This window comes from Lynx rufus, unplaced genomic scaffold, assembly GCF_022079265.1.
Source record: "Lynx rufus isolate CCGP_SWC_20201006 ecotype Redwood Valley unplaced genomic scaffold, mLynRuf1.p SCAF_15, whole genome shotgun sequence".
In the NCBI taxonomy this organism is placed as follows: Eukaryota; Metazoa; Chordata; class Mammalia; order Carnivora; family Felidae; genus Lynx; species Lynx rufus.
Window position 1 is genome coordinate 63,615,745 of NW_025814829.1, and position 72,089 is coordinate 63,687,833.

General features: G+C 47.0%; 2 long non-coding RNA genes across 3 annotated transcripts; both read right to left on the reverse strand.

Annotated features, from left to right (window-relative positions):
• Positions 1-17,662: 17,662 nt before the first annotated feature.
• Positions 17,663-22,733, reverse strand: LOC124510331 (uncharacterized). Of its 2 annotated transcripts, XR_006961676.1 has the most exons (4): positions 21,652-22,733; positions 20,629-20,724; positions 18,311-18,378; positions 17,663-17,751 (listed from the first exon to the last, which is right to left on the reverse strand). It is a non-coding gene; the product is annotated as an uncharacterized LOC124510331 (long non-coding RNA). The 2 variants fall into 2 exon arrangements; XR_006961675.1 differs by lacking the exon at positions 20,629-20,724.
• Positions 22,734-26,138: 3,405 nt separating this feature from the next.
• On the reverse strand, positions 26,139-50,494 carry LOC124510332 (uncharacterized). Its single transcript, XR_006961677.1, has 3 exons — positions 50,221-50,494; positions 26,943-27,018; positions 26,139-26,809 (listed from the first exon to the last, which is right to left on the reverse strand). It is a non-coding gene; the product is annotated as an uncharacterized LOC124510332 (long non-coding RNA).
• Between the last annotated feature and the right edge of the window lie 21,595 nt (positions 50,495-72,089).

Genomic DNA, 72,089 nt, shown 5'->3' on the forward strand with positions numbered 1-72,089 from the left:
AGCCACCTGGGCTTGAAGTGCGCTTCATGTAAAAATTTCTTATATTGCCTTTTTTTTAAAATGGCTGCTTTATCTATTGTATGTATAGTGCACACATCTTAAGTACAGCTTTATGGTTTCTTATAAACATATCTGCTGCGAATCCTAGTTCCACATACAGAATGGCTCTAGCACCCTGGCAGCCTCCCGGAGAAGGAGATACAAAATAACTGCTAACTTATTAGGGTAAGGAATGAAATCGGTTACCATGTATTTCCCAAGCATGATGATTATACATAATTAGGGCACAAAAGAATGTGGTGGCACCCTGGGAAGGTAGTGGAACAAACTGGGGAGCTGGGAGGATCCAATTTCCACTGTGCAGGCACGGGGGCAGGGCAAAGAAGCTGGAAGACGCTTCTCAGAAGCATTTGTCTGAATGTCCCTACTTCACAATGAGAAAGAATGAAATCCTGCCATTTGTAGCAACGTGGATGGAACTGGAGGGCATTATGCTAAGTGAAATAAGTCAGGCAGAGAAAGACAGATACCGTATGTTTCCACTCATATGTGGATCCTGAGAAACTTAACAGAGAACAATGGGGGAGTGGAGGGGGGGGGAATTACAGAGAGGGAGGAAGGCAAACCATAAGAGACCTTAAATATACTGAGAACAAACTGAGGGTGGATTGGGGTGGGTGGGGAAGAGGGGAAAGTGGGTGATGGGCAGGGAGGAGGGCACCTGTTGGGATGAGCACTGGGTGTTGTATGGAAAGCATTTTGACAATAAATTATATTTAATATAAAAAAAAGAAAAAATAAAAAAAACCTAAAAATCTATTAAAAAAAAAAGAGAGAAGCATTTGTCTTTCACGGAGGGAAAATCACCGCTACGGAGTGTGGTGCCCATGGTAATTCAGCTTCTGCTACCTATGCGTCATGTGCTTTTGTCTGTTTTATTTTACATAAAAATGAGTTCAAGATAAAGCAGGCAAAAGATAAATTTTGCTTGATGTAAAATCCTCCAGAATTAACTATAAAATATATCTCTGCAGCTAAGACAGAATCTATACAATTCACATGCTCAGAGGCTGGCACTGAGTTAGTGGGTAGCCCTTTGTCCATGACCTCCTGTCTTCTTCTTAAGCTTCTAGACACTTAGGTGCTCTGAGACCCCAGCCGACACTTGCTTGGTGCTTCCTTCACAGGTGTCAAAGCAGCAGCAAACACGGGTGCCCTATTCCCTGCAGAGGCACAGAGGTGGAGGGAGGAGGGGTGCCTGGGGTGGGTGTGTGGGACCCCAAAGACTCCTCCAGTCTTGGAAGGTAACCTTGGGCCCAGACACCCCCAGGGGCCTGTTTGGGGCTCTTGGCTAAGGGCATTGCCGTTGGCTGACAGTGTTAAGCGTCCTCCAGGTGAGATTTAACCTGGGCATGTGGCCGTGCAGCCCTCAAGCATCTGGTCCCTTGAACAGGGTATTGGAGCAGAAGAAAGGGGAGGCTCCGGACTGCAGGAGGAAAAGCCCAAGTCCCACCCCTGGCATGTGAGGAGCAGGAGGTCTGATGACACAGGGCTGGAGGGGGGAGGTGATGATGTCCCCTCATCCACCTGTGATAGGGCCTAGCATGACACCTGCACCATCGAAGTGACACTTAGAGGGCTTCCCTTTTCTTCCTCAGTATCTTTTCTCCCCATTACATCCAAATGCCTGACATGTGCCTTTCCTTTTAAAGAAGCTTATGATGAGGTAGTAAAAAAATAATAATCTTTATGGCTTAATGTGTTTCAATGCGAAAAGGCTACAGAAGACACTACTGTCTAAGATGTAATGAAACCTTAAAAAAAATAAAAATAGCACAAATGGAATTAAACCAGTTATATCTGAATTAATTTAAAAAATTGAAAAATAAAAGAAACATGAGCAATTTGCAATTCTACCTCCTTACAAATTCCCTAATGGACACTGCACTGAATTTCCCTTCATTTCCATGTGTGTTTTGATTTTTACATATATATATAAACAAAATTTATATATATATATATATATATATATATTAAAACAAAAAATTATAGAACCCCAGTTTGAGGTGATCCAGGCTGTCCATAGGGCTCCGCAGAAGCTGACTACCCCAAGGGCTTGGGCTACTCCCAGCCCGGGCTGGAGGCTGCGGTGGCCCCTACTTGATGCCCAGACTGCTGTGTGGTCACGGGTCTGCAGATCTGGACCTGGGGAGCCGCCGTGCTTGCATGCCAGGGAGCGCAGGGCCTCTGCCTTCACTTTTCCCAGGAGGCCCGACTTGGGCAGAGTCAGGGCCATGCACCCCTGGAAGTATGGAGCAGGTATCCGTTTCCAGGAGAGATGTGCTCAGGGCATCCCTCCCCTTCCCTGTGCTGGTTCTTACCACCCTTCCGTCTCTCCCTTGCACGATCACGTGCAATATGGCCGCCACGGGGCTCCCTTCCCTTTGGTTGCCTTTCCCAAAGGGCCCAAGACAAAGTCAGGGAAGCCACGGAGATGTGGGCCCTTATTTGCCTTCTGCTTTTCCTCCCGTCCTCTCCACATTCCACATTTCCTCTTCCTCTTCCACTTTATCGCCTCTCACCTTCTTCACCCACCCCCCTCTTGAGCCTGGGGGAAGAGACTTTCTGACCCCTGCCAGCTGGTGGGAAGAGAAGGATCGAGTCTGTCCAGAGCACCACACCCCTCCCCGGGGCAGGAGAGCACCAACTGCGCGGTTCCTGGAACCCCCAGTCTTCTGGGGGAGCCTCTCGGGCAGGTGGGCCCATCCATCCTCCGCCCCCACCCTGCTCCCAGTCCACCACTCAGGGTGGCTGAGCAGGACCGAGGAGTGCAGACTCAGGTCTGGGCCCAAGGCGCTGCTCGGAAAGCGGGTGAGGGGGTGGCGGGAGATCTTATAGACACTGGAGATGTGAGGATGTCCTGTGCCTGGACGGGACCAGGTTCTTCAGGATGAGAATCGTTCAAAGAGGGAGTGGTGAAGAGCCACAGAAGAAGGAGCTTAAGGATGGGAATGCAAGAAAGTGAAGGACATGACAGAGGAAAGAAATTAGGTGCAGAATTCTGCTCCCTTTTTCTGAGTCTTCATAATCTGCAATTCATCTTTGGCATGGACCATGGCAGCTGTGGCCCGGAAGGGGTGGCCTTGGGAAAGGACAGGGGACAGTGAGAACTCATACTCACTGCTCCTGGCAGGATAAGGGCTGATCTCAGGCCCCATTCTGACCTCAGCTCTGCACTCCTCCCTGGGACCACGATGAGGGACTGGGTCTCTGATCTCCAGTGTACTTTTCCAGCCCTCACATTCCATAATTGTGGCCTGGAATGAACACTGGTGTCATCTTGTCCTTCTTAGGAGGCAGCCGCTGTCTCCATGCATTTCTGTGCGTGACGTTGCCTTCCTCAGTACTCACAACCTGCTGCTTCCCTTCTATCCCCCGTGATCAGTGTCCTTTCCCTTTTCCTGTCACCTCCACCGACCAGACTGTTGTGTCATATGGGTGGAGGGGGGGAATGATCACGGGTATACTGCCAGCCTCCCTAACCAATCAGTTGATCAAGTAACCAATGCAGCCAACCCCCCTGGGATACCTGCCACAGGCCTGGGGTTGTGCTGGGCCCTGTCAGAGAGAAAGGCAACCACTGCCACACACAGAGTGTCTGTCCTGTGCCTGGGGCGACCTTAGGTACTTGGAGACACTTAATCCTCAGAACCCTGTACCTTTCCTAGCCCCTAAGAGGATAAACATGAAATTAAAAGTACTTGGTCCAAATTCCCCTAATCCACAAGCAGCGTGACAGGGGTTCTATAGTAGGTGAAGCCACATGAACACTGTCCCTGCCAGCCTTTGCCTGAGCCCTGGAGAGACTGGGGGGAGACCCCGGGCAGGCCTGAACGAAGGTCACAGGATGGGCCAGGACCATGTGGCTGGAGCAGCAGGTTGTGACCGGGGCAGGGACTCCTGTCTGCTGCTCGGAGTCTCTGGGCCTGGTCAGTCCCAGGAGAGAGCTCAGTGGGGCCATGAGAGCCAGGGTGTGTGGCCAGCCCAGCAGCCTTCACACAGGCTTCTAGAATTCCCGCCAACCAGGGAGGGTCTCAGGGCAGCTGCACACAGGCCTCTCTCACAGGGACTCACGTGTGCAGGATTTATTCTGATCCCGAGAGAAATGTGCTCCAGGGTGCACCTCCCACCTCACTTCTTCAGGAGGCTGGGAGGGTACATTTTCTGTGATGCCCACTCCGGGAGCATCCTTTCACCCAGGGGCAAGGCTGAGGGTGTCCCGGCAGGTGCTGGTCTGAGTCCTGAAGGTGCAGAGAGAGGGTCCCCACATCCCCAGCCTCCGGCTCACATGGTAGCACTTGGTCTCCAGTTCAAGTATGTGTGACAGTGTATCTCCCCAGACTTCTTCTGTCACAGGTCATACCAAACCCAATGTAGTAACTTCCCCGTTCAATTCGCAAAACGTGCAAACCAAATGTAATGGAGGCTTTGATGCTCGGTGGAGGAGAAGCAGAAAAGAGCTGGTCTTGGGGGAAAGATAATCTTGAAGAGCAAAACACACTTGAAGCCCACACACAGTATCTCCTACTGTTATGACGCTGACATATGAAAAACAGAACAAAACAAAGCTTCACACATATTTCCTCCTTCTCTCGATTTCATACCCCATTCCTCAGTCTCCAAAGCAGCAGGGATATTCAACTGCTTGAATGTTTAACTTCATTTACGTTAATTAACTTAAGCATAAGCAGGCACATCTGATCGGTGGCTGCTCCCCTGGATAGCGCAGTTAGGGACACTGGTGTATGGATTTCTGTAGCATATGGTCACGGTGATGCACGACATTATGCATTTGTCAAAATTCATAGAATGTCAAAGCACAAAGAGTGAATTTCAATGGAAGCTGCGACTTTAATTTAATGAAAATGTATCATTATGATTTTGCTAATTATACCAAAGGTACTACACTCGTGTTAGATGTTATCAATTGGGGAAACTGGAGGGGTAGAATATGGGAACTTTCTACATCATCTGTTCAACTCTTACATTCATCTAAACCTCCTGTTCTAAATAATGCCTATTGAGGTTTTTAAAAATCTGTAAACACTGTTTCAGGAAGAGATCTATTAGAGCCAATGTTCACAAGTCAGCTGAAGGTCTATACAACAGCGAGAGATGCTGTTTAGTGTAAAACGTGTGCCCAATCTTGAGTTAGAAACGTATCTTGACTTCTATACAGTTACAGCACAACTGATTGCCTTGATCACTCCCCTTTGCATACAGAAGAATATGGTTTAGATTTTATGGTTTTCTATTAAACATGGGACACTGACTAAAGTAGAATCCTTCTTCTTGAATGAGCTTAATGAGTGAATTTCCACATACCTCAATGGGGTCATTTATAGAGTACCCCCTGTTGTTTGCCAGATGTGGAGTTTTCTGAAGCACTGCCTGGTGCCAGTTGATATGCTTGACCTCAGGGGAACATTTCTTCTTCATTCTTAAAACAAGATCCTGGGAAATGCACTGCAATAGAGAGAACTGTTGACACCTTGCTGTAGAAGTCCATAGGGAAATCAGTGATAATGTATTCACAATCAATCTTTTGATTCCATTATTTGCCAGCTGACCAGCAGAGCCTCGTGAAGCCAAGTTGGACGTCTGGAGATCGTGCAGTTGGGTGTATGCTTAGAACACCCAACAGACGGATCTTGAGAGCAAATAGCTTTATTTCCCTGAGGCATTGTAGAAGCACAGCAAGTACATAGTCCATGACTGATGGCCTGGGTCAAAACTCTGCTTAGAAGCTCCACGTACCTGAGAAGGTTGTATAGACCCCTCTGTAACTCGTTTCTCTGTTCTGAGATACTGTAATGTTAATAGGGCCTAATTTTGAGTATTAAGTTGTGAGCTCAAAATGACTAAACACAAGTAAACTCTTCAGAACAAGAAGTGGTGTTCCATAACTTCCCTTGGTGTTCAATCACTGAGCAAGGTAGACCCTTGGTAGTGATTGAATCCAGAGAGGGGATGTGGCTGGCTCCACAGCAGGGGGGGATATAAGCTTCCTGTTAGCCTTTATATGGAGAGATGCTCTACAGCTCAAAGAGAGTATCTGTGATCTCCTGTGGTTTCTGTGTCAGCCCTGTTGAGGTGGGAGGCGGCAGAGCAGGGCCTGTCATCTGTATTTTACAGTGGGGGCGTTCAAATTTAGAGAGAGAAAGTGATTCGCCAAAAGTCACTACACTGTTGAGTTGGGTGTTCAAGACAGAAATTTAGCTGGTTCCCTGGAGAGAGAGATATCTCTGAACACCTGAAATCATGCCCTGTACCCCTAACCAGGGGCCCCTCAGTCTCTTCCTCAAATCCTCCCGCCCCATTTTCTGTGAAGGAGACAGTTGATGCCTTGCAGGAGGTGCCTGAGCCAAGAGAAAAACCCAGATCCTAACTCAGTCTCCCATCTCTAGGTTTCAATCCTCGACCCAAAACACAATACAGTTGCCCCCAAGTGAAGCCCCCCTGAAGGATGAGGGGAAGCCCAACGTGGGCCATCCTTCTCCGGCATCTTCACACCATCAGCCATCTCACGTGGTGCCTTCCAGGTGACCAGTTGAACACCCTCAGTGACCAGGGTTGTTTGGCTCCCAAGCTGACTCAGAAGCCAGGACATTCCAAACCAATGGTCACATGATGGCTCTGCTAAGAATTAGCTTCCCTTCAACTGACCAGCTCTGGCTGAGCAGGTATTGTGAAGTAATTGGGAAACTGGCCACCTGGGCTGGTGCTTTGGTGGCTTCATAAATTGTCTGTGGCCTTCCATGTCTCACCGGCTATTGACTGAAGTGTCTAAGCTGCATGGACTAAGCCTAGACTTGGCTGAGAATGAACACAGGGCTGTTCTGGCTCTGAGTATCCACTTTCCCTGCTCCTTCCTTCATCCCTCAGATCCAGTTTCTACGGACTCATCATCCTTTTGATGAGACTAGACCCTTTTGTGGCAGGGGACAGAGCCTTATCTCCTCTGGGAGGGGCCTCCCCATAACCACATCCTAGATACCCCCTGAATACCCCCAAAGAGCACACAGTGCTCGAGTCAAAGGTCCCCAAAAGCAAATGAATAGGATGCCTATCAGGAGTTGTTTTTTCCTGGGGATGTGTCTCTCAAGACCACTTAGGGTACCAACTACAAAATTCCTCACCCAAGCAAGAAAAATTGCTACTCAGGAAAAGATCGTATGACACTGTTTCTTAGCAGGATTGGCATTGCCAGCAGTTAATGTCCTCTTGATCAAGTTACGGTTGGCAAGAGACAACCACTCACCAATCTCCCTACCAGGGAATGTAATGCTATCATGTAAAATGTACATTGTCCTATGTCACCGAATATGACTGGAGATACTCTAAGTAATCACCTTGTCTTCCATAGGCAAAGACAGGCAAGTTCACCTCAGCAACACCTTGGTGTCTTCTTACACGAAGGGCCCACACTCTTTCCTCCTTAGGGACACCTAGAAGGAAACAGAATATATGTCAGTACATTGTTGGCACTGCTCAAGAATAGCTCTGGACTGTTCTTTAACATGAACATGGGCCAGAGCATATGGAGGCTTTGCCTCCATGGAATGAATGTTACTGCTGAGCCACGCTCAGCAATAATCCTTAGAGTGTGCAGTATGAGGAGTTTTTTTGAGAATGTAAACATGAGTCTTGTCAAGTGTCCATGGCACGTATCTACGGGGGAAAACACATCTCTCTCTCAGTCACCTCACTCTCTCACGAGTGTGTCTCATACTCTGTGTGTATTTCCCTTTCCCTCATTTTCTGTCTCTCTCAAACACACACGCGCATGCACACACAAACACACACACATACAAAACACACAGTGAATACATTGTCTTCCTCACACTGTAAATAAACATGCACACAGGTTTTCCCCTGGGAAATCTGTCTTTTCTCCATACCCTCAAGCCTCGGTCCCACAGGGAACCTGGAGTCAGGGTAGCTCTCTAGACTGATGCGAGCAGGAATATCCCAACTTCCTGACCACATAGATTATTTCATCAGCAGGGGACTGATTCCAAAGTACATACCATATTCCATTGCTCCCGTGGCGACCTGAATGTAGAGAAAAGAAACCCCATCAGGGTCAGATCATGATGAACACGCATTGCACTGGTCTTTGGTTCTCCTCTTGACTTTCGGGAACCAGATGCACACGGTGCTCGAGTCAAAGGTCTCCAAAAGCAAATGAATAGGATGCCTATCAGGAGTTGTTTTTTCCTGGGGATGTGTCTCTCAAGACCACTTAGGATGCCGACGACAAAATTCTTCACCCAAGCAGGACAAATTGCTGCTGACGAAAAAGTCCTAGGACACTGTTTATTACCAGGTTTGGCACAGCCAGTGGTTAATGTCCCCCTGACCAAGGTGACAGCTGGCAAGAGGCAACCACTCACCACTGTCACCATCAGGGAAAGTAACAGGATCATCGAAAATGTAGACTGTCCTATTTACAACAGAAGTTGATTGGAAAGACCCTAAGAAAGCACTTGTGTTCCTCAAGGAAAGACAAGAAGCTCACCTCAGCAAGAGCCTGGTGACTCAGGACAGGATGGGGCCGCCGTCTTTCCTCCTCGGGGACACCTAGAAAGACCACAATCCCTGTCAGTACCATGTTGGTGCTGCTCAAGTATCACTCACGGACTGTTCCTTGATATGAACATGGGCCAGAGCATATTGAGGCTTCGGTGACCTGCATGGACTAAATGTTACTACTGAGCCATGCACAGCAGTATTCCTCGAGGTGTGCAGTGGGAGGAGTGTGTGAGAACGTAGACATGAATCATTGTGCAGTGTCAGTGACACCTATTCTCTGGGCAAACCCACATGTATCTTTCTGTCTCTCTTGCAGTGTGTCTGTCTCATTTTGTGTGGCTTAGTCTGTGTGTCTCCCAAGAAAACACACTCAACACACATTCACAGTCACAATCACGTGACACACACACACACAGAACCACCCCAGGACTCATGCCCACAAAAACACACCACACTCAAGGAATACATTATCTTTCTCCTACTGTAGAAGTATCACATAGTTTTTCACCTGGGACGTAGGTCCTTCCCCCCACTCACAAGCACCAGTCCTCCCAGGCCTCTGGAATTAGGGTAGCTCTCCAGACTGAAGTCAACAACAATGCCCCACCTGCATCACCATCTAAACATTTTTCTCAGCAAGAAACAGTTTCCAGGATACATACCTGTGTCCTGTGCTCCTACGGCCACCTGAATGTTAGGAAAGAAAACACCATCAGGGTGAGATCACGATACACACTATTGGCACCACTCTTCAGTTCCCTTTGCGTCTTTACGATACAAGATGGGACTCAGCGGTTGAGTCAAAGGCCACAAAAGCAAATGAACAGGATGCCTGTCAGAAGTTGTTTCTCCTGGGGATGGGTCCCTCAAGACCACTGAGGAGGCCTACTACAAAATTCTTCACCCCAGCAGGACAGGTTGCTGCTGACGGAAAAGATCCTAGGACGCCGTTTGTTACCAGGTTTGGCACTGCCAGTGGTCAATGTCCCCCTGACCAAGGTGACCGTTGGCAAGAGGCAACCCCTCACCACTGTCCCCATCAGGGAAAGTGACAGTATCATCGAAAACGTAGACTGTCATAGGTACAACACGGGTTGATTGGAAAGCCTCTAAGAAAGCAATTGTGCTGCTCAGGGAAAGACAGGCAAGCTCACCTCAGCACCAGCCTGCTGCCTCCTTTCAGGAAGGGGCCGCCGCTTTTTCACCTTAGCGACACCTAGGAGGACACACAATACATGTCAGTATCTTCTTGGTGCTGCTCAAGGATACCTCCGGGACTGTTCCTTCTATGAACTTGGGCGAGAGCGTATGGAGGCTTTTGTCAACTGCATGGACGGAATGTTACTGCTGAGCCACGCTCAGCAGTATTCCTGGAAGCGTGCAGGATGCAGAGATTTTTGAGAATGTAGCCTTTGGTCATTTTTCAGTGTCAGCGGCACATAGCTCGTGGGCAAGCCCACGTCTGTCTCTCTCTCTGTCGCTCGCTCTCTCTCCCCCTCTCTTGAAATGTGTCTGTCTCTTTCTCTGTGTGGCTTTTTCTCTGTGTCTCTCAAGAAAACACACACACACGCAGACGTACGCTGTCACGATCCCGCGACGTACACCCACATACAGAACAACCCCCAGACTCAACACACAAAATTACACCGCACAAAAGATATACAGCATCTTTCTTATACTGTAGAAACCTCACCTAGTTTGTCACCTGGGACGTCGGTCTTTCCCCCCCACCCTCGGGCACCAGTCCTCCCAGGACTCTGCATGGTAGGTATTGGTCATTGTCCAACGTCAGTGGCCCATATCTCTGGGCAAACCCACATCTCTGTCTCTCTCTCTCCCTCTCTTTCACTGTGTCTGTCTCTTTCTGTGTGTGGCTCTGTCTCTCTGTCTCTGAGTCTCTCAAGAAAACACACACACACACACACGCATACACACTCACACTCATGCGACATACAGAGATACAGAACAACCCCAAGACTCATGCACACACAATCACACCGCACAGAAGGAATCCATTGTCTTTCTCATACTATAGAAACATGGACATAGATTTCACCTGGGATGTCGGTCTTTCCCCCCCACACTCAAGCACCAGTCCCCCCAGGACCCTGATATCCGGGTACTCTCCAGACTGAAGACAGCAAGAATGCCCCACCTACCCCTCACCCGAAACATTTTCCTCAGCAAGAAACAGTTCCAGGACACATACCTTCTTCTTCTCGTGCACCTACGGCCACCTGAATGTTAGAAAAGAAAACACCATCAGGGTGAGATCATGATGGACAGTATGTGTACCGTTCTTCAGTTCGCTTGGTGACTTTGGGATTCAGGATGGGACACAGCGTTTGAGTCAAAGGCCACAAAAGCAAAGATAATATGCCTGTCAGAAGTCGTTTTTCCTGGAGATGTGTCTCTAAAGAACACTGAGGATGCAGACTACAAAAGTCTTCACCCAGAAGGAAAAAGTGCGGCTGCCGAAAAAGATCCTAGGACGCTGTTTATGACCAGGTTTGGCACTGCCAGTGGAAAATGTCCCCCTGACCAAGGGGACAGTTGGCAAGAAACAACCATGGAAATTGACAATATGTTTCTCCCCACAGGGAAAATAACATTATCATCTCAACGGTACATTGTCACATTTACAACAGATGTTGATTGCAAAGACTCTAAGAAAGCACTTGTGGTCCTCAAGGAAGGACAGGAAGCTCACCTCAGCAACAGCCTGGCGACTCATGACAGGAAGGGACCGCTGCTTTTCCTACTTAGGGACACCTAGAAGGACACAGAATACGTGTCAGTACCTTGTTGGTGCTGCTCAAGAATAACTCAGGGACTGTTCCGTGATATGAACATGGGCCAGAGCGTACGGAGGCTTTTGTTACCTGCATGGACTGAATGTTACTGCCAAGCCACGCTCAGCAGTATTCCTTGAAATGTGCAGTAGTATGAGGAAATTTTTGAGAATATAGACATTGATTATTCTGCAGTGTCACTGGCGCATATCTCCTGGGGAAGGACACATCTCTCGCTGTCTCTCCTCTCTCCCTGTCTCTCTAATGAATGTGTGTGTCCCTTTATCTTAGTGTGTTTCCCTGTCTCCTTCCCTGTCCCTCAGTTTCTGTCTCTCTCAAACCATACACACATACACACACACACACACAAAAGCACAGTGAATACATTGTCTTCCTCACACTGTACACATGGACAGAGGTTTTCCCCTGGGAAATCTGTCTTTTCTCCACACCCTCAAGCCTCTTTCCTACAAGGAACCTGGAGTCAGGGTAGCTCTCTAGACTGATGCCAGAAGGAATGCCCCATGTTCCTGAATATATGCAGTCTTTCATCAGGAGAGACAGATTCCAAAACGCATACCATTTTCCATTGCTCTCACGACGACCTGAATGCAGAGGAAAGAAACCCCATCAGGGTAGATCATGATGAACACGCATTGCACTGGTCTTTGGTTCTCCTCTTGACTTTAGGAAACCAGATGGCACACAGTGCTTGCATCAAAGGTCTCCAAAAGCTAATGAAATAGGTGCCTGTCAGAAGTTCTTTTTCCTGGGGATGTGTCTCTCAAGACCACTTAGGATGCCGAAGACAAAATTCTTCACCCAAGCAGGACAAATTGCTGCTGACGAAAAAGTCCTAGGACACTGTTTATTACCAGGTTTGGCACACCCAGTGGTTAATGTCCCCCTGGCCAAGGTGACAGCTGGCAAGAGGCAGCTACTCACCACTGTACCGATCAGGGAAAGTAACAGGATCATCGAAAATGTAGACTGTCCTATTTACAACAGAAGTTGATTGGAAAGACCCTAAGAAAGCACTTGTGTTCCTCAAGGAAGGACAGGAAGCTCACCTCAGCAACAGCCTGGCGACTCATGACAGGAAGGGACCGCTGCTTTTCCTACTTAGGGACACCTAGAAGGACACAGAATACGTGTCAGTACCTTGTTGGTGCTGCTCAAGGATAACTCAGGGACTGTTCCTTGCTATGAACATGGGCCAGAGCATGTGGAGGCTCTCTCTGCCCCTGCCCCCGCTTGCACTCTGCCTCTCAAGATAAAATAAAGACATAAAAATTAAAATAAATAGATAAATGTCTCATTTATTTATTGTGTGTGTGTGTGAGAGAGAGAGGGGAGAAGGGTAGACGGAGAGCGGGAGAGAGAATCCCCGGCAGGCTCCACGCTGCCAGCGCAGAGCCCAACGCAGGGCGTGAGCTCACAAACCATGAGATCATGACCTGAGCTGGAATCAAGTCGGACGCTTACCTGACTCAGCCACCCAGGTGCCCCAATACCACCCTCTCCTTAACAGCAGTCATTTATCTGGCATCATTTTGGCCAGTCTTAAGGGAGAACAAGAGGGCAGCCGAGTTCTATGCCCATCCACAGACGTTATCCTGAATCTCCTCCTCCAAACACCCACACCATACTCGCTGCCCGGCAGCCTGACCCTCTGTGTTCCCCATGAGCCTGCAGAACTTCTCACCGGCTCCCTCTGCTTTATCCCAAGTGGGGTGTGGCGGGGGGAGGGGGTTTCCAAGCCTCACAAATACAGGACACAAATTTACCTCAACGACATGTGGAGATGGACAGCCAACATTTACTGAGCACCCAGTGTATACCAAGCCTGTCTCAGCTTTACCCACACTGTCTCAAGTTAGCCACTCATGCCTGCAGCCCCATGACAGAGCACTGCTGCCCTGGGTCATGAACGTTTTCCATGTTTTCCTGTACCTGAAGTGTGGATGTATCTTACAGCAGGTGGCATCTCACCATCGTGACACAGTGGTCATTGCCTGACCTCCTGCAAACTCGGTCCTAGCCGTTCCTATGTTGCTACTTCACATGCGGAGAACAGGTGCTATTTTAAGCATCTTCAGAAAGATTAGACTGTGAGTCATCTTCGACTTAAAAGGTTTTTGTGTATGCAGAAACACGGGCAGCAGAGAAGTAGAGCACTGATTTGATATTGGCAAAGGAGACACATTATTCACCACTACAGCCATGCCCACAATTCCAGATGGCTTTGCAGAGCAACAACCAAGGACATGCACTTGTGAGAAACGCTGGGCCTCCTACACTCCTGATCAGAGGTCAGCAAGCTTTTTGTATAAAGGGTCAGACGGGGAGTAATTTTGGTTCTGTGAGACATACAGACTCAGGTGCGACCACTCAACTCTGTCGTTACAGCGTGAAAGCAGCCATACACGATAGGTAATGGGCATGGCTCTGTTACAATAAAACTTTATTTGCAAAAACAGGTGGAGCGCTGCATTGGGCCCATGGGTTATAGTGTATTGACCCCTTCTTTGGATGGAACAGTAAACAGTATTTGGGGGTGCTTGGGTGGCTCAGTTCAGTTAAGTGTCTGACTCTTGATTTCGGCTCAGGTCACGATCCCAGGATCATGGGATCAAGCCGCACATCGGGCTCTGTGCTGGGCACGGAGCCTCCTTGGGATTCTCTCTCTCTCTCTCTGTGCAAGTGCACATGCTCTCTCTCTCTCGCAAAGAAAAAAAAAAGAAAACAGTATTTACTAGAAAAATACAAGCAGTGATGACTCTAAGTCAAAAGTGATATAGAAAATTAAACCCTGAAATGTGAAGAAATTCTAGGACTGTCTTAACTAATGAATGTCAGTTATAAGTTCCCTTATGCATAGTTAAAAAAGCAACATATGATTTAAAAAAACCCTTTTACTTTTTTTTTTAAGTTTATTTATTTACTTCGAGAGAGAGAGAGTGAGCTGGGAGGGGGCAGAGAGAGAGAGGGAGAGACAGAATCCAAAGCAGGCTCCACACTGCCAGCCTAGAGCCTGATGCAGGGCTCGATCCCACAGACCACAAGATCATGACCTGAGCCAAAATCCAGAGTCGGACACTCAACCAACTGAGTCACCCAGGCACCCCTAAAAAAAAAAAAAAACTCCTTTTATCCAAATCAAAGAGCTCAAAGAGCTCTTTCAAAAAGTTTCAAATAAAATTTCCAAGTAATGAGAAAACATTTTCTAGAACATAGTATCGTTTTTTTACTTCCTGATGGTTATGTTTAAAAATGGAGCATCTTAAATCCATAGCTTCTTAGATCTGAGGAGATAGGATCTTGTACCCATTGTGATGTGGACATTAAGGCTCACAGGGAGAAGTGACTCGCTCGGGGTCACCCCGTGATCACAACTGCGACCACAGAGCTAGAGCGACTGGCAGCTTCCTCTGCCTCCTCCCAGCTGAGCCCAAACACCACACTGATCCACACAGTCTCAGGAAGGGAAAGGCAGAGGGGTATCTACTCCATGAGGGTAGGGGTTTCGTGTGCCTGGCTCACCACCCATCTCTGGGGCTTGCACCAGCCAGGCCTAGAGGTGATTGATAAATGATTCAACTCCCACATCAGGCAGCCTGAATTCAAAACATGACTCTGCCACTTACTCCCCCCTGTGCACATCTCAGCGTTATCATCTTGGATGATACTACTTGCATCAAATAGTTGCTGGGAGGTTAAATGAGTTAATATAGTTAAAAGCACTTATCATGGTGCTTGACACAAAGAAAGCACTCCATAAATATCAACTGTGAAGGGGGCGCTGGGGTGGTTCAGTTGGTTGAGCATCTGACTTCAGCTCAGGTTGAGATCTCACAACTCGTGAGTTCGACTCCGCATTGGGCTCTCTGTCGTCAGGGTGAAGCTCACTTTGGATCCTTTGTCCCCCTCTTTATGCCCCTCCCCATGCATGTTCTCTCAGAAAAATAAACATTTAAAAAATATATCAGCCATGAAGATACTTATCCTGATATCCCAAACATCCAGCACAAGGAAAGTTCAGTATAAGTACTTGCTGAATGAGTGAGTGATAACAAAAGAGAATGGATGGATGGACAGCTAGGTGGACAGGTGGGTGGAGAGATGGACTGGAAAATAAATGGATAATTAAATAGATGGATGGACAAATGGATGGATGCAGGTAAAGATGGGTGGATGGATGGATGGGTAGATGGAAGTAAACATGGGTAGGAAGATGGATGGATGGGTGGATGGATGGATGGACGGATGGATGGGTAGATGGATGGGTAGATGGATGGATGGAAGTAAACCTGGGTAGGAAGATGGATGGATGGGTGGATGGATGGGTGGATAGATGTAAAGATGAGTGGATGGATGGATGGATGGATGGATGATGTAAAAAAGGATGGATGAATGGATGGGTGGGTGGATGGAAGTAAACATGGGTAGGAAGATGGATGGATGGGTGGATGGATGGATGGGTGGATGGATGGATGGATGGATGGGTGGATGGATAAATGGATGGATAGGTAGATGGATGGAAGTAAACATGGGTAGGAAGATGGATGGATGGGTAGATGGATGGATGGATGGGTAGGTGGATGGATATAAAGATGGATGGATGGATGGATGGATGGATGGATGGATGGATGAATGAATGAAAACCTGGGTAGGAAGATGGATGGATGGGTAGATGGATGGGTGGATGGAACGGTGAATGGATACATGGATGGATGGATGGGTGGGTAGAAGTAAAGATAGGTAGGTGGGTGGGTGGATGGATGGATGGATGGATGGATAGATGGAAGTAAATATGGGTAGGAAGATGGATGGATGGATGGGTGGGTGGATGGATGGGTGGATGGATAAATTGATGGATGGGCAGTTGGATGGATGGAAGTAAACATGGGTAGGAAGATGGATGGATGGGTAGATGGATGGATGGATGGGTGGGTGGATGGATATAAAGATGGATGGATGGATGGATGGATGGATGGATGGATGGATGGATGAAAACCTGGGTAGGAAGATGGATGGATGGGTAGATGGATGGGTGGGTGGATGGATGGATGGGTGGGTAGAAGTAAAGATAGGTAGGTGGGTGGGTGGATGGATGGATGGATGGATGGATGGATGGAAGTAAACATGGGTAGGAAGATGGATGGATGGGTGGGTGGATGGATGGGTGGATGGATAAATTGATGGATGGGTAGTTGGATGGATGGAAGTAAACATGGGTAGGAAGACGGATGGATGGGTGGGTAGATGGATAGATGGGTGGATGGATGGATGGGTGGATGGATGGATGGGTGGATGGATGGATGGGTGGGTAGAAGTAAAGATAGGTAGGTGGGTGGATGGATGGATGGATGGATGGATGGATGGATGGAAGTAAACATGGGTAGGAAGATGGATGGATGGGTGGATGGATAAATTGATGGATAGGTAGATGGATGGATGGAAGTAAACATGGGTAGGAAGATGGATGGATGGGTGGGTGGATGGACATAAAGATGGATGGATGGATGGATGGATGGATGGATGGATGGCTAGATGGATGGAAGTAAACATGGGTAGGAAGACGGATGGATGGGTGGGTAGATGGATAGATGGGTGGATGGATGGATAGATGGGTGGATGGATAGATGGGTGGGTAGAAGTAAAGATAGGTAGGTGGGTGGATGGATGGATGGATGGATGGATGGATGGATGGAAGTAAACATGGGTAGGAAGACGGATGGATGGATGGATGGATGGGTGGATGGATGGATGGATGGGTGGATGGATAAATTGATGGATAGGTAGGTGGATGGATGGAAGTAAACATGGGTAGGAAGATGGATGGATGGGTAGATGGATGGATGGATGGGTGGGTGGATGGATATAAAGATGGATGGATGGATGGGTGGATGGATGGATGGATGGATGGCTAGACGGATGGAAGTAAACATGGGTAGGAAGATGGATGGATGGGTGGATGGATGGGTGGGTGGGTGGATGGATGAGTGGATGGATAGATGGATGGATAGGTAGAAGTAAAGATAGGTAGGTGGGTGAATGGATGGGCAGATGGATAGAAGCAATGCTGTCATATGGAGGAATGGATGGAGAGATGGAGATGTGGACAGATGCATGGATGAATGGATGAACAACCTGGAACCAGAGGGAACTCCTCCTGTATAACTGGAAGCCAGACCCCCTGTGGAAGATCTGGGTCCCAGATATCTCCCACCGGCTGAACCAGAACATTGTTCTTGCCATAGAGGAGCGTGGCCCGGGAGTTCTGGTGCAGGGACTCAACACAGTCACGGGCAGAAAGGGATGGTCGGTCGTCCATGCTGCCACTTGAATGTCTCTTCTGGATCTGGAAGGGTGAGGGGAGGTGGAGGGTGAGGCCTGCGGTGACCCTCAATGTCCCGCTCCATTCTCCACCTCCACACCAAGTCTGGCACTCAGCCCAACTCCCTCCCAGGGCCCCAGAGTCCACCCCTACTCGCACAGAGGGCTGGACGCTTGGTGGGTGAGTCCCGCCACAGGTGCGAGCTGTGGATGGGGTGCCTCTGGACAAGCTCGTCGGCCGAGGGGTCAGTCCAGAAGTGATCTGCAGTCTTCATCTTGGTGTACTCCAGGGCACGGGGCCCCACTGTGGAGCATACAGGGGCTGGGAATCCATAGCCCTGCAAGTCCACCCTCCTGTCTACCCCCAGATGGGCCACCAACTTCACTGCCTCTCCCCTCCAGCCAGTGAATATGCCCCAGGGTCCTGCTAAGGAGAGGCCAGCACAAGAGCCTGAGAGCAAGAGCCAGGGAACAGGTAAGTTTTGATGGAGAAGGCTAGAGGGAAACGAGAGAGGCCCTTAGGAGGTGCACCAGTGAGCCAAGATCAGAGATCCAGATGAAGCTCAGAGCCCTGGACCACTTACCCAACAAAGACGCAAGGATGGGGCCATCCACCGGGTCCATCAGGAGGGCTTCCTTCTCATAGTATTTACTAGCAAGAGAAAAGGACAGGAAGGTCTGGATGGGAACCAGCAGAGGGCGCACAATTGACACTGACCTGATGCTTAAGAGCAGACCGAGTTCAGCCTCCCTCTTGTTACCCAGTTAACGCTGTAAGCCTCAAATGTCCCATCTGTAAAACGGGGGTAATAAAAACATATATCCTAGGGCCGTCAGAAGGACTTTAGAGGGGCACCTGTGTGGTTAAGTGTCTGACTCTTGATCTCAGCTCAGGTCTTGATCTCAGGGTCGTGAGTTCACGCCTCACGTAGAGCTCCATGCTGGGTGTGAAGCTTACTTAAATTAAAAAAAAAAAAGGGAGTTTTGAAAGAGACAACAGATGTGGGCACTTAGTACCATGCTTGGCACGTAACTGCTTAATACATGGCTGTGATACAGCCTTAATGAGAGTAACGGGAATAGTAATTAGAAGGCCGCTTCTGGCTGCTTCTATCAGCTTCTATCACATCTTCCATTTCAGGCGCCAGGTGGCTTGGGAGCTCAGATGATGTCAGCTCTTCTAATATTATTGAGGCAATAAAAGGCTCTTTAGCTGTGGTGTGTACGGAAAAGCTGTATTAACAGGACTTCCTGCGCGGATAACTATGTGGATGACGCTGGCCTGACGTGCTCGCAAGCGCCCCCTGGCTTCTGGCTCTTCAAAATAACTTGTCGTATGGGCAAGACAATGTTTGTGCTGAGTGTTTTTGGGTTTTGCTTCTTTGAGTTGTTGTGTAGTGCCTTCTAATTCTCTGCAAACTCCTACAAGCTAGGAACCGAATTTTAGAGTTGGAAAGGACCTTGTTCTACCTTCCCAAGGGATGTCAGGTTCAGAGAGGGTAAGTGACTTCTTGGAGGCCACAGAGCAGGTGGATGCAAGCTATACCCAGCCAGCTTGGGTGTTCCCATCCTACAGCAGGGGTCGAAGAACACAGGATCTGCAGCGAGGCAGACTGAGTGGGAGCCCAGGTCGGCCAATCCCACTCTCACTGTGTGTCCCTGGGCATGTGACGACTACCCTCTCTGAGCTTTAGTGTCCTCAGCTATAAAATGACAAGAATGACAGAACCCACCTGCCCAGGTTGTTGGGAGGATTAAATATTGACCTGCTTTTACAGCAACAGCACAGACTCTGACACCAGGGAGTTCTTGCTAAGGGGTGGCAACATCACTGTAATTTGACCCCAGAGGAATCGTCTATCCACCAGGATACTGGCTGAAGCCGAACGGACATGCTCTGTGCATTCTCAGCAGCAAGTTTATCCATTTTGGTGTCAGATCTGAAGGCAAAACTTCAAGACGCTTTCCACTCTGCCACTCAGTCTCTATGCTGAAAACCAGCACTGTTGCATGATCATAAACCCTGGAAATAGTACCTTAAAAACTAGCAGGTGGGACTGGGGGCAAGATGTGACCATCGAGGGTAGCTCGAGGGAGCTTCTTTGGGGTGATAGGTTTCATTGGAACAGTTCTGTGTCGTGACTGTGGTGTTGGTTATACAGAAATATAGACTGTATTTATACTAGGAGTATAATACATACACATATGTAATTTTTATTAAATAGTTAAATAATACATATTTAATTAAATAATACATATATGTATTCATACTGAATTTAACTATGCTAAAATTCCATAGAACTAGACAGAAAAAAATGAGTGTACATAAAAACTAGTGAAATCCAAATAAAGCATGTAGTTTAGTTAACAGTATTGTACCAATGTCAATTTCCTGTTTTGGTATTTGTACTATGGTTATGTAGGATGTTATCACTGAGGGCAGGCGAGAACTCTTTGTGCTAATGCTACGACTTCTATGAGAATCAAAAAAATAAAAAGTTTAGACACAAAAAATAAAGAGATAGTTTGGCATTGCTGCTCAAATAAATTACTCATTCCTTCTACCGACTCATTCAGCAGAAAACACAAGGTCATATGCCAAAGGCAATAGCTACAGAGGCCCGCACCCATGCGAGGGCATGGGGCAGAGACGTATCACATTTTACTTGAAGGTGAAGAGATTAATTGGACTCCAGAGCCTGGATTTCTTCCAATTTGTCTCCTGCCTCCTGGCTTTGCACCTGCTATTCCCTTGGCTGGGAACACTCTTTTCCCTACCCACTTCACCTGGTTAATGCCTACATGCCCTTCGAACTCATGATTAACTGCCATGTCTTTCAGGATTCTTTTCCGGACCACCCAGAGGAAATTAAACACCACCCACCTGACTTGGAATACTCACCACATATTACCATAATTACTATTTTCCTGTTTTCCCTGCAACGATGTGAGGTTCGTGAGAGGAAGGACTCTGCTCTCTCCTTTCATATATATTTTCCTAGCAAACAGGCAAAGAATAAAAGGTAATCATAATACCCACTGCATGTGAAGATGTGGTTAAACAGGCACTTTCATATACCGAGAGATGAGGAGATTCTCAGATATTTCCCTCATCGTCTTTTCTCTTTCCCACTCCCCCTGTCTATCTCTGTCTCCCCATCTGTCTATGGCTGGAAGGAATGTTAGCCATGAAGAGTTTCAGGTTATACAAAAGCCCACATTCTTCACTGGCTCCTCTGTGCTCTTAGCATAATATCCAAGCTCTTAACATGACACTTAAGACCAATGTATCTCCAACATCTCGGTTAGTGCCTGGCACATGGTAGGTGCCCAGTAAATAGTTACTGGATGAATGAATGCATGGATAAATGCTTGCCAAGAGTACGCATAGTCTAAACCTTTACACCAGGTTAATCTGAGCTAGAAGAGAAAATGTAAAAAAAAAACAAGTATCATACATTTCCAAAACACTGTGTAAAAAAAAAGTATCATACATTTCCAAAACACTGTGTACTCACTAACTCCCCTTCTCACCTCTTCTCCCGAATGGCAACAATCCCTGTCCCATTCATTAAAAGAGCAGCAGAGACACAGAGAAGCTACATGACTCTTCTAGGACCACAGTTAGCAAGCAGACTGTAGGCTTCATTCATGGGAGGAAAAAGATCCCTAAGATTGCAAGATCCTTGTTCCTCATTCCAAATTTGAAGATCCTATACTAGCAGGAAGCACCTGAATAGTCCCAGGTTCTAAGCTGGGCTCATTTAGAGGCAAACATCCAGAAGGCCTTTATCTAATTGCTTTCAAATCAAGTGCACGTCGACAGGAGAGAAAAGAAAGTTGCTTTGTGCCATAGGGTGCAGTTCCCAAAATGGGAAGAAGGTGGCGCCAGAGCACGCCACGGCGGCTGCTCTTTCTCACTCACCTGCTGTTTTCCACCAGGTAATGCACAATTTTGTCCAGGACCTTCTCAAACAAAGCAGTGCGGATCCACAGGTGCTTGATGGCAAGTGGGGACGGGCTGGGCAGCTTCGGCAGCTTCCGCACATTCTCCTGGAGGCCCTGAATCTGGTTTTGCCTTCAAGACCAGTACAGGAGGAGGAGGAATGTTCGCAAAAAAGGAGATCCAACATGACCTCCTTTTGCATATGCAAACAGCAAAATGCCCAACCTCTCTAGGGAATGAAGGAACGGCAACTAAAACAACAACAAAAGCCCACATTGCTCCTGGCAAGTGGGTGACGTGTTGAAAAAATGATAACACCCAGTGAGTGTGAAGATGCGATAAAACAGACACCTTCATATACTGTTGATGGGTAAGCCAGATTCTCATAGCGACACTTCTCTTCATCTCTCTCTCTCATTCCCTCTGTCCCCTTCCCTCTCTCATGAATGAGCGATTGCATGAATGAAATGAATGGCTCTCCCTTACCACCTGGCATGGGTATCTCTAATTCCTCCATGAGAAAGTCATTCCCGATATTATGGAAGGCCCATGGAAATCGCTCCCTTTAGGAAGTTATCAGCAAACACTTGGGAATTTAGGATACGGACTGGAAGCCACCTTGAGCACCAAGTGGCTGAGGAGTCTGATTCCGAAAGGGAGCCGGTGACGCTAAGTCCACAGCCTTGCCCGTCCCACAGTTCTGGCCAGCAGCTCTGGGCTGGCAGGCCTGCAAGGGAGGGAAAGGACCATCTCCCACCCGCTGAGATGGAGTGATCACCCAGGGCACACACAGCATGTGCGCCTCTCTCTCCCTTCTCTTGCCCGTCACACACACGGCGAATCAATCCACACATTCTTTCCCGTGAAGCCCAATCACAGCTCCGGAATCTTTCACAACAAGGTCCTGTGGGCGGCTGCTAGCACCAACGGGAGCTGAAACCTCTTTGCCAGCCCTGACCAGGCTCCAGACCGCGGCTCTGGCGTAGAGTCAAACTGTGCGGTCGGGACTCTGGTGGGAGGTTCTCGCGTACATGCTCTCAGGCCCTGAGCACCCCCCCCCGCCCCCCAGGAAATCAGCCCTCCAGACCTGTGAGTGAAGTCACCGTTCCCCTTGTTGCCTCAATGTCAGCATCTGGTCCATGCAGATGGAGACCACAGTAGTTTCATTAAACTTGGTCTTCCTGCATTCGGAATGGGTTTGGCTAACAGCAGACACTTACTCATTCAACAATCATTTCTTGAGCATTTTACCAGGTGCTGGGCACTGTCCAGACACTGGGGACAAAATGGGGAATAACAGATTTTAGTGGCCTGTTCTCATGGAGTTCAGAGCCAAGGAGGAGAGACAGACAACAATCAAGTGAAAAGTACACAAAGGAATGAATAATTAGAGGCGGTGATAACCACAGGAGAGAAAATAAGCAGTGATATGTAAGAGAAATGGGGTGAGGGTTGGAGTTTACCCTTAACTGGGGGAAGGTCTGAATGATGACCGGGCACCAGCCCTGGAAGGTGAGGCGTGTGAACCGGGTGGTAGGTAGAGCATGTGCAAAGGCCCCGGGGTAGGAAAGAGTCTGGCGGGTTTGAGGAGCGAAAGCAGAGTGCAGACAGTGCCAGGAGGTGCAGGTTCTGGCAGAGCTCAGGGAGGAGCCTGGACTGTCCCCTGAGGAAACGTTCCAGCCCATACCCCAGGCTCCGCACTCACACGCTCTCAATCAGCTGTTCCAGGTCCTGCACCTTGCGGCTCAGCTCTTTGGCCGGTGGGAAGTTCTTGCCCACTTTCATGAAGAGAGCTGCAATCTGGTTGCTGCGCAGAAAGCCAGCCGCCCGCCGCCGCAGCCCATGCAGGACGCAGGCCTCTACAGCCGCTGCAGGGACACAATGGTCAGCAGGCCCTGCCCTACCCGAGCTCCCCAGCACCCAGCCCAGCTCAGGTCTTCAGCCACACAGAGGCGCCTTGGAGAGCGGGGCGCCCCAGAATCGCAAAATCCACGAAAGCATCAAAGGAAAATCACGTACGTCTGTCTGCCTTCCACTCCCTCAAAAGGGAGCAGGAGAGCTTAGCAGTGAACCTGTGTTTGCTGCCCAAGGTCAGACTGTGTTCATATCCTCTCCCAGACACTAACCGGCTGCGTGACCTTGGGCAATGACTTCCTCTCTCTGTGTCTCAGTATCCTCATCTGTGACATGGGAAAGTACGAACAGGCATCTGACATGGTTGCAGCAAGCGAGGTGGGGAAAATGCATGGCAAGCGCTTCACGTGGTTCGGCACATAGTGAGCGCTTCAGGGACGTTAGCTATTACTCCTGTCAGTGAGGGAGGGGAGGCTGACCACACGACTGGTGGGCTTTATCTGGGCTGAAGAATCACATGATCGTCACCACCACTGTGACTCCAGGAACAGCTAACATTATGGATCCCATTCCATCTCTGCCACAGCCAAGGAAGAAAGGAACGCCATCTCCAGTTCTCAGATGTGGAAACTGAGGCCCTAAGAGGGGAACTGAATTGCCCAGGGCCGCCCAGACGAGCTGGGATCCAAAGCGAGGTCTGAGCCCAAGGTGTGCTCACGACACTTGTGCCGCCACAAAGGATCTGAAGGGAGGACTGTCATCATCTTCCCATGTCTGTGTTTCCCCTGGACACCCCGCCCAGCCCTGCTCAGAGCAGGAGACATGGGCAGTAGCTTGGGCTCTATCACTAACTTGCTGTGTGACCTCAGGCAAATCGCTTTCCCTCTCTGGGCCTTAGTGTCCCCCCCCACCCCCCTCCCCCCGGGAAACAGTCCCTGTGCAGGCCATTCTGATGGCCCCAGTCTTATTTCGGGTACTTTCAGCAGCACTTTATTTAGTATTTTCTTATCTTCTGTCTTACACAGCAGACTGGGAGGGAGCTCACTCTGGTGTATCATAGGAGCATAATCGATGTTGATGGAAAAACTGAGCATCTTATAAGAGCTACTCCTTATTGGGTATCTGCTGGGTGTGAGACCAGTGTTAAGGTTTACCTTACCTAATCCTTGTGGAAAAAACCCAAGCAGTGAGAGTTCTAGTTACTGTGACTCCACAGAAGGAATACTCCAGCAGCCTGAGGGTTAAGAGCCTGGCCCAGGTTATGTTGCACACAAGGAGAAATACCGAGAGGTTTAGTGCAATTGCTTGTCTGGGTTTGTTTTTGTTGGCAATTATTTGACTTTTTTCAAAACCTTATGATTATACTTTTTCTTTTAAGGAGGCTCCACGCCCAACGTGGGGCTGGAACTCACAACGTTGAGCTCCAGAGTCACGTGCTCTACTGAATGAGCCAGCCAGGTGCCCCAGCGATTACGTGGCTTTGAACAGATGCCCACCCTACTGCCTAATCTGCCCATGGGTTTAATATATTCTGGGTGAGCATCTCGGAAATATCTTCATTTTTGCTTGCACACACTACACTTTGGTCTAGACTGCAATAAGTTAATTAACTGTTCAAGCACTGGAGACATGCCTCGCGTCTTTCTGACAATGGCTCATGAGGCACAATGGAGCAGAGACACCACAGGGAGCCCCTGCAGGCCTCACCCTGCAGTGACATCACCCTTCCTCCCTCATCCAAACACTGGGGTTGGAGGTAGAGAATCATGATTTTTATCCCGTTCTGTTCCTCTAAATCTTCAACGGGTGAGCATGGTCGCACACTCTGAAGTATGCCTATTATTTTCTTTGCAAATAGAGATGTCCAGGATAAAAAAAAATTAGGCGTATATACATTCTCATATTAACATTTATGCGTATATACACATGTACATATGCAGACGTATATATATATATACACCTATATATACACATGCAAGTATATAAACACACACACACACACACATATATATGTAATTCAAATAAACACATCTCACTTTAAAAAGAAATTTGGAAAAAAGAAAAAAAAAAAAAAAGGGGCGCCTGGGTGGCACAGTCGGTTAAGCGTCCGACTTCAGCCAGGTCACAATCTCGCGGTCCGTGAGTTCGAGCCCCGCGTCGGGCTCTGGGCTGATGGCTCGGAGCCTGGAGCCTGTTTCTGATTCTGTGTCTCCCTCTCTCTCTGCCCCTCCCCCGTTCATGCTCTGTCTCTCTCTGTCCCAAAAATAAATAAACGTTCAAAAAAAAAAAGAAAATTTTAAAAAAGAAATTTGGGGGCGCCTGGGTGGCTCAGTTGGTTAAGCGTCCAACTTCGGCTCAGGTCACGATCTCATGGTTCATGGGTTCGGGGCCCGCATCAGGCTCTGCGCTGACAGCATAGAGCCTGCTTGAGATTCTCTCTCTGTGTCTCTCTTCTTCTCTCTCTCTGCCCTCCCTCTGCCCACACACTCTCTCTCCAAATAAACTTAATTTTTTTTTTTTTTGCCAAGGTCACCCAACAAACAAACAGCAGAGGAGGGATTCGAACCCAGGTCTGCCTGGCTGCAAAGGGGCTAACCTGACAGCAGTGGGCTCCCAGGTCATGGCATGTGCTCGATGGGTAGTGCCTCCAGCCATCTGGATGAAGCTGAGGGCCGACCAGGTCTCCTCGCTCTGGCCTCTCCTCGGGGCCAAGAGCGCGAGAGGGGAGATACAGCACGTCCTCCGTTGCGAGACACTCCAGTCATGGAATGAAAAGGTTTTCAGGCAGAAAGAAACATCCCTGCTTATACATACACATGGATTAGAAGCTGAACCCTGTGGGGACACGTAAAACATGTGTCTGTAGCCATTGTGGAAGGACAGTAAGAACCTGGCAGCACGGTTATTTCTGGAATCTTGTGAGCACAGCTGGTTCAAGGATACAAGTCAAGCTCCAAGCCCTGGGCCCGCCTCCTCTGCTGAGCCAGCTGGACATGATCCCTTAGGATGGATCAATGGCTCCCGATTCCCTATGTTTTTAAAGCCCATCCATCCTCCCCCTTCATTTGGCAACAGCCACAGGCAGGGTGAGGAAAGGGTGCAGAGTCTGCCGTCAGATGCACGACCAACGTCACTACGGGGATGGGTAGCCGTGAACTGAGCCCACAGGAGGGGAAGACAGTCCCTCCAGCGTCAGCAGTGACTAACTCTTGCTGGGTACACAGGCCATTCTTCCTTTCTTCTCTCGGCTTCTCCGTGGTTCCAAATTCCCTCACAGAGCCCCCTGGTAATCCAAAAATAACTTCAGAGTCACAAAGTCAAAACACGGTGTGAGAATCCTGGCACAAAGACGCCACTCCCCCAAGGCAGCCCACAGAGAAAGAAGCCCCTTTCCAGGTCAGGGTCCACGGACTCACCACAGAAGGAGATGATGTGGCTGCTGTCCTCGTGGACGAACTTCCGTGTGGCTGCCTCCTCCATGATCTGCTTCACCTAGAAGGGCAGAGGCAGTTGGACGGGGAGACCCAAACGCGACCCAGGGTGCGGTCATCCCCAAGGGCTGTGTCGTCCTTCCCGGCCTTCTGAGGCCATCTGGGGTTCTTTGATAACTCCTCTCCTTCCATGCCCTCCTCATGGCGCCTTCTGTAACTCTGAGGCCTGGGGCCTGTGAGAGCATCATGTTTTACTGAATTATTTCTTCAGGCTCTCTGCGTGGCTGGTTCTTCTCAGGTGTCACACGAAATGTCATCTTCCTTGAGCCCCTTATCTGACACAGCCCTCCCCTGACACCACTCACACCTCGTTACAGTCCCTTCTGGGTACATATGCTATTCCTGTCCTGTTTATTACTTGCTTACTATTACTTTCTTCTAAGATATAAATTCCCTGAGGCCAGGGCCTCACCTATCTTGTTCACTTCTGTATCCACGGAGACCAAAACAGTGCCTGGCACATAGCAGGGGCTCAATAAATATTTTTGGAAGCAAGGAGGGGAAGGAAGGAAGGAAGGAAGGAAGGAAGGAAGGAAGGAAGGAAAAGAGAGAAGGAAGGAAGGAAGGAAGGAAGGAAGGAAGGAAGGAAGGAGAAACAAGTATATAAAAGAATCAGGAAGGTATAGTGATAAATCAGGCCTGGAATCTAGCAGCTCTGGGTTCCAATCCCTGCTCAGGCACCTCCCAGTTGGGTCTGTGACCTCAATTTGGGAAACCAAGGCTCAGCAAAGTGAAGCAAACTTGCCCAGAGAAGCAAAGCTGGCCCAGAGCAGACACCGAATTCCAGGCTGTCTGACTCCCTGGGGGTGTGTTTTCCTACTATCCTCACACGCTCAACAAATCTTTTTTGAGCGCCCCTGATGCACCAGGAGTGAGGGACACAGTGCTGAAAGGGCAGCCGTGCCTCTGCTCACAGAGATGACTCTCCAGTGCCTGAACACCCTTCTGCTTTGCTGGATTCTGGCCCCCGGTCTGCCCAGCCCCCAGTCTGCCCAGCCCCCAGTCACCATGGGGCTTTAGCCATGCATTTCTCCTCTCTAGAGGCTCAGTTTCCCCACCTTGAGGTTGAGGAGGCCAAGAGAGATGACCTCAAAGGCCGGTCCCAGCTCTACATCGCCAGGGCTGCGACATGGGGTAACAGGAGCAGTTCTGAATCCAACCCATCCATGAGCAGCTGCTCCCTTCCTGGCTGCCCCGTGACCTACTCGGCCTCAGCCAGGCCAGCTCAGCAGTGGACCCACCAGAGAGCGATCGCAGGCTCTCCCATGCCCCTCTCCCCTTCCTTGCGGATGCCTCCTGGAGGGGAAAACAGAACTCAGAGCATCCCTGGCCATGCCCTGCAGTGTCTGCCCCACACAACCGAGTCAGCACTCGCCCCGTGAACAGCGCTGACCTCTGAGCTCAGCGAGCTCTAAGCTGGGCTTCGCCAGCGGCATTTCCAAGTCTGAAAACTATCTAGCCAAAGCCCTGGAACCGGCCCTGTTTACAGGTGTGGAAACTTGAGGGTTGGGAGGCAAACTGGCCTACTAAAGGCCACAAAGCTAGGAAGCCATGGCTGGACTTTTGGCTTAGGACTTTTTTTCCCCCCATCTCAGCTCCAGCTGCCATATCCTGGCCACTGTGGCTACTGATTGTGTTTCCACAGTCAAATCACATCACCTCTCTGAACCTTAGTTTTCTCGCGGGTGAAGGGCGTACAGGAACAGCACCTGCCTCATGGGGCTACGGGAAGACTGAACAAGGTAACGCACACCATGTGCTGAGCACAGAGCCTGGCGCACAGGGTGCCTGCAGTGTTACTTGCCTAAAACCTCACCTGGTCTCTCTATTCTGGCTGAAACAGTAACCTGTTCAGGAGAATAAAATTCCCCTGCTTCAAGGGTCCCCACAGTGGCTGCTCTCGAACACCCATTAGATTGATAAGCACAGAGCCCGACGCGGGGCTTGAACCCATGACTGTGAGATCACGACCTGAGCCTTAAGACACTCTTTTTTTAAAAAACGCTTATATATTTTTGGAGAGACAGAGCACAAGTGGGGGAGGGACAGGGAGAGAGGGAGGCACAGAATCCGAAGCAGGTTCCAGGCTCTAAGCTGTCAGCACAAAGCCCAACGTGGGGCTCGAACTCACGAACCATGAGATCATGACGTGAGCCAAAGTCGGTCCCTCGACTGACTGAGCCACCCAGGTGCCCCCATAAGAGACTCTTAAATTCAGAGAACAAACTGAAGGTTGCTGGAGGGGAAGTGGGTGGGGAGATGGGCTAAATGGGTGATGGGCATTAAGGAGGGTGCTTGTTGGGATGAGCACTGGGTGTTGTATGGAAGCCACTTTGGCAATAAATTATATTAAAAAAAAAAGACAGAGAGACACTCAACTGACTGAGCCACCCGGGTGCCCCAAACCATACACAGTCTCCAACAACCAATGGGTCAAAGAAGAAATCACAACAGAAATCAGCAAGTATCTTGAGACAAATGGAAAGGAAAAGGCAACGTATCAAAATCCAGGGGATGTAAAGAAAGCAGGGTACAAGGGGCATCTACAGCTGGAAGTGCTTATGTTCAAACAACAAGGAAGGTCTCCAATCAACAGTCTAACTTGACACCTCGAGGAATTACAGAGGAACAAACAAAACCCAAAGCTAGCAGAAGGAAGGTCATCGCAATGTCACAGCAGAAATAAACAAAAGAAAGAAAAGAAATACAAGGATAGGTTTTAACAAAACCAAGAGTTGAGTCTTCCAAAAGATCAGCAGAATTGACAAACCTTTAAGCCAGACTAAGAGCAAAAAATAAGAGAGAGAGAGAGAGAGAGAGAGAGAGAGAAAGACTCGACAAAAATCAGAATTAACACCAATCCTCCTCAAATTCTTCTAAAATAATAATAATGGAAGAGGAGGGAATACTTGCATTGCATGAGGCCAACATTACCTTGGAAAGCAAAGCCAAGCAAGTCATGACACAAACACTGGAGACCAATGTCTCCAATGAGTGACTCCATCAGAAGGCTCAACAAAACACTGGCAAACAGAACTCGGCAGGATCCGGAGAGTTCCACATGCGCCATGACCAAGTAGGACTTTCTGCTAAGATGCAGCAAGGGTTCAAGGCACAAAAACCGACCAACGCAAGACACCAGCATTAACATAACGAAGAGAAAAGTACCACATGGGCATCGCGGCTGATACAGAAAAAGAATGTGGCAAAATTCAACACCCGTTCACCATAAAAACTCTCACCAAACTAAGAACAGGAAGAAACTACCGGTCACGTATGAAAGTCATGTAGGAAAAACCCAGAGTTACCATCCCATGCGATGGTGGAAGACAGAAAGTTTTTTCTTCAAAGTCAAGAGCAAGACAAAGACACCTCTGCTCGCCTCTTTTACTTCGCGTAGCATTGGAAGCTCTAGCCAGATGAATTAGGACAAGGAAAAGAAACCAAAGGAATGCAAATCGGAAAGAAAGAAGTAAAATGATCTCGGTTGATCTTATGCCCGGAAAACCCTAGAAACTCCACAAGAAAACTGTTAGCAGTCATAAATAAATTCAGCAATGTTGCAGGATACAAAATCCATACGTGAAAATTAGCTGTATTTCTAAACACTACCGATAAACAATCCCAAAACAAAATGTTAAATATTCTGTTTACAATACCATCAGAAACAGGGGTGCCTGGGTGGCTCAGTCAGTTAAGCGTCCAACTTCAGCGGAGGTCGTGAGCTGGCGGTTTCTGAGTTCGAGCCCCGTGTCGGGCTCTGTGCCGATAGTACAGAGCCTGCTTCGGATTCTCTCTCTCTTCCTCTCTCTCTGCCCCTCCTCTGCTCATGCTCTCTCTCTCTCTCTCAAAAATAAACACTAAAAAAAAAGTAGCATCAAAAAGAATAAAATACTTAAGGATAAACTTAACCAAGGAGGTGAAAGACCTGTATATTGAAAGCTACAGTAAACCTGCTGAGACCTTTATTATTATTATTATTATTATTATTATTATTATTGCTGTTGTTGTTTTTAACATTTATTCATTTTTGAAGGAGAAAGAGACAAAGCATGAGCAGGGGAGGGGCACAGAGAGAGAGGCAGGCTCCAGGATCTGGACTGTCAGCACAGAGCCCGATGCAGGGCTCGAACCCACAAGCTGTGAGATCACGACCTGAGCCGAAGTTGGATGCACAACCGACTGAGCCACCCAGGCACCCCGACAGAACTTTTTAAAGATGCAAATAAATGGAAAGGTTTCCCATGTGTTCAGAGATTGAAAGACTTAATATTGTTGTCAATAAAACCCAAAGCAATCTATGTGTAATCGCCATCAAAACCCCAATGGCATTTTGTTGATGTTGTTTTGGCGTGGTGTTTTTGTTTTTTGTTATTGGTTTTGGTTTTTTTTGCAGAAAAAGGAAAATCTATCCTAAAAGTCATAAGGACTCCCATGAATAGGCAAAGCAATCTTGAAAAGGAAGAACAAAGCTAGAAGTATGGTATTTCCTGACTTCAAACCTCATTTTAAAACTATGGTAATAAAAATACTAGCACATTTTGAGGTACCAGCATAAACACAAGTGGTGAAGAACAGAGAGCCCAGAAATAAGCCTTCACGTCTATCAGTACATATGAAACGATTTTGACAAAGATGCCAAGACCATTCAGTGGGGGAGGGGGCAGTCTCCTACAAATGCTCTTGAGAAAACTAGATGTCCACATGGAAAAGAATGAAGTGAGACCCTCACCTGTACCACGCACAAAAATCAACTCAAAATGGATCAAAGGCCTAAATACCAGAGCGAACACTACAGAATTCCTCAAAGAAAACATAGCAGAGAAGTGCCATGATTTGGCAACGATTTCTTGGCTATGACACCAAAAGCAGAGCAGGCAAAAGTAACATGAAATAAACTGGACCACGTCAAAGTAAACAAACTTCCGTACATCAAAGGACACAATAAACAGAGTGAAAAGGCAACACCCATGGAATGGGTGAAAATACCTGCAAATCGTGTATCTGATAAGGACCTAATGTCTAGCCTGTATGATGCGTTCCTACAACTCAACAACAAAAAACAACCTGATTCCCAAATGGGCAAAGGACCTGGACAGACACGTCTCCAGAGAAGATAAACAGATGGCCAACAAGCACATGCAACGATGCTCAACATCATTCATCATCAGGGAAGTGCAAAATCAAAACCATGATGAGATACTGACCGCCTCACACCTATTAGGATGGCTCCTATCGAAAAATGGAAAATAACAAGTGTGGGTGCACATATGGAGAAATCGGAACTCTCGTGCATTGCTGATGGGCACGTAGACTTGTGCGGTTCCTAAGGAAAATAAGATGGCAGGTCCTCAAAAAATTTAACAGAAAATTACCATCTGATCCAGCAGTTCTCTTCTGGGTATATACCCCAAAGGACTGGAAGCAGAGTGTTGATGAGAGATTTGCACACCCGTGTTCATGGCAGCACTATCCACAACAGCCAAGGGCAGAAACAACCCAAGTGTCCACTGATGGACAAATGGATAAACAAAATGTAGCAGACACATGCAAGGGAATATAACTCAGCCTTCAAAGGGAGGAAGTTCTGGGGCGCCTGGGTGGCTCAGTTGGTTGAGTGTCCAACTCTGGATCTTGGCTTGGGGCGTGGTCTCATGGTGTGTGGGATAGAGCCCTGTGTCGGGCTCTGCACTGATGGTGTGGAGCCTGCTTAGGATTCTCTCTCTCTCTCTCTCTCTCTCTCTCTCTCTCTCTCCCCCCTCTCTCTGCCTGTGCCTCCCCCTCTCTCTCTCAAAATATACACATAAAGTTAGAAAAAAAAAAAAGGAAGGGAATTCTGACACCTGCCACTACATGTGTGAACCTTGAACATGTCACGCTAAGTGAAATAAGCCAGTCACAAAGAGACAAAATACTTATAAGTTGTGCCTAGAGGAGGCAAGTTCATAGAGACAGAAAACAGAATGGTGGTTGCCGGGGGCTGGGGGGAGGAGAGAAAGGGAAATTATTACTTAATGGGTACAGAGCTGTAGTTTTGTGAGACGAAGAGAGACTGACCACACAACAATGTGAATTACTCAGCACTACCGAACTTAAAAATCATGAAGGCAAAATTTTATGTTGTGTATTTTACCACAATTTTTACAAGTGTGGATACTATGTGTTAATATAGTGTAAATAAATATTTTGCAGTTGATTTTTTTAAAAAAAATTTTGATGTTTATTTTTGAGAGAGAGAGAGAGAGAGAGAGAGAGGAAGGGTCAGAGAGGGGGAAGCAGTCTCCAGGCTCCATGCTGCCAGCACAGCAAGGTGGAGGCTATCAGCAGGTAGAATGGAGAGAATAAGTCCCGAGAGTGTGGCACTTTGTGAAGTTCTCTCCTGCCCTCCTTGCCTCGTGGGATCATCCCAACAGTTCAGGGTAATACTCTCCCCATGTACAGAGGAGGAAAACTGAGGCTCTGGGGAGGAGGACACTCCTTGCAATGGACTGAATGTTTCAGTTCCCCCCAAATTCCTATGTTGAGATTCTAATCCCCAGTGTGATGGGGGTATTACGAGGCGGGGCCTGTGGGAGGTGATGAGGTCATGGGTAGGACTGGTGACCTCAGGAAAGAGACCCTGGAGAGCTCCCTTCCCTCTTCTGTCATGTGAGGACATAGAGAAAAGACAGCTGACTGTGAACCAGGAAGCGGGTTCTCAGCAGACACTGCTGTTCTCAGCACAACAAGGAAGTTCCAGGGGTGAACCTGGTACCTAGAACTATAGACAGAGAAGCACAAAAACAAGGGTCTGCAAACCGTTTCTGTAGAGATCTACGGAGTAAGCGTTCTTGGCTTTGCTGGCTATCTGGTCTCCGTCTCAAGTATTTAACTTCACCCTTGTATCCGGAGGGCAGCCATATGCCAATGAATGAGCGTGGCTGTGTTCCAATAAAACTTTATTTACAAAACCAAGTGGAGAGCCGGGTTTGTCCTTCGGGCAACAGTTTGCTGACCGTGAAATAATAAAACAACATATACCTGTTGGTCTTGGCCCCCAGTTCCCCGCACAGAGCTCCTAAAGCCCTGGTAATTTCCTAAGTGATCACAGCACTAGGGGCATCTTCTATTCTACCATCTGATCTTTGACCTCAGTTCCTGACACAGAATTTCTAAATCCCTTGGACTCTCCTGGGTGAGAGGAATGTCCTTTGTTCTAATGAGGTGATGCCTGGCGGGCTCCTGGATCGCTTTGGGATGGGGACTGGGCACCAGAAAGACCAAGCTATGATGAGAAGCTTGGAACTTTCAGCCCCATCCCTCATTCTCCCGGAAGGGGACAGGGAGGCAGACTGAGTTCACTCTCCATCGTGTCTGTGTTAATGAAGCCTCCATAAAAATCCCCAAGTATGAGCCTTGGACAGCAGGCTGCCGAACACGGAGGTGATGGAAGGGTGTCACAAGATGACACGGAGGCTCTGTGTCCTTCCCCCAGACCTTGCCCTATGCACCTCTTCCATCTGGATGTTCATCTGCGTCCTGTATCGTACCTTTTTGTCACAAACTGGTGAACCTAAGTGTTTCCCTGACTCCGATGAGCAAATGATCAAACCGAAGGAGGGGGCTAGGGGAACCCCAGTATGTGGCCATCAAGAAGTACGGGGATGGGGCGCCTGGGTGGCACAGTCGGTCAAGCGTCCGACTTTAGCTCAGGTCACGATCTTGCAGTTCGTGAGCCACGTCGGGCTCTGTGCTGACCACTCGGAGCCTGGAGCCTGCTCTGGATTCTGTGTCTCCCTCTCTCTCTGCCCCTCCCCATGTTTGTGCGCATGCGCTCTCTCTCTGTCTCTCTCAAAAATAAATAGATAGACGAAACCAACAAAGAAGTACAGGTGACAATCTGAGACCTGCACCTGAAGTGGGGGACAGTCTTGCAGGACGGGGGCCCTCACCTGCGGGACCTGACACTGACTCCAGGCAGCTAGCGTCAGACTCGGTTAAGGGGCGGCCACCCGGCTGGCGTCGGAGAACTGCCTGAGGTGTAGCAAACCCACACACCTCTGGTGTCTGTGGTATCGTCCAGGAAGAGTGTGGGATCAAGGAGAAACACACAGGAGTGTGTTTCTCCAACTCACTGATCCTGCGTGAGAATGTCTGGCACCACTGGGCTGGCCCAGGCTGCCCGCCCCGGTGTCACAGAAGGGGACAGCAAGGGGGGGAGGGCTAAAGCAGCTGACCACCCCACACACAGGGCCAGCCCCAGCTCTTCCCAGTGGCCAGCCCTCTCTCAGGCAGCTTATAGCCCTCCTGCCAATGTCCGTCTGCCCCTCGGAGGTGGCCATCTGCCTGTCGCCTGCCAGAGTGACTGTGACGCAGGGGCCCTGCCGTCTGCCCGCGTCCTCCCCCGTGGCTAGTGCAGTGACCGCCAGGACCCACGTGCTCCATCCACAAAAGGTTGCCGGGATGGAAAATCCCTAAGCTCTAAGTCCTGGCTGTGGCTCGAGCACTGCCCCGAGGGGCCTCAGTTTACCCCTCTGGCCTCAAAGACCTACCCAACTCCCACTTTCCAGGATGCCTTCACCTCCCCAACTGTGATGGGCTCAACTGTGTCCCTGCCCCCCAATCACATGCTGAAACCTCAACCCCTAGGACCTCAGGATGTGATCTATTGGGAGCCAAGATCTTTACAGAGGTAATTATGTTACAATGAGGTCATGAGGTGGGGCCTCATCTGGTGTGACTGGTGTCCTTATAAGAGGAAATTGGGACACAGACCACCACAGAGGGAAGGCCACATGAAGACACGGGGAGAAGAGGGCCATCCACGAGGAACGCCGGGAACAGAGCCTTCCCTCGTGGCCCGCAGAAGCCAACCCTGCTGACATCATGACCTTGGACCTCCAGCCTCCAGCACTGTGAGAAAATGCATTTCTGTTGTTTAAGCCACTCAGTGTGTGGTACCTTGTTATGGCGGCCAGGGCAGACTGATACTCCCACCATCCGTATCCTCAGCATCCTTATCCCTCTGAATGAGCTCTTCTGTGCCAGCGAATGAATGAATCAATGAATGAATGAATGAATGAATGAATGATGAATTAGTTCTAGGGTTACCTATGTTATTAACTCACTATACCCTCTCCACAGCTCTGTGAGGCTTGGTTCTATTTTTATTTAAAAAAAATTTTTTTTAGTTTGTTTATTTTTGAGAGAGATACAGAGAGAAAACACAAGCAGGGGAGGGGCAGAGACAGAGGGGGACAGAGGATCTGAAACGGGCTCCATGCTGAGAGGAGTGGAGAGCCCGACGCAGGGCTTGAACCCACGAACCATGAGATCACGACCTGAACCGAGCTTGGACGCTTAACCCAATGAGCCACCCAGGCACCCCATGGTTCTACTTTTATACCGATTTCTCGCAGCAGGACAATTAAGATCAGAGAGATTAAGCAACAAACCCGAGGTCACACAGTGAACAGGAGGCCGACGCAGAGTGTCAACCCAGGCTCTTGATGCTATTCCAGAAGCTTCAGCCGATGGCTTGTCTTTGAAAGTAATAATAATGCTCCAACTTACGAAACGCACAGCACTGGGCTAAGCGTACATGGCGTCATGGACTGGATGCTTGCGTCCCCAGAGATTCACATGCTGAGGCCCTACCCCAGCCCCCGTGTGATGGTATTTGCAGGTGGGGCCTTTGGGGGGAAATTAGGGTTGGATGAGCTCATGAAGGTGAGGCCCTCAGGATGGGATTGGGCTCCTTAAAAAAAGAGGAAGAGGAGAAGAGCACAGGGAAAAGGTCATCTACAAGGCAGGAAGACAGCCCTCGCCAGGAACTGAATGGGCTAGCACCTCGGCCTTGGACTTCTCAGCCTCCAAACTGCAAGAAATCGATGTCTGTTTAGGCCACTCCATCTGTGGTGTTCTGCTTCGGCTGCCTGAGCTGAGACACGGGGCCGGCCCCCCATAATCCTCACAACACAGTTCCCAGGTGGCCACCACCACCCCACTTGACAGACAAGTGCAGAGGTATTGGTTCCTACCTAGCCGAGGGCATCAGAAAATCCAGGGTCACCTTGCTGAGGTTTGTATGCTGGTCAATCTGACTCCAAGGGGAGCCTCTACCCACCACACTCTGCCCCAGAAACAGGAGTCAGATGTACTCCCTGGGACTGCCGGCCTCAGGGACATGACAGAAAACACAATGCCTTCCTTTTCCTCTCCCTCTCTCCAGAAGGCCTGGAGGACCCCGTAATCACTGCAAGTGGTGGATAACAGCACTGATGCGTTTATTCCACATCTCAGCACGAGCCAGGGTGAGGTCTGGGGGACTTCTGCTTCTCTGTGTCACAGGATGGCTGGGCCCAGCAAAACTAAGATTCGGAACTCAGCTGTAGGCAAAACCATGGGCAGGGGTCTTCGCTGGGGGTTCTGTGTACTTGAGGGATCCAAGAGGGTTTCTTGGCCGGGGGTCGAGGGGCCACAGGACTCAGGGGTAGGGAAGGGAGGGCAGTGGCGGCCACGAGAAAGCCTCTGTCCCCTCCCTGGCTCCGTGAGCAGGTTCTGATGATGTGGCAGGTGCCACAATGTGCCACACAGACCGCTTCGGGACTGGAGGCTGCTAGGAGGGCTCCTGGAGAGCCCTCAGCTGCCAGTCCCATAGAGGACAGGGATCCCTTCGGCCCCAGGAGAGCCTCCCCCAAGGTCTCACTGCTCCCCCGGAGGCCACCATCCGGTGACGGGAATGGGTAGGCTGCGAAGGCCCGGCATCCTTGCCCCCAACTCGGGACAGTGTGAAGGGCCATCCCAGCAAGCTGGCAACTCCCCATGGGGCTTCCACGAAAGCCTCGTGACCCATCTTCTCCCTTGGCACACCGCCGCTCGCTTCACTTGGCTCCGCTGGGTGTTAATCCCAAAGGCGCACCCTAATAAACCTGCATGCTGACCTCCATCTCGGCGACAGCTGCCACTTAGGGACCGCCAAGATACAGCATGGGTGCATCTGGGCAACAGTCAACAGGGACAAGCTGCAAACCATTCAAACACCGGTGAATTCAGCGGGGCAAAGGCCCGGATACACTGGGTGCACAGAGCAGCAGGGATGGAGTCTGACAGTCCTGCCCTGGAAGACCTTTCGGTCCAAAGAGCCAAAAGGTAGGACAAGCCAGGACAGGTACAGGGCAAGGGTGGTGCTGACGCAGGGCCCAGCAGCACCAGCACCAGCACCAGCACCAGCTGAGAACCGGCTGGAGATACAGACGCTCGGAAGCCACGGAGGCAGCAACTCTGGGGTGTTAATCAAGCTTTCCAAGCTACTCTCAGGCATGCTCACGTTGCAGTGGGGGATTCCAGAGGAGACAGAAAACTAGCAGCCAAACTCCTTAGGAAGAGACTCAGCAGTCACGGCTCCTGTCTGGGGACCTTCCTCACACAGCCAGTCCCTTCTGGCCACCTCTCCTTGCTTCCCATATCAGACTGGGGCAGGCAACAGTTCCCGGCTCCCCACTATTCCAACCGCGGGGTGCTGCACCCTTCTCCCCACCCACCCCATCCTGCCTTGGTCAATAGCGCCCTTATGAAATTCATCTTCATGTGCTCCGTTTGGAGGAATCATCTGTTTCCTATCGTTACCCGGACTGTATACACACGTTGTCTCAAGTCCAAACCCCACAGAATGAAGGTTGTCTGTTTGTAGCTATGGACCCTGAAACTCAGACAGGGTAATCCCCAGGGAAGGCAGGCTCCTGGGGATGGATCTGGGGCGGGGTGGGTAGTGGAGGTGGGGACACAGCACCAAGGGCGTAGTTCTGAGCCTGAGGGAGGGGTTCTGACGAGGGCGGTGCCTCCCCTACCCTGCTGGCTCCCGACTTCCCCAGAAGTTAATAAGGCACTGACAGCCTGAGGCCAGAAGAGGAAATTAAAAAGGCAGGGGGGGAAAGCCTCCCCCGGAAGGTCGGTCCCTGCAGCCTCACGGGAGAGGGCACGGTCTCACTGCAGGAAGAGGCTATGGCCCAAACTGGCCAGGGGAGGACCCATCCCCGGGGGAACCGACCGCCCCCGTGGGCACGGGGCAGAGGGCCACAGAAGGCCCCTGAAATGCAGCTCAACCACCTTTCCCCTCTCAGGCTCCCAGGCATGAGCCTGGAACTGATCTGCTGTGGAAGTCGACAGCTGTGAGGAACCTCGGGGTGGTCTGGGGGTGGCGGTGGCAGTGTGGCATCCTGGCTCCCTGAACAAGCCCATGTGATTTGCTGAGCTTTGGCCCCGGAATCATGCCTGACTGAGGCAGCACAGAGGCAGTGGCTATGGGTGGTGCGACGGCAGCCACAGAGACCTGTCTTTGCATCCAGCTCAGCCCTTCCTGTCCAGGGGTGAGGATTCAATGGGGTGTTATTTGCAAAAGAGGAGGCCTGGCTAGCACATAGCAGGAGTTTTATGATGCTAAAAACTCACTGGTTTTCTTTTCTTTTTTTTTGAGCACTCATGGTGTTCCTGGGACTGTTTATGGCATGACAACCCAAGATAGATTACCGACATAGTCCCATTTTACAGATGGAAGAAACTGAGGCAGAGAGCTATTAGATAACCCACCCAAGGTCATGCAGAGGAGGCAGGATTCAGACCCAGGTCTTTATTCTAACAAAGGCCTCAAAGCAGAAGCTGGAGACCTTTTGAAATAGTTTTGTTACTCCAGCTTAAGAGTAAGAGAGTATGTTTACTGACCACCTACTATGTGCCATGTACTTTGTACAGAATACCTTATTCAATCCTCACAAAAATATTATCATCCCCATTTTAAAGTTTTTTTTCCAGAGAGAGAGAGAGAGAGAGAGAGCGAGCGCACATGTGTGCATGTGAGTGGGGGAGGGGCAGAAAGGCAGGAGAGAGAGAGAGAATCCCAAGCAGGCTCTGTGCTGTCAGCACGGAGCCCGATGCAAGGCTTGAACTCACAAACCACGAGACCATGACCTGAGCTGAAATCAGGAGTCAGATGCCTAACTGACTGAGCCACCCAGGTGCCCCTCAACTCTCAAAGGGTAAGCCAAACACAGTGCCTGGTCCCTTCATAAATACTGGTGAATCTTCGGCAGCGATAGCACAATGTAGTGCCGTGTTGGTACGTGACCCCCTGCCATCCCATACATGAGGAAACGGAAGCCAGAAAGGTTCGTGAATCTGCCAAATGGCAGGGCTGGAACTTGAACTCAAGGCTGTCCAGCTGCAAAGCTGGGACCTTTCCCCAACTCCACATTCTCAGAGTAGCTCATAACCATATGCAGGTCATTGGCTTTGGCTCCAGGGTAATGCAGCACAGGGTTCTAGAGCCAGAACCCCAAGCCGTACCACTGACAAAGTCCATGGTAAAAAAAAAAAAGCTAATTATGTGTGTGTGTGTGTATATATATATATATATATATATATATATATATATATTTCCTTTGTTCCTCTGTTCTGATTGTTTGTTTGTTTGATCGGGCATTTTCTCTATACTTTTCCAGATCCCCTTCTTCATTTTCCTCCCTCTCTTTCTGGATTAAGCCCTATAGCTCCTTTGAGTCACTGCCTGGTCTTTTTCCCACTCCTGTCATTTCCCTCTTTGTTTGGGCTAAGGATTCTTCACCACCCTCTTCTCTTTTCCAGGATTACTTCAACAAACAAATCAAAGCACACCTGGTGGAAGGCCCAAGCCACCACTCCAAGTAGCGAGAAAAGCAGCCAAAGACGCACCAAAAGAGTGCACACAACACACTCCAAAAACATTTGTTCAACTGCCAGGCCCTGGACAGTGTAGGACCCTTTTTAATATAGTAGAACTCACAGGTGTGGGACACAGAACAAGCTATTAAAACACAAAAAGGGCAGGAATCAGGCCAAAACGACGAAATTGAAGAATTCTCCTCAGCTCTCTCCCTGGTATCTCACCGCTGCGTCAGTGCAGTTAGGCATCAGCAAATTAATGAGAGGAGAGAGGAGGCCCCTGCTCTTGGGCACCCGCAGGAACTTACTCCAGCTCCAGACACACCGTAAACACTTTCATCTAACGGAAGATAAGCTGTGAAATCAGATTTCTGAACCACAAGACAAGAAATCACAGAATTTTCCGGCTGAAAGGGAATAACACACTTCTTAATTGAAGAGTGGTCAGGAAAGAAAGCACATGGAGAGCAGTGCCCTGTGGCAGCTTGTGTAAAAACTGCATTCCATGCCAGGCCTGAAATGTCCCAAAGCTCAGTTCGCTATCAGCATCCCAGGTGGTGCAATTAATAAAGAGCTAGTGTGGGGCCACTGGCACAAACAAGGCAGCTCCTTAGAACCTGAACTTCCTATTTGTTCCATTCCTTGGGTAGATAACGCCTGTTAATTACTCTGGAGTATTTTCTTTTAGAAATTATTTTGGCGAGGAGAGAGTGATCACCGCGCGTCCTGCTGATCACTTAGATTCCACCTACACCTGCCTAAATAACCCAGAAAACCGCCAGAGGATTAGCAGAACGGAGTCTCCGGAGCCAAGCCCAGACGAGAGGCCCACGGAAGAGGGGCCCCTCCTGAAGCGGATCACCTAAGGAGAAGCGAGCTAAGCCTGCCCCTCCTGCCCCTGTGCACCTTGCCTACCCACCCCAGCTAAGACGCCAGATCCCCAGCACCATAAGCCTGGCAGTGTGCAAGTAGCCCAGATGGGCCACGCCACCCCACAGTGAATCCCGCCCCTAGGAGAGGGGAAGAGAAGGCACACACCAGTCTGACTGTGGCCCCAGCGGTGGGCTGGGGGCAGACATCAGGTCGGACTGCGGCCCCGCCCACCAACTCCAGTTATACACCACAGCACAGGGGACGTGCCCTGCAGGTCCTCACCACGCCAGGGACTATCCAAAATGACCAAGCGGAAGAATTCCCCTCAGAAGAATCTCCAGGAAATAACAACAGTGAATGAACTGATCAAAAAGGATTTTTTTTTAATTTTTTTTTTCAATGTTTATTTATTTTTGGGACAGAGAGAGACAGAGCATGAACGGGGGAGGGGCAGAGAGAGAGGGAGACACAGAATCGGAAACAGGCTCCAGGCTCTGAGCCATCAGCCCAGAGCCCGACGCGGGGCTCGAACTCCCGGACCGCGAGATCGTGACCTGGCTGAAGTCGGACGCTTAACCGACTGCGCCACCCAGGCGCCCCATAAAAGGAATTAAATAATATAACAGAAAGTGAATTTAGAATAATAGTCATAAAATTAATCGCTGGGCTTGAAAACAGTATAGAGGACAGCAGAGAATCTCTTGCTACAGAGATCAAGGGACTAAGGAACAGTCACGAGGAGCTGAAAAGCGCTTTAAACGAAATGCAAAACAAAATGGAAAAGACGACAGCTCGGATTGAAGAGGCAGAGGAGAGAATAAGTGAACTAGAAGATAAAGTTATGGAAAAAGAGGAAGCTGAGAAAAAGAGAGATAAAAAAATCCAGGAGTATGAGGGGAAAATTAGAGAACTAAGTGATACACTAAAAAGAAATAATATACGCATAATTGGTATCCCAGAGGAGGAAGAGAGAGGGAAAGGTGCTGAAGGGGTACTTGAAGAAATTATAACTGAGAACTTCCTTGAACTGGGGAAGGAAAAAGGCATTGAAATCCAAGAGGCACAGAGAACTCCCTTCAGACGTAACTTGAATCGATCTTCTGCACGACATATCATAGTGAAACTGGCAAAATACAAGGATAAAGAGAAAATTCTGAAAGCAGCTAGGGATAAACGTGCCCTCACATATAAAGGGAGACCTATAAGACTCGTGACTGATCTCTCTTTTGAAATTTGGCAGGCCAGAAAGAATTGGCACGAGATCTTCAGTGTGCTAGACAGAAAAAATATGCAGCCGGGAATCCTTTATCCAGCAAGTCTGTCATTTAGAATAGAAGGAGAGATAAAGGTCTTCCCAAACAAACAAAAACTGAAGGAATTCGTCACCACTAAACCAGCCCTACAAGAGATCCTAAGGGGGACCCTGTGAGACAAAGTACCAGAGACATCACTACAAGCATAAAACATACAGACATCACAATGACTCTAAACCCGTATCTTTCTATAATAACACTGAATGTAAATGGATTAAATGCACCAACCAGAAGACATAGGGTATCAGAATGGATAAAAAAACAAGACCCATCTATTTGCTGTCTACAAGAGACTCATTTTAGACCTGAGGACACCTTTAGATTGAGAGTGAGGGGATGGAGAACTATTTATCATGCTACTGGAGGCCAAAAGAAAGCTGGAGTAGCCATACTTATATCAGACAAACTAGACTTTAAATTAAAGGCTGTAACAAGAGATGAAGAAGGGCATTATATAATAATTACACGGTCTATCCATCAGGAAGAGCTAACAATTATAAATGTCTATGCGCCGAATACCGGAGCCCCCAAATATATAAAACAATTACTCATAAACATAAGCAACCTTATTGATAAGAATGTGGTAATTGCAGGGGACTTTAACACCCCACTTACAGAAATGGATAGATCATCTAAACACACGGTCAATAAAGAAACAAGGGCCCTGAATGAGACATTGGATCAGATGGACTTGACAGATATATTTAGAACTCTGCATCCCAAAGCAACAGAATATACTTTCTTCTCGAGTGCACATGGAACATTATCCAAGATAGATCATATACTGGGTCACAAAACAGCCCTTCATAAGTTTACAAGAATTGAAATTATACCATGAAAACTTTCAGACCACAATGCTATGAAGCTTGAAATCAACCACAGGAAAAAGTCTGGAAAACCTCCAAAAGCATGGAGGTTAAAGAACACCCTACTAACGAATGAGTGGGTCAACCAGGCAATTAGAGGAGAAATTAAAAAATATATGGAAACAAACGAAAATGAAAATACAACAATCCAAACGCTTTGGGACGCAGCGAAGGCAGTCCTGAGAGGAAAATACATTGCGATACAGGCCTATCTCAAGAAACAAGAAAAATCCCAAATACATAATCTAACAGCACACCTAAAGGAAATAGAAGCAGAACAGCAAAGGCAGCCTAAACCCAGCAGAAGAAGAGAAACAATAAAGATCAGAGCAGAAATAAACAATATAGAATCTAAAAAAACTCTAGAGCAGATCAACGAAACCAAGAGTTGGTTTTTTGAAAAAATAAACAAAATTGACACAACAGGGATGCCCACTCTCACCGCTGTTGTTTAACATAGTGTTGGAAGTGCTAGCATCAGCAATCAGACAACAAAAGGAAATCAAAGGCATCAAAATTGGCAAAGATGAAGTCAAGCTTTCGCTTTTTGCAGATGACATGATATTATACATGGAAAATCCGATAGACTCCGCCAAAAGTCTGCTAGAACTGATACATGAATTCAGCAAAGTTGCAGGATACAAAATCAATGTACAGAAATCAGTTGCATTCTTATACACTAACAATGAAGCAACAGAAAGACAAAGAAACTGATCCCATTCACAATTGCACCAAGAAGCATAAAATACCTAGGAATAAATCTAACCAAAGATGTAAAAGATCTGTATGCTGAAAACTATAGAAAGCTTATGAAGGTAATTGAAGAAGATTTAAAGAAATGGAAAGACATTCCCTGCTCATGGATTGGAAGAATAAATATTGTCAAAATGTCAATACTACCCAAAGCTATCTACACATTCAATGCAATGCCAATCAAAATTGCACCAGCATTCTTCTCGAAACTAGAACAAGCAATCCTAAAATTCATATGGAACCACAAAAGGCCCCGAATAGCCAAAGGAATTTTGAAGAAGAAGAACAAAGCAGGAGGCATCACAATCCCAGACTTTAGCCTCTACTACAAAGCTGTCATCATCAAGACAGCATGGTATTGGCACGAAAACAGACACATAGACCAATGGAATAGAATAGAAACCCCAGAACTAGACCCACAAATGTATGGCCAACTCATCTTTGACAAAGCAGGAAAGAACATCCAATGGAAAAAACACAGTCTCTTTAACAAATGGTGCTGGGAGAACTGGACAGCAACATGCAGAAGGTTGAAACTAGACCACCTTCTCACACCATTCACAAAAATAAACTCAAAATGGATAAAGGACCTGAATGTGAGACAGGAAACCATCAAAACCTTAGAGTAGAAAGCAGGAAAAGACCTCTCTGACCTCAGCCGTAGCAATCTCTTACTCGACACATCCCCAAAGGCAAGGGAATTAAAAGCAAAAGTGAATTACTGGGACCTTAGGAAGATAAAAAGCTTCTGCACAGCAAAGGAAACAACTAACAAAACTAAAAGGCAACCAACGGAATGGGAAAAGATATTTGCAAATGACATATCGGACAAAGGGCTAGTATCCAAAATCTATAAAGAGCTCACCAAACTCCACACCCGAAAAACAAATAACCCAGTGAAGAAATGGGCAGAAAAAACATGAATAGACACTTCTCTAATGAAGACATCCAGATGGCCAACAGGCACATGAAAAGATGTTCAACGTCACTCCTTATCAGGGAAATACAAATCAAAACCACACTCAGATATCACCTCACGCCAGTCAGAGTCGCCAAAATGAACAAATCAGGAGACTATAGATGCTGGAGAGGATGTGGAGAAACGGGAACCCTCTTGCACTGTTGGTGGGAATGCAAATTGGTGCAGCCGCTCTGGAAAGCAGTGTGGAGGTTCCTCAGAAAATTAAAAATAGACCTACCCTATGACCCAGCAATAGCACTGCTAGGAATTTATCCAAGGGATACAGGAGTACTGATGCATAGGGGCACTTGTACCCCAATGTTTATAGCAGCACTCTCAACAATAGCCAAATTATGGAAAGAGCCTAAATGTCCATCAACTGATGAATGGATAAAGAAATTGTGGTTTATATACACAGTGGAATACTACGTGGCAATGAGAAAAAATGAAATATGGCCTTTTGTAGCAACGTGGATGGAACTGGAGAGTGTGATGCTAAGTGAAATAAGCCACACAGAGAAAGACAGATACCATATGGTTTCACTCTTATGTGGATCCTGAGAAACTTAACAGAAACCCATGGGGGAGGGGAAGGAAAAAAAAAGAGGTTAGAGTGGGAGAGAGCCAAAGAGTAAGAGACTGTTAAAAACTGAGAACAAACTGAGGATTGATGGGGGGTGGGAGGGAGGGGAGGGTGGGTGATGGGTATTGAGGAGGGAACCTTTTGGGATGAGCACTGGGTGTTGTATGGAAACCAATTTGACAATAAATTTCATATATTAAAAAAAAAAAAAAAGAATTCTCCTCAAAAAAATTCCAGGAAGAAAGGACAGCCAGAGAAGTGCTCAAAAGACAGAAACAATATATCTGAGCACGTTTTTGGAATAACACTCATAAGACACATAGCCGGGCTTGAAACCAAGCATACAAGACAGCAATCTACTGCTTCAGAGATCAAGGACCTAAGGAATGGTCACCATGAATGCTGAAAATGAAATGTTGTAACCAAGTTACAAAACAAACTGGATGCAGTGACAGCAAGGATGGGAGAAGCAGAAGAGAGAATCGGTGAAATAGAAGATACAATTGTGGACAAAGATGAAGCAGACAAAGGAAATTACTAGACCACGAGGCAGGTACTAGAGATATAATTGATTCGGTGAGATGAAATATTAGCCACATAATAGGAGTCCCAGAAGAAGAAGAGTGAGAGAAAGGGGCAGAAGGTTTATTTGAACAACTTATAGCTGAGAACTTCCCTCTTCTGGGGAAGGAAACAGGCATCCAAGTCCTGGCGGCACCAAGAATTCCCTTCCAAATCAACAAAACCAGGTCAACACCACGACATGTCAAAGCGAAACCGGAAAAATACGAAGATCAAGAGAGAATTCTGAAAGCAGCTAGGGACAAACGGGGCTTAATCTACAAGGGAAGACACATAAGGGTAGCAGCAGACCTGTCCAATGAAACTTGGCAGGGCAGAAGGGAGGGGTAGGAAACGGTCAATGTGCTGAATGGGAACATATGCAGCAAAGAATCCTTTCCCCAGCAAGGCTGTCATATGAATAGAAAGAGAGAGAAAGGCTTTCCCAAACAAAACCTAATGGAGTTCATGACCACTAAACCAACCCTGCAGGAGATCCTAAGGGGCGACTCTGTGAGTGGAAAGCAGCAGAGACTACAAAGGACCAGAGGCCTCACCAAAAGCATGAAACCTTCAGATAACACAATGACACTAAATCCATATCTTTAATCACTCTGAATGTCAATGGACTCAATGCCCCAATCAAAAGACACAGGGAATCCGAATGGGTAAAACACAAAGCAAAACCAAAGAACAAGATCCATCTATATGCTGTCAACAAGACACTGATTTTAGACCCCAGGACACCTCCAGAGTCAAAGTGAAGGTATGGGGAACCACCTATCATGCTACTAGAAGTCAAAAGAAAGCTGGAGTCGCCATACTTCCACCAGACAGACTAGATTTTAAACCAAAGATGGTAGTAACAGATTCAGAAGGGTGTTTTATCACAATTAAGGGGTCTATCCATCAAGAGGAGCTAACAATTGTAAATGTTTATGTCCCCAAAGTGAAAGGCCCACATATATGGATCGATGAATCACAAACATGAATAAATGTATACATACAAATACCATGACTGTAGACAAATTTAAGACTCCACGCACGGCAATAGGCAGATCGTCAAGGCAGAAAATCAGTAAGGAAACACAGATCCAATGTGTCATTGGACCAGATGTATTCAGATATACATACATATATATTGGCCTTCATATATACATTTATATACCTGGATTTCAACACCGATATATTGAGATCTTTGCATCCAACAGCAGTAGAATGCACATTCTTCTTAAGTGCACATAGAACATTCTCCAATATAAGTGACATCCTGGGTCATAAAACAGCCCTCCACAAATATAAAAGGACTGAGATCGTACCTTGCATAGTTTCAGATCACAACAATGAGCACTTGCTCATTCTTTCTCTCTCTCCCTCTCTTTCCAAGAGAAATACAAACATTACAAAAACATTTAGCTCAGCTCCTTCCAAGAAAGAGAAAAAAAGAATAATAAACCTTGTGGGGCAATGAGTCATGGATGAAAACCACACACAGACAGTAGAATTCCATAACCAATATGTTGACAATGGAGTTGACAGAAAGTGATGTACTAAAAGAACAGACACTAAAGAAAGGTTTTCTGCAAGGAAACAGGGTAGGGTAAACCATTAAAAAAAAGCATGGTGGGGGGAACACGTAGGTGGCTCAGTCAGTTCAGCGTCCAACTTCAGCTCATGAGTCATGATCTCACGGTTTGTGGGTTTGAGCCCCACATTGAGCTCTGTGTTGACAGCTCGGAGCCTGGAGCCTGCTTTGGATTCTGTGTCTCCCTCTGTCTATGCCCCTACCCCGCTTGCACTCTCTCTCTCTCGCTCCAAAATAAATAAACTTTAAAAAAATAAAAAAAAATACCTTAAAGAGCATGGGGGGAGAAGAGGAAAAAAGGAAAAAAAATATAAGACATGACCAATCAATCAAGCATGAGCTTAAGACAAGGAAGAAAAGGAGAAATGTGAGCCAAGTAAGGTAAGTGGAAACAACATACATTTTTCAACATGTACGTAAGTAGGACTGGGAATAAACTATGAACAATAGTCTCTTTTAAACCTTTTAAAGATATATATAGATATATATAGATATATATATCTATATATATAACCTTTTAAAGATATATATATATATATATATCTATCTATCTATATATATATATATATAAAACGTATACGTAAAACAGAGGCTTTGATTCACAGTATATCCCTAATAATACTGACTTTTATCACTCTACAGTTATCTGGTTATATATACTGTAATAAAGAATTTAAGTTTTTTCACTATAAAACAAATTGTTCAATTACTGGCATCTATGGCTTCCTAAAAGCTATCAACTCTTACTAGACTAACAAAAGAACAGAAAAAGAGAGGTTCCTAACACATCAACTTTCACTATGGAGAAAGAATTGGGAATGAGAATTCTAGGAAGAAATGTGAACCTTCAAAGGACATATGTAATGGGACACAGATGGGGTTGAAAAAACAAAGGCTGAGGACTTTTTCTCTGCAATTCTAAGCTCACAATGGGAGGATACTAAAAATATACGGTAACCTTCTTTCGTATGTAACTCCTGATTTTCTCAATAGAATCCCTTTGCGTTTATACGTATTAAACACTAAACGGAATATAAACTGAAGCCTTACTTTTTAAATTCACATATTTAATTGTGATATATCATGCATATTTCATTACTTTTCAAATTCCATTCTATGGAATTCCATTTCCCTACTCATTTATTCACATTCAACAAATATGATATTGCTTCTTCCAAGCAAGACTTTATTCCAGGAGCTCCAGGAGTCAAACAAGTATGTTTCCTAACCTCCAGTAGCTTATAATGATTTAGGGGCTTTGAAATGAATATTTAACTAAATATCAGATGTCTGAAACTTTAAATTTTAGAATCTGACACAAGGACTAGGAGGGGATATTTTTAAAAGCTAGAATATGAAAGATTTCTGAAATTAGAAATTTGACAACTTGGCTATGAAGAGCCTCTGCTCATAGAGCTACTCTTTTCAACAAAATACGTATTCTTCAGGGAGATGCACAATCTTAACTTACTCTTCATGGAGTTATTTCAAAAATACAGGGGAACACCTTTGTAAGGTAAATGTTGAGAAATAATGCAAACATCTAAATTTCTACATTTTCTAATACTATTTTAGTCTAAATATAGAACAAAGGATAGAGACCAAGGAAAATCCTGTATCTCACCAAAATAAAACTTGCCCGGGGCGGGGCCACGTACAATAGATACTTGGATCCAATAAGATTTCATTTAGGCCTGAGTATGATCAGTCATGTTACTTTCACGGTAAGAATCCTTATCCTTAACCAAATGTCATATTTCCTCCATTATGGGAAAGATTTTCCCAATATAATTTTACTGTCATTATATATTTTCCAGCCCATTCTCTTCTCAGCCTCCACCTCTAGGATTTACCAAAGTAAAACAAAACAAAACAAAAAATTCAACACGTCATGTATCTGTAAAGGGGTTTGTTGTTGCTAACTTTCCATTACACACATAAAATGATGATACACAGGCTTTTAAATTTTAAGAGTAAATAATGGAGAAAACTAAATTCAGAGCAGGAAGTGAGTTTCACAGGTGGGTACTTTACCTTGGTACCGAAATCTAAGCCTTGGCTAGGTGATGTAGGCCATGAATCATCAGGACCAGGTTTGTCGGAAAGTCTTTAGAGCAAAAATATACAACAAAAACATGTTCATTTATTTAAAAACAAAATTTCAAAAATTAAGGGAAAGCTCAGCTATCTGTTTATTCAACGAAGTTTCTTGGTATAATTAAAAGTTGGCCTCTGGTTTTTTCATTAAGTTTTATTTGCATTCCAGTAATAGGAACATCCAGTGTTATATTAGTTTATTAATATAGTGATTCACCAACTCCATACTCACCCCGTGCTCATCATGACAAGGGCACTTCTTCATCCCCATCACCTCCTTCACCCCTCCCACCACTCACCTCCTCTCTGGAAACCATCTGTTTGGTCGGCAGTTAAGAGCCTGTTTCTTGGTTTGTCTCTCCCCTTTTTTTCCTCCCTTTGCTCACTCCTTGTTTCTTAAGTGCTACATGAGTAAAATCATATGGTAGTTGTCTTTCCCAGACTTTCCTTACCATACTACTCTCAGACTCCATCCAGGTGAGCAAATGGCAAGATTTCATTGTTTTATGGTTGAGTAATATTCCAGAGTGTGTGTGTTGTGTATGCATATACATATACACACACAAACATAAATATAGGACTTCTTCTTCGTTCACTCATTTGTCAATGGACGCTTGAGATGTCTATTGGAAATAATGCTGCAATAAACACAGGGGTGCGTGTGTCCCATGGAATTCGTGTTTTTGTATTCTGTTGGGTAGTATCCAGTAGTGCAATTACTGGATCATAGGATAGTTCTGTTTTTAAGTTTTTGAGGAACCTCCATACTGTTTTCCACAGGGGCCGCACCCATTTGCATTTCCACCAACAGTGCAAAAGGTTTCCTTTGTCTCCACATCCTCGCAGACACTTGCTTCTTGCATCCTGGAGTTTAGCCATTCTGACAGGTGTGATGTGGTATCTCGTTGTAGTTTTGGGGAGCATCTTTTCATGTGTCTGTTGACCATCTGTATGTTCTTTGGAAAAATGTCTGGTCATGTCTTCTGCTCACTTGTAAACTGGGCTTTTTTGGAGTGGGGGATGTTGACTTGTATCAATGTTTTATACATTGTGGATACTACCCCTTTACTGGATTTGCAAAACATTTGCAAACATGTTCTCCCATCCCAGAGGTTGCCTTTTAGTTTTGACGGTTTCCTTCACTGTGCAAAAGCTTTGTAGGTTGATGTAGTCCCCATAGTTTGTTCTTGCTTTATGTCCCTTGGCTCAGGAGACAGAACTAGTAAAATGTTGCTACAACCAAAGTCAGAGAAATGACGGCCTGTGCTCTCTTCAAGGATTTTTTTTTTATGGTTTCAAGTCTCACACTTAGGTCTTTAATACATTTTATTTGTGTGTATGGTAAAGAAATTGCTCCAGGTTCATTCTTTGCATGTGGCTTGTCCACTCTTCCCAACACCATTTGGTGAAAAGACGGCCTTTTCCCCACTGCATAGTCTTTCCTGTTTCTGGAAGATGAACTGCCCATACAGTGGTGGATTTAGTTCTGGGTTTTCGGTTCTAGTCCATTGAGCTATGTGGCTACTTTTTACGCCAGTACCCACTATACTGTTTCGATTACTACAGCTTTGGAATAAAATTGAAATCTGAGATTACGATACCTCCAGGTTTCCTCTTTCGCAATATTGCTTTGGCCAGTCAAGGTCTTTGTGGTTCTATACAATGTTTAGGATTGATTGTCTAGCTCTGTGACAAATGCTGTTGGTACGCTGACAGGGATTGCGTTACATCTGTAAATTGCTTTGGGTAGTGTAGACACTTTCATAAAAAGTATTCTTCCCATCTATGAGCATTGGATGTCTTTCTCTTTCCGTCACCTTCAATTTCTTTCATCAGTGTTTTACGGTTTCCAGAGTACAGGTCTTTCAAAATTTGGACCCCGTTTTAAAAAAGCTTTCAGTTCTCTATTTTGCCTCCACCTCTCCTAACCTGTGAAATCTCCAGGAAAGACCCAGTCTGAGTTTCCGTGACCAAGGGTGACAGGCAGGGAATTCTCTGAAATGGTTGAAAATTAAATCTATAAACGTTACCACAATGACTTCTCACCTCACATCTGTCAGAATGACTCAGTTTCAACACACAGGAAACAACAAGGGTTGCTCAGGGTGTGAGAAAAAACAACCCTTGTGCACTGGTCATGGGATGTAAATTGGTATCGCCACAGTGAAAGCCAGTACAGAGGGGCCTCAACAAATTAAAAATAAATACCATGGGATCCACTAATTCCACTAGTGGGTATTTATTTACCCAAGGGAAATGGAAATACTAATTTGAAAAGACATATGCATTCCTATCGTTATTGCAGCATTATTTACAACAAACAACATATGGAAGCAACCCAAGTGTCCACCAGTACATGAACAGACCACACACACACAAACGCATACACACACACACACACACACACAATGGAATATTATGCAGCTATAAAACAGAATGAGATCTTGCCATGTGCAACATCATGGATATACCTTGACGTAGGAGGCTAAGTGAAATAAGTCAGTCAGAGAAAGACAAATCCTGTATGGTTTCACTTCTATGTAGAATCTAAAAAAGGGAACAAATGAACAAACAGAGAAAAAGCAGAAACAGACCCATAAATGCAGAGAATTGACTGTTGCCAGAAGGGAGGGCCGGTGGGGGGATGGACAAAATGGGTGACGGGGAGAGGGAAGTTCAGGGTTCCAGTTATAGAATGAATAAATCACAAGGCTCAAAGGTACAGCATAGGGAATCTAGTCAGTGGTGTCGTAACAGCATCATACATTAACAGATGGGAGCTACGCTTATGGCGAACATCGTGGAACATCCAGAGTTGTTGCATCACATTTACACTGTGTGTCAGGAAGACCTCCGTTTAAGTAAACGTATCAAAGTTTAGGTTTCTATGTTATGAGTGGCAGTACTAACTAGAGATTAAAAGATTAAAACTTCCCAAGGCCAACTGTGTTCCTCCACTGGTCTTGCCTTATTTAGGTCCATAATAACTAGCAAGACCTTCCAAGCCTTCAGGGAGAGACACTGTGATCAAAATGGTCCTGGTAGTTGTGCCTCTATTTCTCTATATGCTGCCTGAATATTTTCTTCCCTATGAGCTCCCACTCCTACATCACTCTTCGACACGGTTCAGTGGCATTCTCCAACCTTTCAATCTTTAGCCTATGAAGGCACACACTCCTACAACAAGGATGGGCTCAAATGACCGAGGGTACGAGCCATGTCCTGCTCCTGGAGAACAAGCGAATTGGGAGTCTCAGTCATCCACACAGTCACCTCAACATAGGCATGTTATCACCGATCCAGATGAAGCTCCCTTACTGATTTGACAAGTCAGTCCTACCCGTGCCCAGCCCTACAGGTACATGGGAAGGGCATCACAGATTTAGGAAAAGAGGTGGAGTGAGAGACACCTTGCCTTGGGCCATACATCTCTGATGTTCAGAATCTCCACCCCCCACCCCCAATTCCTTCAGAGGATCTAAGCCATCCTCCCTAAGTTGGGGTGGAAGTAGACGACATCATATTTCTACTTGCTGTAAACAGACTCTTCCCAGCAGCTCAAATGATTTTTAATCTCTCTCATCAGAAAATCTGAAGTATGCTCGCACCTTCAATGAACCCAACACACACAAAACCAGAAACCTGGTCAGGACCCTCTTGAACACTCTGGTTGAATATGCCTTTCTAAACAACTCCCCAAAGTCTGCTAGAACTGATACATGAATTCAGCAAAGTTGCAGGATACAAAATCAATGTACAGAAATCAGTTGCATTCTTATACACTAACAATGAAGCAACAGAAAGACAAATAAAGAAACTGATCCCATTCACAATTGCACCAAAAAGCATAAAATACCTAGGAATAAATCTAACCAAAGATGTAAAGGATCTGTATGCTGAAAACTATAGAAAGCTTATGAAGGTAACTGAAGAAGATTTAAAGAAATGGAAAGACATTCCCTGCTCATGGATTGGAAAAATAAATATTGTCAAAATGTCAATACTACCCAAAGCTATCTACACATTCAATGCAATCCCAATCAAAATTGCACCAGCATTCTTCTCGAAACTAGAACAAGCAATCCTAAAATTCATATGGAACCACAAAAGGCCCCGAATAGCCAAAGGAATTTTGAAGAAGAAGACCAAAGCAGGAGGCATCACAATCCCAGACTTCAGCCTCTACTACAAAGCTGTCATCATCAAGACAGCATGGTATTGGCACAAAAACAGACACACAGACCAATGGAATAGAATAGAAACCCCAGAACTAGACCCACAAACATATGGCCAACTCATCTTTGACAAAGCAGGAAAGAACATCCAATGGAAAAAAGACAGCCTCTTTAACAAATGGTGCTGGGAGAACTGGACAGCAACATGCAGAAGGTTGAAACTAGACCACTTTCTCACACCATTTACAAAAATAAACTCAAAATGGATAAAGGACCTAAATGTGAGACAGGAAACCATCAGAACCTTAGAGGAGAAAGCAGGAAAAGACCTCTCTGACCTCAGCCGTAGCAATCTCTTACTCGACACATCCCCAAAGGCAAGGGAATTAAAAGCAAAAGTGAATTACTGGGACCTTATGAAGATAAAAAGCTTCTGCACAGCAAAGGAAACAACCAACAAAACTAAAAGACAACCAACGGAATGGGAAAAGATATTTGCAAATGACATATCGGACAAAGGGCTAGTATCTAAAATCTATAAAGAGCTCACCAAACTCCACACCCGAAAAACAAATAACCCAGTGAAGAAATGGGCAGAAAACATGAATAGACACTTCTCTAAAGAAGACATCCAGATGGCCAACAGGCACATGAAAAGATGTTCAGCGTCGCTCCTTATCAGGGAAATACAAATCAAAACCACACTCAGGTATCACCTCACGCCAGTCAGAGTGGCCAAAATGAACAAATCAGGAGACTATAGATGCTGGAGAGGATGTGGAGAAACGGGAACCCTCTTGCACTGTTGGTGGGAATGCAAATTGGTGCAGCCGCTCTGGAAAGAAGTGTGGAGGTTCCTCAGAAAATTAAAAATAGACCTACCCTATGACCCAGCAATAGCACTGCTAGGAATCTACCCAAGGGATACAGGAGTACTGATGCATAGGGGCACTTGTACCCCAATGTTCATAGCAGCACTCTCAACAATAGCCAAATTATGGAAAGAGCCTAAATGTCCATCAACTGATGAATGGATAAAGAAATTGTGGTTTATATACACAATGGAATACTACGTGGCAATGAGAAAAAATGAAATATGGCCTTTTGTAGCAACGTGGATGGAACTGGAGAGTGTGATGCTAAGTGAAATAAGCCATACAGAGAAAGACAGATACCATATGGTTTCACTCTTATGTGGATCCTGAGAAACTCAACAGGAACCCATGGGGGAGGGGAAGGGAGAAAAAAAAAAAAAAGACGTTAGAGTGGGAGAGAGCCAAAGCATAAGAGACTGTTAAAAACTGAGAACAAACTGAGGGTTGATGGGGGGTGGGAGGGAGGGGCGGGTGGGTGATGGGTATTGAGGAGGGCACCTTTTGGGATGAGCACTGGGTGTTGTATGGAAACCAATTCGTCAATAAACTTCATAAAAAAAAAAAAAAAAAAAGAAGACATACCTCAATACACGCTTGATGGGACTAAAAAAAAAAAAAAAAAAAAAAAAAAAAAAAATAAACAACTCCCCAAATCCTGGGTCCTTCATTCCTGTCTTTCACCTTTATCTCACTTGGCAAAAACCCCCATATTCTGACGTCTCTTCTAAAACTCTTATTCCTATCCAACTCAGTGTTGTTCTTCTTGAAACCTGCTCTCCTGTGTTAATTCGATTCTTACTCTCCTTCATTGTATTCATTAGACCCACTCTCCAGCTTTCTATTTTTAAAACATTTGCCTGCACAATGAAGACAAAAAACAAAGAAGGAAAGGAAAGAAAGAAACGAAGAAAAGAACCCAAATTGAAATCTCATTTCTGTCACTTATCATATCCAAATAGGTCACTTCGATCTCTTTTGAGTTTCAAATTCTCCATGGAAACAACCATTGGGCAAGGAGGTTAAACAGAGGTTGAAGTACCAGAGGGTATTTTGATGAATTAATCTCTGAGGTTCCCTAAATCGTGAGATTCTAAGTGCTTTTGATTTGGCCTCTGGAAAAATGGAGAGTCCTTCGCTAGCAGAAGAAGTGGAAAAATTAATGGAAAAAAAAAATACCAAGAAAACCAGAGAAGAAAGTAAAAAGGCAAAAACAAAGTACAGAAAAGTCATGTGGAAACACATCTCCAAACAAAGAAAAAGCTTCCTAGAACTAGTCAAGGGTACTAGCCCAAAGGGAAACCAGACTGGGAACTTAGGCAACAGAGAATCATATAGCAAAATCCTCGAAGGAGAGGCTGAATTTAATTAACGTAACATGGTCTACAACTAGATATCCTTCCCTTACAGAAAAATCATTTGTCTCAAAAGAGGAGATATCACCACATCTAAGGTTGCTGCCTGACAAGATCTTGCTTATTATGTAAAAGCCGTGACACCATGGCCATAGCTGACATCCACCCTAAAATCTCTGATGGTAAAAACAACGGACTAGTTACCACTGCACTAATGACTTTTGTTAGCACTAGTGGTCAAATATATAAGGGAAAATGCTTGGACTAACCTGGATTCTTAAGAAAACCCTCAATTAGAGTTCCGACATCCTTACCTTTGACATTCTGAGTTGATCTGCACTAGGATCTGTATCTTCATCTCAGAGCTGCTGAGGAACCAGAGAATGGATGTGGAAGCTTCACGGGCTGACGGGCAAAGCCCTCAGCTACCCATTAACTATGCAATCATGGGGCGAGTAATCCACCTCCCTGAACCGCATTTGCCAAAGAAATAAAAAGTAGGCTACAATAACACAGCTACTTTGCAAAGCTATGCAATGACTATATAACTGAACAGATGTTACCCATAAGATATAGTGTCTAGTCCAGGGTAGAACACTCAACAACTGCTTTTGTTCTCTGCGTTCCCTTAGGAAACACATAATTTTCACTTCATTCATTTCATTTCCTTTCCTTTCCTTTCCATTTCATTTCATTTCATTCCTTTATACTTTGAGAGTGAGTGCACACAGAAAAAGGGGAAGATAGCCCATGGAGCCTGTCAGCGCAAAACCCGACGTGGGGCTTGAACTCACAAACCTGAGTGGAAATCAAGAGTCACACCCTTAACCGACTGAGCCCCCCAGGTGCCCCAACAAATGTCATTTTTACAAATCCATAAAAATCCCACCTGGTTATAGAGTCTTCCTCAGCATTCTTTTTTTTTTTTTTTTTAATTTTTTCAACGTTTTATTTATTTTTGGGACAGAGAGAGACAGAGCATAAACGGGGGAGGGGCAGAGAGAGAGGGAGACACAGAATCGGAAACAGGCTCCAGGCTCTGAGCCATCAGCCCAGAGCCTGACGCGGGGCTCGAACTCACGGACCGCGAGATCATGACCTGGCTGAAGTCGGACGCTCAACCGACTGCGCCACCCAGGCGCCCCTTCCTCAGCATTCTTATCTCCTAGAGAAGAAAGCAAAATACATGTTAAATCCACAATCGAAAAATAGAGGAAATTACAAGTGTACGGCTTATGATTTGTCAAAAAGTATTCCTTTGGGACCACACCTGGAAACCACACTACACTGAATGGTAATTATACAATTGGTAGGGTTCAAACACTAAGAAATTTACTTTCTCCTCCTTATTGACCAAAAGCAAGAATAGGTTTTATCAGAATTTGACACCTACAGGTGAACCGATGTTACCAATGACCATCACTGACCGACTCTATGACACTGGAGAAAAATGGTATCGTTAGGAGAATGATGATCGTAAGCTGACAATGTCAAACTGAAACTAGCATGATTTTTCTGGACTTCCACTACTAGAGGAGTTAAAAGACAGTATCTTTATTTGGCTCTAACACGGCAGAACTTCCCCAGCCTTCAGTAGAGACTGTTCACTTTTAGGATGAAACACTGCCTCACAACGTGTGCTCTATAGCTATTGTCCTTTGCAGCATGGCCACACCATAGCAAACACACTCTCCCTGACCTTATTTCCAATGGCAAGGTAAGTAAGAAGGATTTGGCATTCCACTTTGATAAAGTTCTAACCTCTTGGGACTGTCTCCTTCCATTGCTAGAGAGTCTATCTACACCCACCGCACATCACAGAGGAGGATGATCCCAATGTGAGTGCTATGTAGTGGTTCACGATGTCATTTTTCTCAACCCTCCCCATTAGGTGACACACATCTAGAGAAATCATGCTTTTTTTCATGGAAGGCATAGGTCATCAGATCCTCTACTGAAGAGCAACAAAACAAAACAAAGGGCAAAGAATGTCTTGAATGCCAACCTTCAATTACCAGGGAATTTTAACTTTCTAAACATTCAAAGATATCCACTGTATGATTCTAACTACATGACACTCTGGAAAGAGCAAGGCTATGGAGGTAAGGGTTGGGGTGAATGTAGGGATAAAGGGGCACAGCACAGAGGACTTTTAAGGCAGTGAAACTCTTTCACACAATACCACAAAGGTGGATTCACATCATTACACATTTGTAAAAACTCATAGAATGTAGAACACCAAGGAGGAACACTAATGCAAATTAGAGACTGGGCCTCAAAATGAAGAGTTAGTGTCCATACAAAATGCACCACTGTTCTCAGGGTGCCTGGGTGGCTCAGTTGGTTCAGCGTCCAAGTCTGGATCTGAGCTCAGGTCATGATCTCACAGTTCATGGGATCAAGTCCTACATCAGGCTCTGTCCTGACAGCACAGGATTCTTTCCCCCCTCTCCCCTGCCCCTTTGCTGCTCACACACATGCATGCTCTCTTGCTCAAAACTAAACCAAGGAACTGAAACAAATATACTACTAAAAATGGACCACTGTCGTGCAAGATGTTGACAACAGGGGAGGCTAGGTGTGTTCAGGGGTATGGTATATGGAGACTCTGTACTTTCGATTATATTTTGCTGTGAACTCAAAACTTCTGTAAAAAAAAGGCTTATTAAATGTATAAAACAACACCAACAACAAAACATGGTATCCACTGAAGCTACTCTTAGCATATATTAACGCATGATACAGTCACCTTGAAAATTAAGACAGAGATCAAAGTAACACAATAGGCGGACTGTCTCCTATATGGAAGTATACAAAAATACATACAGCAAAATACAAAAATACCAAAGTTATTTGTATACTTAGGCAAGAAAACAATTGGTGAATATGATCAAATATCTTGTAACTATAAACAGGGATTCAGGGGTGTCTGGGTGGCGCAGTCGGTTAAGCGTCCGACTTCAGCCAGGTCACGATCTCGCGGTCCGTGAGTTCGAGCCCCGTGTCAGGCTCTGGGCTGATGGCTCGGAGCCTGGAGCCTGTTTCCCATTCTGTGTCTCCCTCTCTCTCTGCCCCTCCCCCGTTCATGCTCTGTCTCTCTCTGTCCCAAAAATAAATTAAAAAAACGTTGAAAAAAAAAATTTAAACAGGGATTCAGCACTATATGAATCAAACCTGGGTTTTCCATATAATTAAGAGATTTTATTCTAATTTTAAGTCGAAAATCATTATATTTACCATATGTAAGAATCATAATGAAAGCTTAGCCACATAAAAAAAGATTATAATGACCTAATATTGCCCTAGTAATTTTTGTGCAAATACCTACTTCATACGGATGATGAAACTGAAACCAGTACCATGGTAACCATCATATTACTTGCTACTACAATAAAATCTGAAGACAGCACCAAAAATTAAGTCAGGGCTATAATTCCTATGCAGAACAGGTTTCATCCAGCGGGCCAAAGAGGGCTACCCTCAGAACATCCCACTTGAATGACTGGCCCTTGGTAGTTTCCTGGGATCTTGGATTTCAGGAGGGTTCCCACCATTCCCTAGCTGGTTAAGAGTCGCTCACTCTGCCTAAGTGCTGGTACAATCAATGTGCTTCAGGCCGCACACTTGATTTCCTTCTGGAAACCTGGAATTTGGGGACATGCTAAGGAGAAGATGGCTATGTGATTAGCATTTGATGAAACCTCAGGCACTGAGTATCCATTAGCCTCGTACTGGCAGACAACATTTCACTTGTGCTGTTCTAATTTCATGCTGGAGGAATTCAGCACATCCTACTAACTCCATAGAGAAAGGATTCCTGGAAGCCTGCGCTTGGCCTCCTCTGGACTTCACCCCATGCACGCTATTGCTCGGTGCAGATTGGCCTTTCCAGCCTGTCCCCATACCAAACCACAGGCACGAGTACAAGTATATGCTGAGGTCTGTGAGCTCTTCTAGTCAATAATCAAATCTGGGTGTCGTTAGGGTGCCTCCAACACAACTGAGTTATACGAAATCTTTATTATTTGGGTTGATGTCTTACACGTGGTTATAGTCAGAAGGTTATGTCACAGAATACCTTTCCTGGAAACTCTTTTTCTTGGTATTTGCCTTGAAAAGTCCTACATTCCTATATATCCATTTGAAGAAAGGTTTAAAAGGAATAGATGAAATCTTGATGTCAGAAAGCGTGCAACAAGCAACAATCCTATTTTACTCAGAAAAAAAAAAAAAAGAGAATCCTGGTGGTTGCCACTATGTTCTACCATATACACGTTCCTCTCAAATACGAAAAATCAGTTAACTTTCTCCCACACACTAGGACTTAGTTCATTTTTTCTGGCAGATAGGAATCAAGAGAAGTAACAGGGATTGTTCTAGAAGAAACACAACTATCAGACCCAGTATAAAAACATACTACTGATTATAGTTTTTTGTTTGTTTGTTTCCTTTCCTTAATTTCTTAGAAAATTAAAACATAGTTCACCTATTAAAGGCAGTTATTGCCAAGATAATCAAAAGTCATAATTACTGTGTCCTCATTCCTGCTGCTCTCCTCTGTTCATCTGATAAAGTCCTACTCATTCTTCATGTCCAATTTAAATGCCTGCACACAACCTGGAAACCTCTGAATCTCCTGAGAGTTCTCTCTCACCCTCTAACTTTTCATATTCAGGAATCACAAATTCGTATTAAGTACACTGTTTCGGTCTCTGCTTTATCTTTCCCCTGCCACTGCCCTAGTCAAACATGAGTTCTTAACTGAGGATTTTCGCAGGGGAAAAAAAAGGCACCAAATATTATTCTTATTTCTTAAATGATTAAAAAACGTTAACCAAAACAAATGAGAAAGACACAAGGCCCAGAAAAAAAATTAATGGAATAAATTGAACCCCCTGACGTTTTCAATCTACACAGCTGAAAGTTTCATAATGGTCTAATACTAGGCTAAGAAAACAGGAGCTTCCTTTGCCTCCCAGTCTCTTTATGTGGTTTCCTATAACCTATCCTCCACATGAGGCTTCAGCAAACTACGGCCACAGGCCAAATCCTACCTGCCATCTGGTTCTGTAAGCAGTGTTTTATTGGGGCATAGTCCCATGTCTTCACTTACATATTGCTATGGCTGCTTTCACACTACAAGGGCAGAGCTGAGAGACCACATCACCTAAAATATTCACTGGCTCTTTAGCAAAAAGGCTTGGTGATCTGTATTTTATGCATCAACCAGAGTGTCCTAACTCAAATCTAATCTTATTAGTCTTCTGCTTCAAATTCTCCAAAATCCCTGCATCAAATACTGCTGGCTCCCTCCCTAAGAGCCATTCCATAGTCTTCATTCTTGCTAGAGAATCACAAATTTATTTGGATATTTATGGTCTCCATACACAAAGAAGGTGGCCTCACCCTGGCTTCAAAAAGAGAAAGGATTATTCTAAGCTAATCACAGTACCGGATTTACCAGGTACCCATTGAGGAATGAGTGTGTGACCTAACCTAGTCTTTAAAATGTTAGAGGAAGTCTACTGCAAGCCTCTTCCTTGTGAAAAGAAACACCTAAAGAAAAGCAGTCCTTCCCACCCACTGGATGTTGCCATGCGAGAATATGATACCTGGAGCCGTTGCTAATTAGCCACCCCCGAAAGGAGAAATAAAAATACCACCAGCTCCAAAACTGAACAAGAGACCACTGGCATCCTGAGGACATCACTGAACCATCAAAACATGTCTGGTTCCTACTGTTTTAGTCACTGTTAGAAGTCACCCATCATTTGCCGCTAAAAGCATTCTACCGGAGAAATTTCCCAAGGCCTATCGGGTAAGACCTACTCCTTTCTATGGCACTAACAAACTTCCATAAGCTTGTCCTACCTAGGTATTCACCCCATTCCCAACCATTGTCATAGCACACGTTTTCTACCAGCAAAACCCAGCTGCTCATAAACCCTGCTAAGGTCACTCGTACACCTTCGCCTCTGCACTGCTGTGTACTCCGCCAAGCACGTAATCGTGACAGTTTACAAACATTGTCAAACACACAAACGTTGGTCCTTCTGCCTCTCTACCTGGAAAACCGAACTACTCACTCTGCACGCTTACCGTAGATTCTACCCAGTCTTTGAAAACTCGGATTCCTCACCGGGAACTTACGGTAACTGGAACAAATGCCAATACAAAATAACAATGATCATTATAAGCTCTACGAGACTCTGGCACCTAGTAAGCACTAAATAGAGTAAATAATACAAAGGACGGTGCTAACAACAAACTCCTGGGGTGCAGGGACTGGTTTTTGAATGTTTGTATTCTACAACAACAGGATAACACTTAGTAGCTAACAGGCACTTAAGAATTACTTGTGAAGTGAACAAATGGACATGAATAAAAATAAATTCCTTTGAAAATTACTTTTAAAAACCACAGAAACTTTTCTGTTTCAAAAACCGCAGGGACAGCTCTATTCTGTTATGAGCACCTTAATGATCCAAACGCTGTCTGCTCGATCTTTGGATCGATCTTTGGAAGCCCCCTCCCCCAGGATCGCGCCCCGAGCCCCCGCCCCCGCCTCCGGCACCCACCTCCTTCTTGACGGTGCGCAGCAGCCTCTGTCGAGGGTCCCCTCTGTGGGACGAGACGAGGGGGCACACGGTCAGCCCAGCGCTGGGGACAGGGCCGGGGCCGGGGCTGCCGTCCCGCCGCCCGCTCGCCCTGCGCCCGCTTAGCTGCGGCGCCGGAGGCCTTGGCCGCGCTCGCTGCGTTCCAAGCCCAGGCGGCGGCGGTGCCTGCTCTCTGGCTGCGCAGCGTCAGCCGCGTTCGGCGGGGCCGAGCGCCCGGTTACATCAGGCCGCGCCGCGCCGCCGCCCGCGCCGCGCCTCCGGTAAGCCGCCTCCGCCACCGCGCTTCCGGTGAGGAGCCGCCGCCGCCGCGCTTCCGGTGAGGAGCCGCCACGGCCGCCGCGCTGCCGGTGAGGAGCCGCCACGGCCGCCGCGCTGCCGGTGAGGAGCCGCCACCGCCGCCGCGCTGCCGGTGAGGAGCCGCCACCGCCGCCGCGCTTCCGGTGAGGAGCCGCCACCGCCGCCGCGCTGCTGGTGAGGAGCCGCCACCGCTGCCGCGCTTCCGGTGAAGAGCCACCGCCGCCGCCGCCGCCGCCGCCGCCGCGCTTCCGGTGAGGAGGCGCCGCCGCCGCGCTTCCGGTGAGAAGCCGCCGCCGCTGCCGCCGCCGCCCCGCCAGGCGGGAAGGTCCTCGGGGCGACGCACGCTCTGGGCCCCTACCACCAGCAGCCCCGCCTCCGCGGGAAGCCCCGCCTCCGCGGGAAGCCCCGCCTCCGCGGGAAGCCCCGCCTCCGCGGGAAGCCCCGCCTCCGCGGGAAGCCCCGCCTCCGCGGGAAGCCCCGCCTCCGCGGGAAGCCCCGCCTCCGCGGGAAGCCCCGCCTCCGCGGGAAGCCCCGCCTCCGCGGGAAGCCCCGCCTCCGCGGGAAGCCCCGCCTCCGCGGGAAGCCCCGCCTCCGCGGGAAGCCCCGCCTCCGCGGGAAGCCCCGCCTCCGCGGGAAGCCCCGCCTCCGCGGGAAGCCCCGCCTCCGCGGGAAGCCCCGCCTCCGCGGGAAGCCCCGCCTCCGCGGGAAGCCCCGCCTCCGCGGGAAGCCCCGCCTCCGCGGGAAGCCCCGCCTCCGCGGGAAGCCCCGCCTCCGCGGGAAGCCCCGCCTCCGCGGGAAGCCCCGCCTCCGCGGGAAGCCCCGCCTCCGCGGGAAGCCCCGCCTCCGCGGGAAGCCCCGCCTCCGCGGGAAGCCCCGCCTCCGCGGGAAGCCCCGCCTCCGCGGGAAGCCCCGCCTCCGCGGGAAGCCCCGCCTCCGCGGGAAGCCCCGCCTCCGCGGGAAGCCCCGCCTCCGCGGGAAGCCCCGCCTCCGCGGGAAGCCCCGCCTCCGCGGGAAGCCCCGCCTCCGCGGGAAGCCCCGCCTCCCACGCCCGGGGGCCCAGCTCCCACTCCCCCTCCTTTGGGCAGGGCGGAAATGTGTCGTTCATTCGCAGAGCAGCTCCTGGCCGGGCTGCAGGGAAGTGGCCTGAGGCGGTGGAGCCTGCTACTGACACGCTCCAAGCCTCAGGGTTCCCATCTTTAAAATGGATGTAATAGGGGCGCCTGGGTGGCTCAGTCGGTTGAGTGTCCGACTTCGGCTCAGGTCATGAGCTCACGGTTCGCGGGTTCGAGCCCCGCGTCGGGCTCTGTGCTGACTGCTGAGAGCCTGGAACCTGTTTCGGATTCTGTCTCCCTCTGTCTCTGCCCCGACTCCGCTTGTGCTTTGTCTGTCTCTAAAATAAACAAACACTAAAATATATGTGTATGTATCAAATGGGTGTAATAGGACCACCTCTTCGGAACGATACCAGACGTAAACGAGATAGTGAATATAAAGCACTTAACAGAGACGTAGGAAAAAACACCCGCAACCATAAAAGCTGCCATCATCATCATCATCATTATTATTGAGTCTTCCAAGACACAGTGGCTCTCCACCCAGGTTGGCCAGGCCTTGCGTGGCTCCCTCCCCCGCACGCAGGTCACTGGGAGAGTGGCAGAGAGGGATCCTTCCAGGACCCCAATAGGGCACTTGTCTGCCAGGACTGAGTCAGCCAAGACCCTTTGCGACCAACGCTCGTTCCACCAGGTTCCTGACCGCGTCCACCCAGACGGCAACTCGGGTTTACAAACGTTTATTGACACCTACCACAGGCCAGGTTACTGTACTGAGGACAGGGAAGTGAGCAAGTTGGGCAAAAGCCTGCCCTCACAGGGCGTGGGAGGTAGACAGAAAAATAAATAAGCAGATGATGTGGGATGTTGGAAGTTTGTGGAGAAAACTGAAGTAGGCAAAGGAGACAGGTGTATTTTTGAAGTAGGGTGCTTGAGGGAGGCCCCATGAGGAGATGCCATTGAGCAAAGAAGAGAAGAGTAGATTGGGGGATTTCTGGAGGAAGAGCATTCCAGGCAAAGGGAACAGCAAGTGCAAAGGCCCTGAGGTAGAAGGGTGCCACTGGGTGGGACAAATAGCTAGGAGGCCAGTGGGGCTGGAGTGGCATGAACAAGAAGGATTGGCAGTCTTCCAAGGTCCTGTTAAGGCTTTGAAGTGCGCTTAAAGGACTTGCATCCTGCCCTCAAGAGCCCCCCGGGTTTCAGCCCTCCGGTCACTAGGACTGGGGACAGCTCAGAGCAGCCCTCTTGCTGAGGAGATTCAGAGTCCCTTGTCTCCATTTGTCAGTGTCATAAGCCAGAGAAGATGATTTTGACTAGCCTAGGGAAAAGAAAAGAAGCTGGAAGGATAATGGGCATCCCCCGAGTCCAAGGGGGGCCTGGAGGACTGGGCTGAAAGCAAGGTAGCTCCAGAAAGAGAGACCCTTGGGAATAGTCGCCTGGCAAGGACAGAGTGGTTAGGGTGCCACCACTCAGGTGGAAGGAGCTCCAGCTGTTGGAGGTTCCCGTTCCAAGGACGGAGCATCCCACTGGCCTGGCCTCAGACCTACGCCTGCTTCTTGCTGGGCAAGGGCAGTCTCAGCCACAATCCCACCACCCCACTATCTCCAGTGAGAGTCCCCGGGGAGCCCAGAGAATGTGAAATGGTTGCTTGGTAACCAACACCCCCCCCCACATAGTAGAACCATCTATTGAGGACCTACTGTGTGCCAGCCACTGCATCGAGGGCTTTGGGGTTTGGGTTGCCTGCTTTCACCACAACACGGACGTGAGCCCAAGCTTCACTTTTGGCCTCTTAATATTATCTTCTTCAATATATTACACTGTGAAAGGTGAAATGAAATAGTCACTTACGTCAACAGGTTTTCAAATGGAGCCAGAGGCCAGTAAGGAGATGGGCCTTATGCACATCCTCACCGGTAGGAGAAGCACAAATGTTGGAACCGGGCCAAACACCTGCAGCTTGCTATAGTGAGAGACCCCGCTTAGTGATAGCCTTAGAAACCAGGTACGGTCACCAAGTTTAGTTTCCTGCCACCAACACCAATCTTGGTCATCAGAATTCTTAGTAAATGACATATACAAGCATTCCCTTTTGTCTTCCAAAACCTCTTACTTTTATTCCCTGGATGGGGGTGGGGAGGGTAGAGGCACTCTTTTGGTTGCTGCCCACATGTGTCTTTCCCAAACTGCAATCCTGAGACCCCAAATAACTAACTTTGTTTTTATTTCAGCTCTGCCTCTTCTCTCAGTGGACAGATTACATCCTGCATTTGCTGAGTAGGAATGCACAAATGCTTTCTTCACAGCTTCTAGGCCTCTTAAGTTTGATACAATTTGAAACCTGTGGGGGTGGTGGGCGGAGGAATTCAAGCACAGCACAAAGCATCTTGATATACTGATCAACTGAATTCATCAGTTGTTAACTGCGATTCATCAACCGTTAACGTTTGCTGCCTTAACGTGATGTTCTCTGTCTCCCTCTTTTTACAACAAATTGCACACATTGATTGTATACATCTTGATGAATTTTCTCCTATGCACCCCCCTGTGATACCATCACTATAACGAAGGTACCAAACATATTCATCACCTCCAGAAATGGATGTGTGTTCTTTCGTGGCTATTTGTTTATGTGGGTAGGAACGTGTAGCATGTGATCTCTCTCCTAGAAGCACAGGCGTGGGAACAAGGTGTGGGAGGGAAACACGAAGGAAGCAGAGAGGGAGCACTTGATGTGACTTTATGCAAGGTGGTGTAGACAGCCATCCCTTTTACCCAGGTTTCCCCATTACTTTGCAGAGGCCTGCTAATTATTCCTCTTCTCATCCTGTCCCTCTCTGTGATCCTTTCTTCATTATCTTTGCACAGATTCTCGGCGCTTTCTTTTTGTCTTAATTAGGCTTCTTGGTGGTTTGGCCGCTTAGCTGCTATCTTGATTTCTTAAAGAACCACCTTAGTTTTTTCACCCTCCATTTTGCCAGCCTCTTCCATTAGGTTTATTTTGGTGTGTGATTGTGTTTTCTCATTTCAGGTGTAAATAAATCCATACATACATAAGTTCATGCAAGAATGTGTGCGTAGATCCAGTATATGTACAAACTGTGTATCCAAATTGCATTTAGTCGTCTACCGCTTTTTGACTGTGTGTCCCCAGTTTTCCAACTTAAATACCACCTTCTCTCCCACTGCCCTCCACTCCTTTTTTCTTTTTCTTTTTTTTTTTTTTTTTTTTTTTTTGCCCAGAAAGAACACTGGCAGATTCCTGCATGTCATCGGGAAGGTAATGATAATCAGATCAACACTGTGGCATTTGGGGTTGTTTATAAGAGTTACAAGTCAGGGGCACCTGGGTGGCTCAGTCAGTTGAGCGTCTGACCACCAGCTCTTAGATGAACACTGGCAAGCCCATCCTGTGCCCAGTTGAATTGCCCATAATAACTGGGAGCCCGTTGCTTTGCCTGAGCCCACCTATGCAGTAAATGTTCAAGAGTTATGGGGGTGCCTGCCCGGCTTAGTTGGTTGAGCGTCCGACTTCAGCTCAGGTCATGATGTCGTGGTTCCTGAGTTCAAGTGCCACGTCGAGCTCACTGCTGGCAGCGAGGAGCCTGCCTCAGATCCTCTAACGATCTCTCTCTGCCCCTCCCCCACTTTCACTCTCCCAAAATTAAATATAAGGAAAAAAGAGTTTTTTATTCCAAGAGGACAGTGGAAAATCTCCCCTCTGATTCAAATGCTAGTGTAAGCAACTAAGCCCCCACACCAGACTCGAGTTTCTTTTTTTTTTAAGTTTATTTATTTATTTTGAGAGAGAGAGAGAGAGGGAGCTCTCCAAACTGTCATCACAGAGCCTGATGCGGGGCTCGAACCCACAAACCATGAGATCATGACCTGAGCTGCGGTCAGATGTTTAACTGACTGAGCCACCCAGACGCCACCAGGCTGGAGTTCCTGAGAGAATTCTGTGCAGCTCTCTCAGATGATAGCTGCGTTTTCGGATTAGAATACTTCCTGATTCCAAGGATGGAAGCAACCCCTTGGGCATGCATGCTATTGGCATAAAGGACCGCACATTATATTGAGGCATAAAGACATTCTTAGGTCTCGAGTGCTATGGAAAGGTCATCCTAGAAGCATTTGTGAGACAGAACACATCCATAAAAGGACATATGCTAAGAGCGGGGGGTATTTCTGCCAGGATGCAAGCAGATCAAGTCTCTGCCTCGAGGACTGGTAGTAGGGCAACCTGAGCACCTGCCCCCATCGTAGAGCCAAATGTTCTGGACTTTGAATCCCCCCACTCCGCTGAACTAAAGCAAGAGGCTTAGCTCTCGGAGGGAGTTCTCACATGGCAGGACTTTCATGACGTGGCGCCAGAAGCTACACCATGGCTCGTGAAACACAACCAGGTTGTGATGTACTCGTCAAGGCCACCCCTCCTCACTGGCAATGACTTTCACCCACAGCCTCAGACTCTGAATCTGTCTCATGCTGGGAGGAAGTGTGTGTCCTGGGGGGTATCCTTCATCTCAAACCAGCTGCACTGCACATAAACACTGGCAAAGGCAGCACAGTGGGATCCTCCTTCCCGTGAGATCATGTGACCACAAGATCTGTAGGCATCTTGATTGGTGATGTTCAAAATCAAATTCATGGGGAGCACTGTGTGATGTACGGGATTGCTGAATCATTATGTCGTATACCTGAAACTAATACAACGTTGTATGCCGACTCTACCTACCTCAGTTTTAAAAAAATAACAACAAAACAAAATCCGATGGAGTACGTTTGGAGATCTAATTCACTGTATTAAGCAGTCCACAAATCCGGCAGCATCGCAGCTAGCAAGCAGAGAGATGCTCCGAGGAGTTGTACAAAATGGGAAGTTTTCCTAAGGAAAGGAGGAGGGTGAGGTCGCAGGCTAGGACATCTTCTTCGGTGGGGGTGGGGGGGACAGGAATGGCAGCGTTTTCATCATGCATGTGACCTCACTCGTGATGATCAGGAAATTTCAGAATGACTTTTTAGGAAGTCACATTATAGAACTGTTAACGTTTGCCCATCACTCACGTACTTGACTGTGGTCTCTGGGCAGCTGTATCGCCCATGCCGGATGGGCTCTGCAGAACCGTTCAGAGGAATAAATCAATATAGATGCAGAAGAGAAAAGACAGGAAGACGCTGATGATGGTCCTGAAGAAAATACTGTCCGGTTCACAATTGGTTTTCATGTAGGGACTCTGTGTGCCTGGCTTGGGGTGTATCTTTCAATGTCACTAAATTCAGCCTCTGAGAAAATCGATTAAATTTTGTTTAATGTTGGTTTATTTTTGAGAGAGACAGACAGGGCACGAGTGGGGTAGGGGTAGAGAGAGAGGGAGACACAGAATCTGAAGCAGGCTCCAGGCTCCGAGCTGTCAGTACAGAGCCCAACGTGGAGCTGGAACTCACGAACCGGGAGATCATGACCTGAGCCAAAGTCAGAAGCTTAACCTACTGAGCCACCCAGGTGCACTTTATAAGAATGTGTAGCATGCTTACATGAGCATGCTCATTTAAGATGAAATGTTCTGAATGTATCTGTTATCCAGTGTATCATTCAAATCCATTGGTATCAGTTATGTACTATTATCAATAATACTGAATGGGACATAACCTATATATTCATTGGTTGTTACATAAGCCATATTTTTTTCTTCAATGATTGATCTTAGAAATAAAATACTAAGGAAAAGGTGTGGATATTTAATATTTTGGCAAAGGAAGCTCCTGTTTTCTTAGCCTAGTATTAGGCCATTATGAAACTTTCAGGTGTGTAGATTGAAAACGTCAGGGGGTTCAATTTATTCCATTAATTTTTTTTCTGGGCCTTGTGTCTTTCTCATTTGTTTTGGTTAACGTTTTTTAATCATTTAAGAAATAAGAATAATATTTGGTGCCTTTTTTTTTCCCTGCAAAAATCCTCAGTTAAGAACTCATGTTTGACTAGGGCAGTGGCAGGGGAAAGATAAAGCAGAGACCGAAACAGTGTACTTAATACGAATTTGTGATTCCTGAATATGAAAAGTTAGGGGGTGAGAGAGAACTCTCAGAAGATTCAGAGGTTTCCAGGTTGTGTGCAGGCATTTAAATTGGACATGAAGAATGAGTAGGACTTTATCAGATGAACAGAGGAGAGCAGCAGGAATGAGGACACAGTAATTATGACTTTTGATTATCTTGGCAATAACTGCCTTTAATAGGTGAACTATGTTTTAATTTTCTAAGAAATTAAGGAAAGGAAACAAACAAACAAAAAACTATAATCAGTAGTATGTTTTTATACTGGGTCTGATAGTTGTGTTTCTTCTAGAACAATCCCTGTTACTTCTCTTGATTCCTGTCTGCCAGAAAAAATGAACTAAGTCCTAGTGTGTGGGAGAAAGTTAACTGATTTTTCGTATTTGAGAGGAACGTGTATATGGTAGAACATAGTGGCAACCACCAGGATTCTCTTTTTTTTTTTTCTGAGTAAAATAGGATTGTTGCTTGTTGCACGCTTTCTGACATCAAGATTTCATCTATTCCTTTTAAACCTTTCTTCAAATGGATATATAGGAATGTAGGACTTTTCAAGGCAAATACCAAGAAAAAGAGTTTCCAGGAAAGGTATTCTGTGACATAACCTTCTGACTGTAACCACGTGTAAGACATCAACCCAAATAATAAAGATTTCGTATAACTCAGTTGTGTTGGAGGCACCCTAACGACACCCAGATTTGATTATTGACTAGAAGAGCTCACAGACCTCAGCATATACTTGTACTCGTGCCTGTGGTTTGGTATGGGGACAGGCTGGAAAGGCCAATCTGCACCGAGCAATAGCGTGCATGGGGTGAAGTCCAGAGGAGGCCAAGCGCAGGCTTCCAGGAATCCTTTCTCTATGGAGTTAGTAGGATGTGCTGAATTCCTCCAGCATGAAATTAGAACAGCACAAGTGAAATGTTGTCTGCCAGTACGAGGCTAATGGATACTCAGTGCCCGAGGTTTCATCAAATGCTAATCACATAGCCATCTTCTCCTTAGCATGTCCCCAAATTCCAGGTTTCCAGAAGGAAATCAAGTGTGCGGCCTGAAGCACATTGATTGTACCAGCCCTTTGGCAGTGTGAGCGACTCTTAACCAGCTAGGGAATGGTGGGAACCCTCCTGAAATCCAAGATCCCAGGGAACCACCAAGGGCCAGTCATTCAAGTAGGATGTTCTGAGGGTAGCCCTCTTTGGCCCGCTGGATGAAACCTGTTCTGCATAGGAATTATAGCCCTGACTTAATTTTTGGTGCTGTCCTAAGATTTTATTGTACTAGCAAGTAATATGATGGTTACCATGGTACGGGTTTCAGTTTCATCATCCATATGAAGTAGGTATTTGCACAAAAATTACTAGGGCAATGTTAGTTCATT